Source organism: Kogia breviceps, chromosome 14 (genome assembly GCF_026419965.1).
Source record: "Kogia breviceps isolate mKogBre1 chromosome 14, mKogBre1 haplotype 1, whole genome shotgun sequence".
NCBI lineage: Eukaryota > Metazoa > Chordata > Mammalia > Artiodactyla > Physeteridae > Kogia > Kogia breviceps.
The window spans coordinates 71,471,300-71,543,388 of record NC_081323.1 but is presented as its reverse complement, the minus strand read 5'-3'; the positions used below and the strand labels follow the sequence as shown (position 1 = coordinate 71,543,388).

Sequence of the window (72,089 nt, the reverse complement as noted above, 5' to 3'; positions counted from 1 at the left end):
GCAATAGCTAAAGGGTACAGGGTTTCTTTTTGGGGTGATGAAAATGTTCTAAAATTGATTGTGGTAATTACTGCCAACTCTGTGAATATACTAAAAGCCACTGAATTGTATACTTTAAATGTGTGAATCATACAGGATGTGAATTATATTTTGATAAAATTGTTACAAATAATTAAAAAGCAATGAGATGGAGGAAAAGACATCTTACATATAGAGAAAACAGATAAGAATGAGAACAAAATTTTTTTGGAAAAATGCAAGTGAGAAGACAGTAACAACATCTTTAAAGTACTGAAAGGAAAATAATCAACTTAGAATTTTATACCCCCCCAAAAATCTGTCAAAGATGAAATCATCGACTTCCCTGGTGGCGCAGTGGTTGAGAGTCCACCTGCTGATGCAGGGGATGCGGGTTTGTGCCCCGGTCCGGGAAGATCCCATATGTCATGGAGCGGCGAGGCCTGTGAGCCATGGCCGCTGAGCCTGTGTGTCCGGAGCCTGTGTTCCACAACAGGAGAGGCCACAGCAGTGAGAGGCCTGTGTACCGCAAAAAAAAGAAAGAAAAGAAAACAGAAATCATATTTAAAACATTTTAATTCATATAAAAGCTGAAAGAATTCATCACCAGCAGACCCACACTATAGGAATTGTTCAAGGAAATCCTTCAGACAGAGGGAAATAATTCTAGATGGAAATCTGGATCTACATAAAGGAATGACGAGCACAAGATATAGTAACTATGCAGGAAATATAAAGACTCTGTGCCTTATTATTTAAATCTCTTTGAAAATAATGTTTAAAGCAAAATTAATAACAACATACCATGGGTATACAAAATAAATAGAAGTAAAATGGATGGTGAAAATAGCATAAAGATCTGGAGGGGGAGTTGGAAATATACTGTTGTAAGATTCTTATACTAACTATATGTGAAGTGAAATATCACTTGAAAATAGAATGTGATAAGTTAAAGATGCATACTGTAAACCCAAGGCAACCACTAAAAGAACATAATTAAGAGTCATAGCTAATAAGCTAAGAGGAGCACAACTGCATATAATATGGATAAATCACTAAGGAGAAACAGATAAATCCACAATTATAGGCAGATATTTCAACATCTCTCTTTTAATAATTCATAAAAAACTAGACAGGAAATAAGTAAGGGCATAAAAGACCCAATATTTTAACCAACTTGACCTAATTAACATTTATAGAACATTCCACATAACAGCAGCAGAGTACACATTCTTTTCCAGTGTACATAAAACATTTACCAGGATAAACCATGGTCTCTGTCATAAAACACATCTCAAGAAAGTGGATTAAAATGATATGAAGTACCTTCTCTGACCAAAATGGAATTAAATTGGAAATCAATAACAGAAATAAATCTGAAAAAGCCACCAATAGTTGGAAACTAAAAAACACACTTCTAGGGGCAGAGTCAAGCTGGTGGACTAGGAGGATGAGGAATTTGTGTCTCTGCACAACTAGGCTGTGCAGAAACTGGGTAGGATGTGGGGAGTAGTGAGGGGAGAGAAGTGGAGAAACTGGGTAGGATGTGGGGAGTAGTAAGGGGAGAGGAGAAGTGGAGGCTGGACTGGACCGGTGCCCGTGAGGGACAGCTGGGGGAGGGAAAGGGATCCGATGCCCAGAGGGGAAAAGGGGGGGAATTTTGGGACGGCAGAGGAGCATGGCCAGTGTTTAGCCTGTCCACTTGGGCCCCCGGAAGCCTCTGAGATCCCAGGCCTGATCCTCTGTACACTGAGGCCCCCTCCAGCCATGCGGGTCCTGAGGGAGTGGGAGGGAGGGAAGGGGAAGCAAAAGTAAAGGCCAGACCTCTGGGACCGGTACCCCTGAGGGGTGGCTGGGGGAGGGGAGGAGTTCCTACACCTGGTGGGACCCACCCACAGTTAGGGGTCCAGAGGCGATGGAGGAGACTCTGGAGGGGGAGGGGGTGGAGGAACAGAAGGGACCACAGCCAGCATTTTCCCTGTCCACTTGGGCACCGGGGAGCCTGTTGGGCTCCTGGGCCAAATCCTCTGCCCTTAGAGTCTCCCTCCTGCTGTGCAGAGCCCAAGCCCCGCCCCTACACACCCACCCAGAGCCCTACCTCTACAGGTGGCACTCTGAGACCCCCTCCAACTGCCCTGGGCCTAAACCGCACCCACACACCCTCACCCAGGGACTTACCTCCAAACTCCGGAACTCCACACTTCAGAGGAACCCCTCTGGACGTGCCTCCTCTCCACTTCTGCACAGGTGCTAAGCCTAGGCCCCACTCCAAGCTTAAACTGCACTCCCCAGCCTAGGCCCTGCCCCACCCTAAGCCCCACCCCTGCCTAAGTTGCACACTCCTGTCTAGGCTCTGCCCAGACAAGGCCTTTTTTTTTTTTTTCTTCTTTTAGGTTGGGCCTCTGTATTACCTTGTTGTTGTTGATTCACTTATATTTTTATTTTTTCTAATCTTTTATTTTTCTAATTTTATTTTATTCTTTATACTTTGTTATTGTTCTGCTCCTTTTGGCTTGTTCCTTTTTTTTCCCCATTTTTTCTGCAGTGGTTTTCTTTTACCTTGTTGCAGTTGTTTCAATTATATTTTTATTATTCCTAATATATTTCTTATCTTTCTAGTTTTATTTTATTTTTTATTCTTTGTTATTGTACTGCTTCTTTTTTTCTTTTCTTTTACCTCTCCACGTGGCTTGCAGGATCTTGATTCCCAGGCTGGGGGTCAGGCTTGAGCTCCCGCGGTGGGAGCACCAAGTCTAAACCACTGGACTAACAGAGAACCTCAGACCCCAGGAAATATTAATTGGAGTGAGGCCTCCCAGAGGTCCTCATCTTGGCACCAAGACCTGGCTCTACCCAACTGCCTGCAAACTCGAGCGCTGGATGCCTCAGGCCAAACAACCAGTAAGACAGGAATTCAGTCTCACCCATCAAAAAAAAAAAAAAAAAAAATGAAATGACAAAAAATATGTTACAGACGAAGAAGCAAGGTAAAAACCCACAAGACCAAATAAGTGAAGATGAAATAGGCAACCTACCTGAAAAAGAATTCAGAGTAACGATAGTAAAGATGATCCAAAATCTCAGAAACAGAATGGAGAAAATACAAGAAATGTTTAACAAGGACCTATAAGAACGAAAGAGCAAACAAACAGTGATGAACAACACAAATTAAAAATACTCTAGAAGGAATAAATAGCAGAATAACTGAGGCAGAAGAACGAATAAGTGAGCTGGAGGATAAAATGGTGGAAATAACTGCCACAGAACAGAATAAAGAAAAAATGAATGAAAAGAATTGAAGACAGTCTCAGAGACCTCTAGGACAACATTAAACACACCAACATTCAAATTACAGGGGTCCCAGAAGAAGAAGAGAAAGAGAAATGGTCTGAGAAAATATTTGAAGGGATTATAGATGAAAACTTCCCTAACATGGGAAAGGAAATAACCACTCAAGTTCAGGAAGTGCAGAGAGTCCCATACAGGATAAACCCTAGGAGAAACACACCAAAACACATATTAATCAAACTAACAAAAATTAAATTCAAAGAAAAATATTAAAAGCAGCAAGGAAAAAGCAAAAAATAACATACAAGGGAATCCCCATAAGGTTATCAGTTGACTTCTCAGCAGAAACTCTACAGGCCAGAAAGGACTGGCAGGGTATATTTAAAGTGATGAAAGGGAAAAACCTACAACCAAGATTACTCTACCCAGCAAGGATCTCATTCAGATTCGACAGACAAATCAAAAGCTCTTTAAAGACAAGCAAAAGCTATGAGAATTCAGCACCACCAAACCAGTTTTACAACAAATGCTAAAGGAACTTCTCTAAGCAGCAAACATAAGAGACAAAAAAAGACCCATAAAAACAAACTCAAATCAATTAAGAAAACAGTAATAGGAATATACATATCGATAATCACCTTGAATATAAATGGATTAAATGCTCCAACCAAAAGACACAGGTTTGCTGAATGGATACATTAAACAAGACCCTTATATATGCTGTCTACAAGAAACCCACTTCAGACCTAGGGACACATACAGACTGAAAGTGAGGGGATGGAAGAAGATATTCCAGGCAAATGGAAATCAAAAGAAAGCTGGAGTAACAATACTCATAAGAGACAAAATAAACTTTAAAATAAAGACTGTTACAAGAGACAAGGAAGGACACTACATAACGATCAAGGGATAAATCCAAGAAGAAAACATAACAATTATAAATATTTACGCACCCAACATAGGAGCATCTCAATACATAAAGCAAACGCTAACAGCCATAAAAGGAGAAATCCACAGTACCACAATAACAGTGAGGGACTTTAACACCTCACATACACGAATAGATCATCCAGACAGAAAATAAATAAGGAAACACAACTTTAAATGACACAATAGACCAGACAGACTTAATTGATATTTATAGGACACTCCACCCAAAAGCAGAAGAATACACTTTCTTCTCAAGTGCACACAGAGCATTCTCCAGAATAGATCACATCTTGGGTCACGAATCAAGCCTTGGAAAATTTAAGAAAATTGAAATGGTATCAAGCATCTTTTCCACCCACAATGCTATGAGATTAGAAATCAATTACAGGGGGAAAAAAACTAAAAAAACACAAATACATGGAGGCTAAACAGTGTGCTGCTAAATAACAAAGAGATCATTGAAGAAATCAAAGAAGAAATTAGGAAAATACCTAGAAACAAATGAGAATGAAAACATGATGATCCAAAACCTATGGGACACAGCAAAAGCAGTTCCAAGAGGGAAGTTTATAGCAATTCAAGCTCACCACTTTTGACAAAATTCAACACCAATTTATGATTAAAAAAAAAAAAAAAAAAACTCTCCCGAAACTGGGCATAGAGGGAACCTACCTCAACATAATAAAAGCCAAGTACAGCAATCCCAGAGCAAACACCATTCTCAATGGTGAAAAACTGAAAGCATTTCCTCTAAGATCAGGAATGAGAAAAGGATGTCCACTCTTGCCACTATTATTCAACATAGTTTTGGAAGTCCTAGCCACAGAAGTCAGAGAAGAAAAAGAAATAAAAGGAATACAAACTGGAAAAGAAGTAAAAATGTCACTGTTTGCAGATGACATGATACTATACGTAGAAAATCCTAAAGATGCCACCAGAAAACTACTAGACCTAATCAATGAATTTGGTAAGGTTACAGGATACAAAATTAATGCACAGAAATCTCTTGCATTCCTATACACTAATAATGAAAACTCAGAAAGAGAAATTAAGAAAACAATCCCATTTACCATTGCAACAAAAAGAATAAAATACCTAGGAGTAAACCTATCTAAGGAAGCAAAAGACCTGTAGTCAGAAAACTATAAAACACTGATGAAAGAAATCAAAGATGACATAAACAGATGGAGAGATATACCATACTCCTGGATTGGAAGAAACAATATCGTGAAAATGGCTATACTACCAAAAGCAATCTACAGATTCAATGCAATCCCTATAAAATTACCAATAGCATTTTTCACAGAACTAGAACAAGAAATTTTACAATTTGTAGGGAAACACAAAAGACCCCTAAGAGCCAAAGCAATCTCGAGAAAGAAAAATGGAGCTGGAGGAATCAGTATCCCTGACTTCAGACAATACTACAAAGCTACAGTCATCAAGACAGTATGGTACTCACACAAAAGTGGAAATATAGATCAATGGAACAGGATAGAAAGCCCAAAGGTAAACCCATGCACATATGGTCACCTTATCTTTGATAAAGGAGGCAAGAATATACAATGGAGAAAAGACAGCCTTCTCAATAAGTGGTGCTGGGAAAACTGAACAGCTACAAGTAAAAGAATGAAATTAGAACCCCCCTAACACCATACACAAAAATAAACTCAAAATGGATTAAAGACCTAAAGGAAGACCAGACACTATAAAACTCTTAGAGGAAAACATAGGCAGAACACTGTGATATAAATCACAGCAAGATCCTTTTTGACTCACCTCCTAGAGTAATGGAAATAAAAACAAAAATAAACAAATGGGACCTAATGAAACTTAAAAGCTTTTGCACAGCAAAGGAAACCATAATCAAGACAAAAAGACAACCCTCAGAATGGGAGAAAATATTTGCAAATGAAGCAACTGACAAAGGATTAATCTCCAAAATATACAAGCAGCTCATGTAGCTCAATATCAAAAAAACAAACAATCCAATCCAAAAATAGGCAGAAGACCTAAAAGACATTTCTTCAAAGAAGACATACAAATGTCCAAGAAGCACATGAAAAGCTGCTCAACATCACTAATCATTAGAGAAATGCAAATCAAAAACACAATGATGTATCACCTCACATTGGTCAGAATGGCCATCATCAAAAATCTAGAAACAATAAGTGCTGGCTGTACTTCCCTGGTGGTGCAGTGGTTAAGAATCCACCTGCCAATGCAAGGGACATGGGTGCGATCCCTGGTCCACGAAGATCCCACATGCTGCGGAGCAACTAAGCCCATTGGCCACAACTACTGAGCCTGCACTCTAGAGCCCACGAGCCACAACTACTGAGCCTGCATGCCACAACTACTGAAGCCCGCACACCCAGAGCCCGTGCTCAGCAACAAGGGAAGCCACCACAATGAGAAGCCAGCACACCACAACAAAATGTAGCCCCCGCTCGCTGCACCAGAAAAAGCCTGAGCACAGCAATGAAGACCCAATGCAGCCAAAAATAAATTAATTAATTAAATAAATTTAATTTAAAAAATGCTGGAGAGGGTGTGGAGAAAAGGGAACCCTTCTGCATTGTTGGTGGGAATGTTAATTGATATAGCCACTATGGAGAACAGTATGGAGGTTCCTTAAAAAACTAAAATAGAATTACCATATGACCCAGCAATCCCACTACTGCGCATATACCCTAAGAAAACCATAATTCAAAAAGATACATGCACCACAATGTTCATTGCAGCATTATTTACAATAGCCAGGACATAGAAGCAACCAAATGTCCATCAACAGATGAATGGATAAAGAAGATGTGGCACATATATACAATGGAATATTACTCAGCCACAAAAATGAATGAAATTGAGTTACTTGTAATGAGGTGGATGAACCTAGAGTCTGTCATACAGAGTGAAGTAAGTCAGAAAGAGAAAAGCAAATACTGTATGCTAACGCATATATATGGAATCTAAAAACGTGGTACTGATGAACCTAGTGGCAGGGCAGGAATAAAGATACAGACATAGAGAATGGAATTGAGGTCACAGTGGGGGAAGGGAAAGCTGGGATGAAGTGAGAGAGTAGCACTGACATATACACACTACCAACTGTAAAATGGATGGCTAGTGGGAAGCTGCTGCATAGCACAGGGAGATCAGCTTGATGCTTTGTGATGACTTAGAGGGATGGGATAAGGAGCGTGGAGGGAGGCTCAAGAGGGAGGGGATATGGGGATGTATGTATGCATATAGCTGATTCAATTTGTTGTACAGCAGAAACAAACACAACATTGTAAAGCAATTATACTCCAATAAAGATGTGGAAAAAAATATTTAAAAACTCACTTCCAAATAACCCATGGGTGAAAGGAGAAATCAAAAAGGAAACTGGAAAGAATTTTGAACTGAATGAAAATGAAAACACAACATATAAAAATATGTTGAATGCAACTAATGGAATATTTAAATGGAAACTTGTAATACTAAGTGAATATTTTAGAAAAGAAAGATCACAACTACATAACTTTAGCTATTACCTTAAGAAACTAGAGAAAAAGGAGCAAACGACACACACAGTAAACAAAAGAAAGGAAATAATAACGATTAGAACAGAAATCAATGAAATAGAAAACTGAAAATACAGACAAATCAATGAAAAAACCCTGATATTTTCAAGATCAATAAAATTAATAAATTTCTAGCCATACTGATCCGGAAAAAAGAAAGAGAAGACACAAATTACCAATATCAGGAATGAGAGAGATAACACTCCAGATTTATGGATATTAAAAAGGAAATGGAGAATATTATGATAACTTTATGTTGATAAATTTTACAGCTTAGATAAATTAGACAAATTCCTGGAAAGACAAAAATGATCAAAGCTCAAGAATACTGTACTATACGAGATCAATATATAAAAATCTATTGTAGTTCTATACACTAATAATGAACAACCAAAATCTAATTAAGAAAGCAATTCCAGGGCTTCCTTGGTGGCGCAGTGGTTGAGAGTCCGCCTGCCGATGCAGGGGACACGGGTTCGTGCCCCGGTCCGGGAAGATCCCACATGCCGCGGAGCAGCTAGGCCCGTGAGCCATGGCCGCTGAGCCTGCGCGTCTGGAGCCTGTGCTCCACAACAGGAGAGGCCACAACAGTGAGAGGCCTGCGTACCACAAAAAAGAAAGCAATTCCATTTACAATAGCATGAAAAAACATAGTTAGGAATACATTTAACCAAGGATGCACAAAACTTGTACACTGAAAACCACAAAACATTGCTGAAAGAAATTAAAGAAGATAGAAATAAATGGAAAGATATCCACTGTTCATGGACTGGAAGACTTAATATTATCAAGATGGCAATACTATCAAGAGAGATCTACAGATTCAATGTAATCCCTATCAAAATTCCAACTCCCCCCCCCCCTTTTTTTTTGCAGAAATGGACAAACTAATCCTAAAATTCATATGGAAATGTCAGGGACTCAGAATAGCCAAAAAATTATATTTTAAAAGAACTAAGTGGGAGGACTCACACTTCCCAATTTAAAAACTTACTATAATGTGGCACTGGCTTAAGGATAAGCACATATTATCAATAGTATAGAGTTAAGAATCCAGATATAAACCTTCACATTTATGGGCAATTGATTTTGGAGAATGTGTCAAGATTCAATAGGGAAAGAGCAGTCTTTCAACAAATGGTGCTAGGATAAGTGAACATCCAGATGCAAGAGAATGAATTTGGACCCCTACCTCCTTCCATAGGCCAAAATTAACTCAAAATGCATCATAGACCTCAGTGTAAGAGGTAAAATAATAAAATTCTTGGAAGAAAATGTAGGAGTAGATCTTCATGACCTTAGATTAAGCAAGTTTTCTTTGACGTGACACAAAAATTAACAAAAGAAAAAATAAGATAAACTGGACATCAACAAAATTTAAAACTTTTGTGCTTCAAAAGATACCATAGCAGAAATAAAAAGGCAACACAAAGACTGGGAGAAAATATTTGCAAACTGTATATCTGATAAGGGATTGGATCCAGACTATACAAAGGACTCTTACAACTCAACAGAGGAAAGACAAATAGCCCAAGACAAAGTTGGGCAGGGAATCTGAATATATATTTCTCCCCAAAAGATATGCAAATTGCCAATAAGCACATGAAAAGATGCTTAATATCATCAGGAATGAGGGAAATGAAAATCCAAACCACAATGAAATATCAGTTTACATCTACCAGGATGGCTATAAACAAGAAGATGGACAATAACAAGTGCTGAGGAGAATGTAGAGAAATTGGAATTCTCACACACTGTTGGTGAGAACATAAAATGGTACAGCTGTTTTGGAAAACAATTTGGCATGTAACCCAGCAAATACACAAGACTGAGAATTGAAAATATACATCCACCAAAAAACTTGCACATGAATGTTCAATAGCAGCATTATTTATACTAGCCAAAAAGGAGCGATAAGTCAAATGCCCATCAATTGATGGATCAACAAAAAGTGGTATAGCCAATGGGACCTAATCAAACTTAAAAGCTTTTCCACAGCAAATAAGACCATTAGCAAAATGAAAAGACAGCCTACAGACTGGGAGAAAATATTTGCCAACAATGTGAACCAACAAAGGGCCAATGTCCAAAATGACAAACAGCTCATACAAATCAGTATTTTTTTTAAAAAACCTGATAAAAATGGACAAAGGACCTGAATAGACATTTTTCCAAAGAAGACATACAGATGGTCAAGAGGCAAATGAAAAGGTGCTCAACATCACTAATCATCAAGGAAATGTAAATCAAAACCACAATGAGGGCTTCCCTGGTGGCGCAGTGGTTGAGAGTCCGCCTGCCGATGCAGGGGACGCGGGTTCGTGCCCCGGTCCGGGAGGATCCCACATGCTGCAATAGCGGCTGGGCCCGTGAGCCATGGCTGCTGAGCCTGCGCGTCCGGAGCCTGGGCTTCGCGACGGGAGAGGCCACAACAGTGAGAGGCCCGCGTACCGGAAAAAAAAAAAAAAAAAAAAAAAAAGAAAACCACAATGAGATACTACCTCACATCTATCAGAATGGATATTATCAAAAAGACAAGAATAACAAGTATTGGTGAGGATGCAGAGAAAAGAGAACACTCATGCACTGTCGGTGGGAATGTAAATTGGTGCAGTCACTATAGAAAACAATATGGAAGTTCCTCAAGAAATTAAAAATAGAACTACCGTATGATCTGGCAATTCCACTTCTGGGTAATTATCCAAAGAAGGCAAAAACACTAGTTTGAGAAGATATATGTACCTCTACGTGCACTGCAGCTTTATTTACAACAGCCAAGATATGGAAGCAACCTAAGTGTCCATCAACAGATGAATGGATAAAGAAGATGTGGCACATATATACAATGGAATATTACTCAGCCATAAAAAGAAATGAAACTGAGTTATTTGTAATGAGGTGGATAGACCTGGAGTCTGTCATACAGAGTGAAGTAAGTCAGAAGGAGAAAAACAAATACCGTATGCTAACACATATATATGGAATCTAAGAAAAAAAAAAAGAGGTCATGAAGAACCTAGGGGCAAGACAGGAATAAAGACACAGACCTACTAGAGAATGGACTTGAGGACACGGGGAGGGGGAAGGGTAAGCTGTGACAAAGTGAGAGAGTGGCATGGACATATATACACTACCAAATGTAAATTAGATAGCTAGTGGGAAGCTGCCGCATAGCACAGGGAGATACCTCTGTGCTTTGTGACCACCTAGAGGGGTGGGATAAGGAGGGTGGGAGGGAGGGTGGCGCAAGAGGGAAGAGATATGGGAACATATGTATATGTATAACTGATTCACTTTGTTGTAAAGGAGAAACTAACACACTATTGCAAAACAGTTATACTCCAATAAAGATGTTAAAAAAATAGATGAATGGATAAAGAAGATGTAGTATATATATATACAATGGAAGAGTACTCAGTCATAAAAAAGAATGAAATCTCTTGCCAGTTGTGACAATATGGGTGGACACATGGAGGGTTATTATGCTAAGTGCAATAAGTCAGACAAAGAAAAATAAATGCCTTATGATTTTGCTTACATGTGGAATCTAAAAACCAAAACAGAAACAAACAAAAAAACTAAAAACAGACTCAGATACTGAAAAAAAAATGATGGTTGCCAGGCAGGAGATGTGGGGAATGGACAAAATAGGTGAAGGGGAATAAGAAGTACAAATTTTCAGCTATAAGATAAATAAGTCATGAGGATGTAATGTACACATAGGCAATATAGTTAGTAATATTGTAACAACTTTGCATGGTGACAGATGGTAACTGGTCTTACTGCAGTGATTTTATAATGTATAAAAATATTGAATCACTATGTCATATACCTGAAACTAATATATTTTATTTTATTATAACTCAATAAAAAATTTTAATTAAAAAACAAGCTCATGGAAAGGTATATGGAAGACAAATCCCTTAGCTATACCCTACAAAGAATCGGAGTTACCAAAAGAATAAAAGAGGTGGAGGAAGAGAAGAAGAAATAAGGAAACAGTGGAAGAAAAAGTTTCTGATCTAAAGGAAGAACTTAGGTTGATATAGTTGACCAAGGATTCTAGGCACAAATCTAGAATGGCCTTGAAAACATGAGCAGTCCAGAAATTTATAGAATCTTAGGGGAAAACTTTGACATTTTACAGTTCCACGTTTTGCTAATCTGGAGGACTTGGCAAGCTCCCAGCTGACATTGTTTAACAATATTATTGATGATAGAGAGTCAGATTGAGGGATTCCAGCTAAACATAGTGGACTGAATAGACTTCCTTCTGATTCTTCCTGAAAATTCACTGTAATGATAATAAAGGGAGAAAAGGGGCACAAATGAACAAGAACTAGACAAGGAGAAGAAATAATAGCAACACATTTTTGGAAGGTGAAATTCATATGGACAAGTAGAAACTGATCAGAAAATCAGGTCTAAATCAGTAGCCCAAAGTGAGGCTATTCATAAGATAGAAGCCCAGGAAGAATCAGAATACACAGGTGACAGATACTACAGAAAGCAGGAATGCAGGCAGGGCCAGAAGGGTGAATACACAGCAGCTCATCCTGCAGAAGAATGGAGACTAGCTCAACTAGAGCAGTGGTTCCCAACTCTTGGCTACACATTGGAATCCCCTGGGGAGATGTATTAAATCAGAAACTCTGGAGGGTAGCATCCACCCAGTTTTCAGTATTTTTAAAGCCCCCAGGTAATTTCAATATGCAGCACTGTGAGAACCACTGAACAGAAAGCCTCTGGATTTGAGGACATCAGGGGTGCTGTAATGAGAATAGGAAGATCAACTCTAAGTGTATATACTGAATGAAGCCTACCTGGCTCCCCAAAATTTCCTGGTAGCAAGCTTTGTAATTATATTGCACCTCCTCTATCCCATTCTGAAGAGTGGAAAATTCCTCTTTGGGGAAACTAGCCCAAGAAAAATGTCTGGGAGATACTAGCAGCTGGGGCTCCCCTAATGAAATGATCCAACAAGAACAATAGAACCCACTAGACAAACGTCACACACAGTTTCTAATGCAAGGGACAAGAACCAAAAGAAATAAAAAACTCAAAACCTATCATCTCTCCACAAGTCCTATTATATCCATGAAAAAAGAACAAAATGTTACCAAAAGGGAATAAAACAAGAAAGAATTCTGAGAAATTAAAAATATGCTAGCAGAAATAAAACTTGGGAAATGTTGAGAAGTCTTCACCATAAAAAACATAGATAGAAAATAAGAGAAGAGGGGTAAGAAAATTAGACAATCAGTCCAGGAAATCTAACATCTAAATAATAAGTCCCAGGAGAAAAATGGAATGGGGGGATATTGTCCCACAAGTAATAAAAGAACGTTTTCTAGAACTGAAAGACATGAATTTCCAGATTGAAAGGGCTCATAGAGCACTCAGCAAAATAAATTTAAAAAAACATTGATGTACATCAATGTACATCACTGGGCTTTTTAATGCACCCAGGATAGAAGAAAGTTCCCAAAAGTTTCCTGGGAGAGAAAAAAAAAAAAAATATATATATATATATATACATATATACAAATGGATTAGAAGTCAGAATGGATTTGAACTCCTTATCAGCAATGCCAAGCTGTATCATGAGAAAGGCCTCCAAGTATGAGTGAAAATAATTTCCAACCTAGAATTCTATGCCTTGTCAAGCCATAAATCAAATGTGGGGTGGAGTAAAAACACTTTGATTATTATAGGAGCTCAAAAAATTTACCTCTCAGGAATTTACTAGAGCATGTGCCCTCCACCCCAAATGAGGAAACAAACCTAGAAAGAGGCACGCACACAGGATGGAAAACACAAAGAAAGAGTGCAGGTGAGAGGGTGAGGAAAATTCCCAGGACAGTAAAATAAGCTTGTGGGATCAGAGCTGTGCAGCAGGCCTAGAAGAGAACCCACTTTTTAAAAAATAGGAATAAAGAAGGTTCTAGAATTATCACAAGAAAAAAGATAAAACCGAAGGAACAGGATTTATTTGAATATGCCAAGAGGTTGTTTACATTATTGGTAATCCATAGGAAACAAAACACATTTTAAAATGAGCCAGTTAATTCCAGGAAAAACAAAATTTCATAAGAAATCCTAATATACCAAATGACTTGATTCTGAATATATCATAATGTACACACCATTCGATTTAACCCAAATAGTGAAACTTTTATTTGGAGGATGGGAGAGGATGTATAGGTGGGGCAGGGGCAGGTAGTGACAAGGAAGAGCTAAAGTAATAGTTAATACATGAAACTGGAAAATCAAGAAATAAGAGGAGTATGCTCTATTTTTGGGTTTTGGGTTTTGCTTTTGTTTTTAAAGAAAAAACTAGCAGAGTTGAAATTGCCTCTGAAGAATTGGAGTCAGGGTGCAATGGGTTAGGGCAGGAGACTGAATGTTAAGTCTTGAGTCAATTTGTGACTTTCAAAACTATGTACAACTTCGTTAAAAACAAAATTTAAAAGCCTTCCAATTGAGAACATGTAAATCATGATCTGGGTGAACTTCATGAAAAAACTAACCATCATAGACAAACCCTGGTGGAAATGTCAAGGTGCGGGGAGAATGGAGAATCAGGTTGGCTTTGGACTTGTAATTCTAAACACCTGAGGGCAACAGAACTTTGTTTTATTGGAATTTTATTATCAGTAACATCTTCTTCAGATGTTAATTGGCCATTTGTATTACTGAGTAATGGTTGAGTTTGTAATTTTTAAAAGTTGTAGAGGGAAAAAAGTTGCTATTTTAAAGAACAAACTGTAGCTTCTTCTGCCCCCTAATGGCATAATTCGTCACAGGAGAATTGTTTCTTGGTTCAGAAAAATAACTTAATGATTAATTCCAGCTTAAAAGATGAAGAGCCTATGGTATAGGACTGAAAAGGATGATGCTGTACATAGAAAAACGAGAGGAAAATTTGTTCTAGGAGAAAATGTCATAAAACTTATGAAGACTGAGACCCTAGTGAGATTAGAAGAGAAAAATCAACACCAAGAATAGACATCAGGAAATCAAAAAGGGGTAAACCAAGATAAGCCAGATCTCAACAAGTACCATCAGAAATAATGAGGAAGGGGCTTCCCTGGTGGCGCAGTGGTTGGGAGTCTGCCTGCCGATGCGGGGGACGCGGGTTCGTGCCCCGGTCCGGGAGGATCCCACGTGCCGCGGAGCGGCTGGGTCCGTGGGCCGTGGCCGCTGGGCCTGTGCGTCCGGAGTCTGTGCTCCGCAGCGGGAGAGGCCACAGCAATGAGAGGCCCGTGTACCACACATACAAAAAAAGAAATAATGAGGAAGGACCTGGGTTTCCAATTGACAGTCTGATTTGAAAAATAAAGACCTAAACTAGTAAAGAAAAGGTGATTCTACAAGGCTGGAGGAAAACTGATAAACACTTGAGTTATGCAATAAAACAAAATTTTGGATAAAAAATATTTAATCTGTATAGAATTTTAAGATGTGAAAGAAAGCTGCTTTATATAATGGCTATCCAGTTCTCTCAAACTACTTACTGAAAAATCTATCCTCTCACATTTATTTATGCTGAAGCTGTTACTACTCTTATACTTGGACCAATTTCTGGAATTTAATTCAATTTCACTTGATTGTCTGCCCTTGCTAGTACCAAAACCATAATGATTTGAAAATTATATATTTTTAAGTGCTTTTTCCCCTTACCTGTAACAGCAAGCGGAATGAGGCCTGTGTGGTCTAGCCTTCCTGGCAATGAGACCAGGTATAGCAATCTATTTTCGGATAAAATTGTCCCCTTTACCAATCAACACTGTAGCCTAAGATCCAGGTTAAGGAAACCTGAAGTGCAATTTCCATCATACCAAAAGTGGACTCAAAGGGAATATTCCTCGTGTGCTCCACAACCTACCCTGTCTCTCCAATTTACAAGGTGTTCACAATGCCTGTGATGATCTATTTGTACTTCTCAAGAAGGCCATCTGCTTTCTCAAGGAAAAGAATTATAGGTGTTTATTTTACTTTTTTTAATAGCCAACAATACTGTATTATAAACTTCAAAGTTTCTAACAGACTACATCCTAATTGTTCTCACCACAAAAATAAATAATAATTACATGACATGATAGAGATGTTGGCTAACACAACACTGGCAATCACATTGCAATACATAAATCTATCAAATCAACAGATTATACACTTTAAACAGGTTACGTCAGTTATATATAATAAAAAGAGTTGTGCTAATTAGGTTTTTTGACATTAGAAACATTTAAAATGACAAGATAGGGACTTCCCTGGTGGCGCAGTGGTTAAGAATCCGCCTGCCAATGCATGGGACACCGGTTCGAGCCCTGGTCCGGGAAGATCCCACATGCCACGGAGCAACTAAGCCCCTGCACCACAACTACTGAAGCCTGCGCGCCTAGAGCCCGTGAGCCACAACTATGGAGCCTGCATGCCACAACTACTGAAGCCTGCATGCCTAGAGCCCATGCTCTGCAACAAAGAGAAGCCACTGCAATGAGAAGCCCATGCACCGCAACTAAGAGTAGCACCCACTCGCCACAACTAGAGAAAGCCGCGCACAGCAATGAAGACCCAATGCAGCCAAAAAATATATATATAAATAAATAAAATTAATCATCAATGTGATTTTGTAAATTGATATTTATTAAATTTATATTTCCAAAGCCAATTAATATTTAAGATAATTGTTATTTAAATATGTATTATTAAATTAATAAATACACACTATAGAAAAATAACATTTCCCAGAGTAATTACAAGAGGTAATGATTGATTGCATGACAGGAAGTCTGTTCTTTAGCCTGAGATTCTGACTCAAGTAAAGCCAAGACTCTTTGGATTCTTGGATTGGATTCTTTTTGAATCTGAATTAATTTGATGAAGTCAAATTGAAATCTTTCCAAAGTATCAGTTCAATTCAGGGAGTTCAAAATTTCATGAATTGTCAGTTTCAACCTTTTCTTAATAGAAAAATTGCTACTGATGAACTGCTATTTTTATTCTTAGCATATTTCCAACAGTAATAATCACCATATGGCTACCCACTGAGTGACCAAAAAAACCCAAAAAACAAAAGCAAAAAACCTTAAAAATGTGGTATTGTGGCAGAAATTACACACCTCTATGTCTGCCCCTCCTATGCTTTACCTGGTATCTAGCACTGATATAGTTTGCCTCATGTTCATTTTTCATTAAATTTGTTATTAATTTTTAGGATATGAAAAAAGAATCAGTCTGCCAGCTTTATTCATGTATATATCATTAAGCCTAGGTAAAAACATTTATAAGCAATTATTATAATTTTAAGGTGCTAATGTCTCTACAAAAGAATATTTTCTTTTAAATCCTAAATGTATGTCCACTCTTGTATTAGTATCTTTTACTACTGAAAACTTTTAACAATTAAATTGAGAAAGATTCATACTGGCCAAGCCAACTTCATAGCAAATTACTAAACTGCCACATTGCAAAGTGGAAAAGATTCATGTTGGTGTTGGCTTTAAAAAAAGATCACTGTTCACCCTCCAGCTTTAAGTGCAGAATGAAATGATCAACAGCTATTTTTAAAAAGTCTTTAAAAAAAATTTTTTTTAAATAAACATTTTATTTTTGGCTGCATTGGGTCTTCGTTGCTGCACGTGGGCTTTCTCTAGTTGAGGTGAGCAGGGGCTACTCTTCGTTGCAGTGCACAGGCTTCTCATTCTCACTATACCACGAGGGAAGCCCTAAAAAAGTCCTTTTAACATGATCTTAAAAATAATCTCAAAGGCAATAAAGAAAGACTTGATAAACTGTTTATACTTGAGGTTACTGAAAAAATTCACGTGAAATCTTTGAATATTCCTGTTAACCCGTTAATTCTTTCACATTGTATGCCTGTTATTCACTTATAGCAGCTCTACATCACCCTTTATCAAGGAGTAAAATGGTTTACTTTTATTCAGTTCTTTTCATGATCATTCTCAATTCTTAAAAAATGTGAAAAATTTTAATGTCAAAAGGATGTGATGATATATAAGAAGAAAAAGCAGGGTACACTACATACGTGTATTAGCGAGGCTTTTGTTGTTGTTAAGAGACCCACTGAAGCTAGCTTAAGTAAATGGCAGTAGTGTAAAAGCACTCAGAAGAAAGTTCCAAATCAGAGGCTCTGTTCTATGTAGTTTTGTACAATAAGAACAGTGCTCATTAAAGGAATTAAAGGCAGGAAAAAGTGGACAAGACATAGATGAGAACACTTGCACAAACCAGGATGCATAAACCATTAACTAGCTTTCTACATCTCTGAATCCCTGTCCTCAACATTTTGGAGGGAATCTGCTTTCTTCATTTGGCATGCTGAGACTAGCAAAGGAGGCTTTAGATTCCTAATTGTAAGGCTTTGGAGTTTCCCTGGCACACTGAAGCAGCTAGTCACTGGAAGGATACTATCACCCAAATCTATAGTAGCTCAAAAGTTTTTTCCTGTCTTTAAAAAGTTGACATATTCCTGGTTTCCATGATCCAGAGGGAGACAACCAGAGACTGTTAGTAAGCACTTTGGTGTTACTATAGCATATTCAGTGATGCTACTGCATCTTGAGTATGTATATTGAGGAAGGCAGACAGCAGTGAGAGAACTCAAAACAGTCAAGCTAACTCTCAAACAATGGGTAGGAACTTGTGAAGACAGGCAGAAGAGGAAGGAAATTCAAGCCAGGTGAAACAGCCAATTGAGTTCAGATATAACGTTGCCTTTTTGGAAAGGTTTCACATGTCGAACTCCAAAAGGCACGGGTGAGGTGGACAAGTTAGGCACTAGCTGGAGTACCCAAGGCTGGGCTGAACCTTCAGAGGCAGTGGAGTTGCCTGCTCAAACCAGCATTAGACAACATGAGCCATCAGAATTTTTAAGGATCAAGTACTGCACCTAGCACAGTGCCTGGCAGTTATTTCTTAAATTTTCTTTCAAGTCTTTTAATTTTGTTAAGCAGCATGCAGCACCTGTATCTAGATTTGGGGTTTAACCTGTTCAGATACAGCAAGATGGACAAGGGGGAGCAGGTTTTGGGAGTGTTAGCATGTGGCTGAAATGATGGGATATAGGCAACTATAGAAGGAAAGACAATAAAAGAATGACTACGGGATGAGTTGAAACCTCAGGCCAATAGAGAATGGAGCTGAAAAAGCAGGTTGCAGATGACATACTGGAGTTTAAATTTAAGATGGAAATGGTGACAGGTGACTAACGACTCTGGAAAACTGTCATAGGAGTGGACTGCAATTAAAGTGAAGGTGAGTTGAGCTTGAAATAACAATGCACCTAGGTAATGAAACCGACCTCACATGATAGAATTTATGATAAAAACTGAGTTCTAGATGCCAAAATCCTTGGTGAATGTGGAAGATATAGTTTAGATTTTGGGTCGAGATTAGTTAAGTATTAAGAGTGTAATCTTGGGCTTCCCTGGTGGCGCAGTGGTTAAGAATCCACCTGCCAAGGCAGGGGACAGGGGTTTGAGCCCTGGTCCAGGAAGATCCCACATGCCGCGGAGCAACTAAGCCCATGCGCCTAGAGCCTGTGCTCAAGAGAAGCCACTGCAATGAAAAGCCTGCGCACCACAACGAAGAGTGGCCCCCACTTGCCGTTAACTAGAGAAAGCCCGCGTGCAGCAACGAAGACCCATCTCAGCCAAAAAATAAATAATTTTAAAAAAAAAGAGTGCAGTCTTGCTGGAATATCTGAAAATACAAGTGGTATGTGTTGTAGGTAGGGTGGGGTGAGATTGGCAGTGGGTAGAACAGGCATCCCATCCCCGGTGATGGAGATGTCTAGGAATAAAAAAAATGTGACTTCAGAATCACAACAAAAGCAGAGCCCTTTATAAAGTCAAGTCGGCTTCATTTCAAGGCAGCATTTCCCAAACTTAACTCAGTCCTGAATGGCTTTCATAAGGTTAATAGCATTATTATCACCTTTACAATTTTTCTTTAAATCACTTTTTCCTTAAATATTAAATGCTGCATTACACACATTTAAGTATGTTTGTAGATCATCTAAAACCGAGTACCAACAATGATATACAGCACTGTAAATATGGTACACTCTGGAAATAATCAAGGCAAGACACGAAGTTAATAAAAGCTGCTGCTAATGTAAACCCTTTCCTCTTCTACTACCACAGTCCAATGCCCCCTGCCAAAGTACTTTAGGACCACTACCTCACACTAGAACTGGTCTTTTCCTGCTTTTAGCCATTGTCTTCTTAATCTCCACTTATACAGCTATGTTTCTAAAGTACCATTCTTATCCTAGCTCCTGACATCCTTTCAATAGCTTTTTATTGCTTACAATAAACTTCCAAAACCAGAGCCGTTAAGAAAATCCACTGTAGCCTTACCTAGTGCTTCTGGACCTATTGCTGCTTGCTTCGGTCAACGGGACTGATTGGGTAGACCACAGACTGTTGTGTCATTTAGTACTTTGTCAAGGAATTTAATACTCACTTATCAGGGTTTCAAGAAAAATACATAACCATAAACAAATCAAAATACCTCATCTCTAAAATTCATGTCCAAACTTCTAATTACTATATTTAAGACCCTTCCAGATTTATTCAACCAGATCTCCAATTAACCATGATTTCTTATTTCTGGCCACCTATTACCAGCCCACTAATGAAGTACACTTTCCATGTTTACTTCAGAATTTTATATATACAGTTCAGCTTATACTAAAGTCTCACAGGATATTTTAAATATGGAAGTGGAAGGGGGAAGAGACATGACACACTTTCCTTCAAATAAGGCAAATATTCAACATTTGAAAAGTTTACTGAAAACTTTTATTGTAATCAAAAAGTGACATAACGGAGTTGTAATGAATTCAGCAAATCATTCTGCTGATATTTTAGAACTGATATCAGCTTTTGCCAGGCAATTAAAAAAATTCAAATGTGAAAATTTCACAGTACAGTAAACTCCACCCCAACTAATTAATGGTGGTTAAAAATAATAGGCCCTAGCAAAACCTCTCATGTTACATGGTCACAACTCACAATTCTGTACAAAAGTTCGTGTTATAAAGCTCTGATGTAAAAATCAAATAATCAAGCAGCAATATTTTAAGTGCAGCACAGGGTCTTCCATATCATTATTTACAAAGCTTGAATCTCTTTACATTATAACAAAATTTAATACAGATGACTTAGTAATTAAGTCAATTTTTAAAATCTGCCCTTTTACACAGTGACAGATTTCACTTTTTGGTCATCCTTCTCCTTCTCCTTTTCTTTATCTTTGCTCTTCTTTGACTTCTTTTTCTTATGTTTGTGTTTTTGGCTTTTTTCCAATTCTACTTCAGTGCCTGCATGCTTCTTATGCTTCTTATGCTTCTTATGTTTCTTGTGCTTTTTCTTTTCCTTCTTTTTCTTCTTCTTCTTGCTGTCCTGACTTTCTGCAGAGCTAGCACTGCTACTGTGGCTTCGGGTTTGGCTTCCAGAAGGGCTATGACTTCTACTTGGACTGACACTAGGGCTGCTTTGACTCTGGCTCCTGGTTACACCTACCTGGCTGACTGCTGCTACGTCCAGGCTCTCTTTTGCTTTCTCCATTACTTTATCTTTCAGTTCCTTAGAAATTTTTCCTGTAGTTTCTTCCTCTTTTACAGATACATTGCTTTCACTGTCACTTTCATTATAATCTGGTTCAAAAGCAGCTTCATCAGTTTCTCTAGTTAAGTCAGAGGACAGTCGAGAGGAATGACTTAACTGGGGTTTAGGCTTGATGGTGTTCTTATCAATTTGCCCAGTGACTTGCTCTTTCTCAATCTGTGGGTCCGGTGGGTTAAGTATATAAAGTGATTTATTGCCACTTGACTCTTTATTGTTCTTTGCCTCTAATACATGTTTCTCCCGATCTTTACAGGGATTTTTATCTACAGATTTCGTCTCTTCACTTGAACGTTTAGCATCATAAGTGGCTTTATGATCATGAGGTTTTTTGTCTCTTGAGGGACTAGAGTTACTTTTTTTGGAATCTCCTGTTCCTTTTTTAGGCAAATCTCTCTCCTCCCTTGGCTTAGTTTTTTGTCCAGCTGCAGAGTCTTTACTGCGAGAAGGGGAGTCTTTTCTTCTTAATTCATTCCTTTCATCTCTACGTTTGGAACTTGAATACTCTCTGCTGTCATAATCAGTTTTTTTGTCTCTGTTGGGAGTGAAGTCTTTATTTGAGGAACCTCGAATGGAATCATGCTTATCTTCTTTGCCAGAAGTTCTAGTCTCTTTGGAAGATTGAGACAGACTTTTAAAATTTCCTTGCTCATTCAGACGGTCCAGATTACTATCTTTCTCTGGCTGAGTGCTGTTCTTCCTCTTTTCTGGGTTTTCCTTTTCCAACACTGAATGATCTCGATCTTTGGTTTTCCCTTTTTCACTAGATGCAGAGTTTTTTGAACTTTTGACCTCATGCTGTGTAATTTCATGGCTCACTTCCTTGGTGAGTTTCTGAATTTTCTCTGATGACTCACTTTCTTTTTCAGTATATTTGACTGCATTTGATGGTTTAGTGCTAACATTTTTTATAACACTGGCAGGTTTTCCTACACTTGATATAGGCTGTGTGGTGGATTTAACATCTTCTTCTTCAGACTCAAAGTCATCTTTATCCCATTTGGATTGAGGAACCTGAATCATAATAATAACATCTTCAGCAGGAGCTGTGTTATCATTATTATATTCTTCCATTGTTTTAATGACAGTTCGCTTTGTATCTGTTTTTTCTTCAGATTTCCGCACAGGACTGCCTCCAGTCGAACTGGTACTAAAAAGAATTAAAATATTTTTTAATTAATGAAGAACTTAGTTATTAAACATTGATAAGTATAAAAAGACCAACTTAAACATGATAAATGTCCTTTTAACTTTCAAAAGACACTTATTGTGCTCTGAGATATAAAGATTTAAGTGTATGATTATATAAAAACAAATGTGGCTCACCCCCAAAATCTACTTATCTTTTAACAATTCCTTTCTTCAAAGACAAGAGTAACCAGCTAACCCCCAACATCAATACATTCTTAATTAACATATTCCACTTTTTCCACCCACCCATTATCAGATACCTGGTATAATCCACAAGTGTTGAGCTGGATCCTTCAGTTCCAGTCACTTTTCGCCTGACCTTTCCTTTGATTTTTTCTTGTTTAACTTTGCCAGACGTTGACTCCAATTTTTCAGAGGGTTCTTTTGTATTAGATATATTTTCTGTACTTCCAATTTTTTTTCCAGTTTCTCTGTTAAGCTTGATTTTTTTGGCTGGAGCAGTTGATGATGAAATTTTGTCTTTTTCAGGCGTCCTATCCAGCTTTTCAATATCAAGTTCCATTTTGCGCTTTGGCGATGGTTTCATTATTTCAGTTACTTCTAATTTAGAGATTTTCATTGAAGATGACTCAAAATCTTTATCTCCACTTTTCTCTTCAGTTTTTCTTTTCCTTTTTTCTCCCTTGCTATCAAGTGGTTTACTTTTCTCATTAGGCTTCTTGGCCTTTTCTTCCTTACTAGTTAGCTTCTCTGACTTGACGTCTTTGGAGTAGTCCTTCTTCACTTTTTCCTCTTTGACTGCTTTTGTCTCCTGGTGTTCCTTTACTGACTTAGAGTGAGCTTTTCTGGGGGTACCAACGATCTTTTCATCTTTTTGAGAGGAAGATGATGATTTCACATTGTCATTCTTTGGAGTCTCCTCTTTGGCTTTTTTAAGTGGAGGTTCAGATCGAGGAGATTTTTCACGCTCTCCATCTAGTTTTTCTTGAGGTCCTTTAGCGGGTTTTGCAACAGTTTCTTTTTTGGACACAGTAGATCCATCATTTTTCCGTTTGGTCTTGTCACCTTTTGCTTTAGGTTTATCTTTTTCTCTCTTGTCTTTTTCAGACACTGATTTAAAAGTAATGGACTCAGCATCCATTGGTTCATCTCTAACAGGTGTAGCATCATCTCTACTTGGGAGAACAAACAATGAGTCTGTTTTATTTTCTTCACCACTTGTTGGCTCTCTTGATTTCCTAGAAGTTTCTAATAACTCTGGGTTTAGAAAGCCTTCACTTTCTTCCCCCTTTCTTCTTTTTCTGTGTTTCTTATGTTTATTTCCTTTGCCATCTCCCGGAGCATTTTCACTCTCCTTCTCTTTTGACTTTGTATTATCCTTCTGATTGTGACTGTCTCTTGATGAAAGCTTTTCTGGATAGTTGCCACCTATGTTTCGACTTCTATGACTCTGTCCACCGGAGTACTCCTCTCTGCGGCCTCTTGTGAAGGGAGAATTCCTGATATTAAGTGGTAAAAATCTCTCTGGAGAAAAGTTCTCTCTATTTGCTGATGGTCTAGGCTGTGCTCCAGCAGCATAGCCTTTATAATATTTTTCATACCACTCTCTATATTTTCTCTCCCATTCTCGATAACGTTCTTTTTCAAATGGGTCTCTGAAGTCAACACTCCTCCCGTAATAAGCTTTCATGTCATATGGTGGTGGAACTTCTCTGTACCTGTTAAAATATTCACGTTCTGTTTCTCCTTGAGGTACATTACGTTTATTAGGAGACTGTCCCCTAAATGCTTGAGGAGATCTTGATCGTGAATGATACCGTCTATATGGGGGTGACCTTGACCTAGATCGATGATACCCGTGCGATCTAGACCTTGAACGGTAATTTCGACTCTTTCCTCTGCCTCTTCTGGGGTATGGAGGTGATCGTGAATAGGAACGAGAATGTGAGCGGCTAAACGATCGAGAGTAAGAACGTGATCGTGTTGAACCAGATCTTGATTTAGAGTAAGTATATGAACTTCTTGAATAGGATGAACCACTATAGGGAGATTTGGACCTAAAAGCAAAAATAAAACAATAGTTGATAGTTGAGAAATATATACAAAATAAAATACAGACTCTCAGATTTCAGTATGTTCTCCTCACGGTTCATTATTTCTTTATATCATTTCAACTTAGATGATTAAAGAGGCACAGTGACCTCTACTGGAATGGAATAAAGTACACAAAGATCAGAGCAATCACTTGTTACAAAACAAAAGTGAAATCTTAACAATTAGAGTGAAGTGCATTAATGTACCGTGAGTTATATGACCTAACATTAAATAAAATGCCAATTAAATTTAAACATTACTTCCTATCTGGTTATTAAGTAGGAGTAACTTTTTTTGTCCTACGTTGGCCAATCGTCTAGCTTTAAAAGGACATCTCAAGCATAAAAAATAAGTCTTTTAAACAAACTTCCTGGGAATATTTATAATTCAGTTTTTCTATCAATAAAGCAACTTGTATTCTACTGTTAGTTCATAATCACACAGGTTAATGTTCCAGCAGAAAGCTGTAGCCTTAGGTAAAAGGGTCCTCAGAAATGTAATCTTTGGCTAGTCCTCTATTTCTTTCCTTCCACAAACATTTCCCAATTATTTCACACTATAAATAACTTCAAGGGACAAGGGCAATTTAATCCCCATAGTTGCTAGTTCTACACAATAGAATTTACAGTGAGATATTTCAATAAACAGATATTGGGAAATAAGCTACATTTCCATGTTTATAAACCTAGACCGAATCAGAAAAATTCCATCACTGCAATATTATTTATATCCATAGCTAATCCCTGGATATTCAAAGTCCCATTTGTAATTCTGTTGTGAAGGCTTGCAAAACACTAACCTGGAAAATGAGCGCCTACGCTCCTTTTGAATCTTTTTGTATTCCATCAATTCCTTAGCAAAATCATTTGTAAACTCATCTAGCTTGGACTTTTTCTTTTCCCTAGTAAAATAAAGTTAAAGAGCGAAAGTTAACAAAAACCATTTAAGAAAACTAACAAGACAAATGTAATTAGATCATGAATGAAATGAATGAAATTGCCATTAGTTTTCCACTTTAAAACTATAAATAACTAGGAATCCCTGAGGAAGTTGCTTGTATGGCTTGGTTTAATTTTTAGGTGATTTTTCTTATACTAACTGGAAACACTGGAAAATGCTTCCAAAGATACCTATTTAACGTTACATCAGAAAATGAAAAGTGTAGAGTAATTTCAAATTCAAACACTTACTCTTCTTTTAGTCGTCGTTGCTCTCTATAGAATTCTTCCCTGGACAAAGGTGGTGCTTGTGTTGTTGGGATGGTATTTGAATGAGCTGTCTGTACTCCTGATGATACCCAAGGTGTTGATAAATTGGCCGGAGCTGGAGGAAACCCTGGAGGGGGAACACTATACCCAGCAGGTGGTGGCTGGCCGGGAGGAAACTGAGGAGAAAACTGTGGAGGAGGAACACCTGGAGGGAGAGGAAGTGTATGGGGAGGAGGAGGATACAAGGGAGGGGGTGGGACAGGTACAAAAACTGGAGTTGCTGGTAGTGACGGGCCTTGAGTTCTCTGTGATCTTTCGCTGTGGTGTCGTCCACGGTTTATACTTCTGGAAAAATAAATTCCAAGATATTAAAGCATCTGAGACAAGTAACCTTATCCTTTCTACTCATAATCTTTTCAATCCACAAACAATGGAAAAGAATCAACAATTCAAATAAGCACGGGGACACTGATATTGTTTATATGTAAAAGTAACATCATTTACATGTTAAAAACAACTTTTAAGGCCAGTTAGGGATTGAGGTAACTTTACACGGCCTTCTTTATATGGAGATGCCATACTTAAAAGTTCAAATATCACTCCACAATGATCTCATTACCTCCTAATCTATCATTTAAAGGAACTGACAGCTTAATGTCTCTATGACCTATTTCTCCCCAAAATGCCTTCCAAGACCAAAAGTTTAAATGAAGAAAACCCACTTCCTATAATCTTTTTGAGGAAATAAGACCCTTCAAAGTAGAATAAACATGGGACTTCCCTGCTGGCATGGTGGTTAAGAATCCACCTGCCAGTGCAGGGGACACAGGTTTGACCGCTGGTCTGGGAAGATCCCACATGCTGTGGAGCGACTAAGCCCGTGTGCCACAACTACTGAGCCTGCATGCCACAACTACTGAAGCCTGCGCGCCTAGAGCCTGTGCTCCGCAACAAGAGAAGCCACCACAATAAGAAGTCCATGCACCACAACGAAGAGTAGCCCCTGCTCACCTCAACTAGAGAAAGCCCGCGTGCAGCAACAAAGACCCAAAACAGCCCCAAACAAACAAATTTATTTAAAAACAAACAAAGTAGAATAAATACTAGTTTTAACATTTGTAATTAACAACTGAAAATCTCACTTTTTCCCTCAAAGGGTTAGGTTAAAATTAACAGTGCTGGGCTTCCCTGGTGGCGCAGTGGTTGAGAGTCCGCCTGCCGATGCAGGGGACATGGGTTCACACCCCGGTCCGGGAAGATCCCACATGCTGCGGAGCGGCTGGGCCCGTGAGCCATGGCCTCTGAGCCTGCGCATCTGGAGCCTGTGCTCCGCAATGGGAGAGGCCACAACAGTGAGAGGCCTGCGTACCGCAAAAAAAAAAAAAAAAAAAAAAAAAAGACAAAAAACAGTGCTGGCCAGTTTCTAAATTCTACCTCATCAAAGAAACAGTGGCTTCTTTAAAAAAGTGCGCTTGGGCTTCCCTGGTGGAGCAGTGGTTGAGAGTACACCTGCCAATGCAGGGGACGTGGGGTCCGGGAGGATCCCACATGCCGCAGAGCGGCTGGTTCCGTAAGCCATGGCCACTGAGCCTGTGCTCTACAACGGGAGAGGCCACAACAGTGAGAGGCCCTGCGTACCACAAAAAAAAAAAAAAGGGGGGGGGGTGCTTATTTCTGTTAAACTAAAAGGATCTTTAAATTATAGGTAACTGGTATACAATAGCAGCAGCTGGGATTTAGATTTCAGGCCTCTTTTCAGAGAGTCTGATTTAGTAAATATTATCTTCTTATTAAATATGTGATCTAACAACAAAACAGTAGTTATCTTTCATAAGGTTAGCAATTCTCTTTGGAGCACTAGAAGATACCCTTAAGTATGACCTAGATAGTAAGAACTATACGACTTACTTCTTAGATTAACACTGCTTGTGCATCTTCTGGGCAAAGGCCCCTAACAATCTCTGTCTCTCCTTTTGGAAGAGAAGATGGTAGAAGATGGGGATAACTGAGTCTAGGGGAGAAATATATCCAAGTCTTCTTCGCATTTGGGAGCTGAGCTAGTTAACATCCATCTTAAATTAAATCAACACCTTAGTTTGTCTGGGCCTTACTGACCGCCCTCTACACTCAACAGAGTAAATGTAAGCCAGTATTCTGCTGTGTGCTGACAGGGAGAAAGTAGTCCTTGGGAAGGAGCAGTAAAGATGTAGCCTTAAAAAACCAACATTTAAAACACTAAATGTAGGGATTTCCCTAGTGGCTCACTGGTTAAGAATCCGCCTGCCAATGCAGGAGACATGGATTCAAGCCCTGGTCCAGGAAGATCCCACATGCCGTGGAGCAACTAAGCCTGTGCGCCACAACTACTGAGCCTGCGCTCTAGAGTCCATGTGCCACAACTACTGAGCCTGCGTGCCACAACTACTGATGCCCATGTGCCTAGAGCCTGTGCTCCACAACAAGAGAAGCCACAGCAATGAGAAGCCCGCGCATGGCAACAAAGAGTAGCCCCTGCTCGCCACAGCTAGAAAAAGCTTGTGTGCAGCAATGAAGACCCAACGCAGACAAAAATAAATAAATTTATATATATATATATAAAATATTAAATGTAATCTATTCTTTTATAGGCCTCTTAAGGGCAACTACTTAAGATTTAAGCGAGGAAAGTATAAATCATATGAACCCACTCCCCCTACCACTACTGTGCTTTAATTTGTGTTATATTTTTCAGTGTGTCATCAGATTACTGTTTTTCAAGATTTTTAGCAAGCCTACCTGTAGCAGCTTCTCTCCCCTCTTCTAATTTGCTGTGGTGGAGAAACCAGATATCCAAGCTTGTTGGAACTGTGTGGAAAGAAGGATAAAATAGGCTTGAGTATTATACACACCTTTTCGTGTGTAGACTTTAATATACCTATTTTAACTATAATGAAAACTTTTCCTTACTCCCTGATCCTGATTCTTAACCTTGTTTCAGATAGAGATATGAGCGTTATATTTACTTAAAATTAAATATTCTTTCTGATTAACATAAACAATTAAGCTTCAATATATATTTTATGTAATACCGTATTCTAATTAGCATTCTATAAGTTACTCTATGAACTTATTGTTACAGAAAAGGAAAAGAGCCCTTTTATCTGCTGGGCACTATGGAGAGGCATTTGACATGTGAGGTAAGTAGCACCATTCCAATTCTACAGATGAGGCAATGGAGGCTGAGAATAGAATCACACACCCATTGTCATATAGCTAGCAAATGCAGGAGCTGGGACTCAAACCCAGGTCTGTCTCCAAATCCCGTGTTCTTTCTACTGATATATTCTGCTAGTCTCTCAACTAACATACTTTTTCTAACATACTTTTTCTATAAAAAGTTTGTATCTTTCAAACAAAAAGATTAAAGTTTTAGAATATAAGCCAGTTTACATAAATATATGAGCCCATTTATATGGGTTACATAAACAGAAATAATTATATAAAAACAATAAATAAATCTGACTTTTAATGCCATAGAACGTCCTATAGAAGATCAAAGTTCTTAGTACTTCAGGGTAGTAAATCATACCCTAAAGAATTTTTTGTTTTTTTCTGCTGGGAGATGGAAGGATTTATTACTTGCAGCAAGTAAGGAGAACACCAGTGATCATTCACAAAGCAGTGTCTCCCACACCCTATAGATTTTAATATGCAATAAAATTTCATTAACATAGCTAGTCAAAATGAGAAATTTTGTGTTTGATAGCCTTTACTCTTAATATGTGTTCAAAAACATCCAAATTAAAGAGGAAAAAGTTTAATCTACTAGCAGTAGATTTAAAATATATTTAAAATATTCTTTCAAGTAATTCTTATCTGTTCATTAACTGAGATTCTGCCAAGATCACCATTTAAGTCATAAAAGTAAAAAGAATTTACATGAGTTTACATTTTATTATTATAGAAAAGAATTACTCATTTTTTAAGAAGAATTCTTCATATAGTCTTGAATTTGCGACATTTTACATAAAAACTGCGTTAAGATGGCATATAAAAGAGTTTACAATAAAAGACACTCAGCACACACTGCTTAGATTGTAATTTCCAGTATCCGGTTTGAAAGCAATCATCTGCAGATTATTTGAGACAGATACTTACTGCTCCCAACCTGGTCGACCACCACCTGGACGAGCAGTGTTTATTCTTACTGGACCTTGGAAACAAAAATAAACAAAAACAATAAGTAAATATACAATTACAGGTTAAATAAAGTTAAAATTATTTTTTAAGGAAAAAAGTTCAAACCAAAATGATTTTACTCACCAGTTGTGGGGATCAACTGTCCATGCAATAATGACTGTCCAAGTAAAGATGGGGTTCCAAGTACAGGCACCTGGTAACCCTTTGGGAAAAAAACACAAAAAGGTATAGGTTTAAAAAACAAAACAAAAAACTCTACTGTAATAATAATAATAAAAAATCTCCAAATTTAAAAGCCAGTGAAACTTACCTTCTCTTCCATAAGGGCAGTAATTGCAATAGAAGAGGCTCCCTTTGAATGTTCAGATGCAAGCGCTGCAGCTGGCAGTATTTTATTATCAGAATCCCTAGATAATAATATAATTTACAATACATTAAGAAGTCACCAGAAATGGAGGATTAAAGCTACAAACTTCCAGTTATATAAGATAAATAAGTACTTGGGACGTAATGTACAACATGATGACTATAGCTAACACAGCTGTATGGTATATAGGAAAGGTGTTAAAAGAGCATAGATCCTGAGTTCTCATGACAAGGGAAAATTTTTTTTTTCCTTGTTATTGGATTTACATGAGAAGATGGATGTTAGCCGAACCTACTGTGGTAATTATTTCACAATATATAAGTCAAATCACTGTACTGTATGCCTTAAACTTATACAGTGATGTATGTCAATTATTTCTCAATAAAACTGGAAAAAAATAGGCAATATTTTCCATATTTTTGAAAAAAAAAATTCCACGTTACAAAGATTTGAGTCATATTTAAGAGGCCTCTATATATAATACTTGCAAAGTTTGAAAAATAGACCTGAAGGAAATGTCTGCATTACACAAATATTCTTATTTCGGAAATACATAATCTGTGATAATAGGATTATAAAATTTACTTCTGCATGTAATGAGTAAAAATTATCAAAGGAAAAAAAAAAGTAAAAATCACATCTTGTTACTGTTTATCCATCACACTTGCATTAAGATGAGTTATATCAAAGATGATGAAAACTTCTGGGGAAAGAGAGAGGACTGGATTTTTGAAGAGTTCTTCATATATAAGTGACATGTAAAATGAAGGAGCCTCCTAAAGAAGTACAATCTATGATAGATATGATAGAAATTGGTTGTTTTAAGACTAGTAAAGCTAAAAAAAAAACCTTGAGAGACAAAATAAATAAATAAAGAATTAAGAGTAAATTCTACTTCCACCTCTACCACTAAATCAAAAGGGTAACCTTAGATAACTAGATAAGTGGGATTTTAAAAAAATTTATTTTATTCAACTACAGTTGATTTATAGTGTTAATTTCTGCTGCACAGCAAAATGATTCAGTTATACATATATATACATTCTTTTTCACATTCATTTCCAGTATGGTTTATTACATGATATTGAATATATAGTTCCCTGTGCTATACAGCTGGACCTTGTTTATCCATCCTATATATAATACTTTGCAGGGATTTCTTAAATATACTTGTAAAGGTCCTACTCCTAAAGATTTTGTTTCTGGGAACAAACCCCTGGCATCTATTTTTTAAAAGCTGGTTGATTTTTTAAGACTTTATAAGCCATTGGACTATAAAGGTCCCTTTCATTTCAGGAGTGGTAGGATTTAAGTGAGTTTCCACTACTCTCCTACATAATTATGCTCCAAAACAATTATTTCTGACCTCTCTACTTCTACCAGTATTTCATCCCCTCTTTCTCTATTTATCCAAATTGTTTTTAGTTCTGCTCAAATCTACTGTTTTCTAATGTGACCATAAGTGACCTCTCCCTCTAGGGAACTGCAGAGCTGTTATGGGATATTATTCAACATTTAATGTGACTTGCTGGCAACGTGTATAGTTTTTGACCTTGGGATGCTTAATAATTTGCAAATGAATCTCCTTCATTTGTCTATTCCTCCAGTAAAACTTAGCCATTTCTTTCCTTTTTAAAAAAAATTTGGCTGTATCGTGTGGCTTGTGGGATCTTAGCTCCCCGACCAGGGATCGAACCTGGGCCCCAGCTGTGCAAGCGCCAAGTACTGGTCATTTCTTACAAGTCATCCACCTTACTGAGCACAGTGGGATGCAACAGACTGAAGGTCACTAAAACAACTGGTAAAGCAATATACAATAAGAAAAACTACATCACTGATCTCAATTGTTTCCTAATAGTGAGAAATACATAGACTTACCGAAAAGGTCCATCTGATTTTTCTGGGTGGACTGATATGGAGACTGTTGCAGTTATATCAGGTACAGGGGCTGGGGCAGAAGATGGATTTCCAGGCACAGGAGGGGCCAAGGAAGACTGATTAGAGGTTAATGAAGATATAGATGGAGCCGGGTGAGTTGATGAAGATGTCACTGGAATCATCAGAGGATCCTGTTGTCTTGATATTGGAGATCTCATCAGAGGTTGCAGGTTCCGCTGAATGAGTGGTCTTGGAGGTGGTATTGGGGGTGGGGGTGGAGGCAACTGTTTTCTTAGTCTTTTCGTATAACCAGTTTCATTTTTGAAGTTATTAACAGCCTACAGACACCAAACATAAAAATGTAATGTAGTATTTACTCAAGTACGGTTAAATCAATTAAAAGATTTTAAAAAAAATTTTCATAAAAAGGGATACAAATATAGCTACCTGTCGTAAGAACTTATTGGCAATTAAAGCATCAGGAGAGACATCATTCTGATGACATGTTGGACATGTATGTTCATCTGATTCCAAGAGAGCTGTCCTTATACCTATGTATAAGATTTTAAATATTAACAAAAGCATAGTTAGGAAACCAGTTTTTAGTGAATGAATTAAAAAGACCATTTACATGTGTTCAGTTACATTACCGTTTTCCAAGCACACATCACTAACTATTTCTATTCTTAGATTAGGAAATATAAAATTTCTCACCTGATAGCACTCCTCTGCTCTAACCTCTCTCTACCTTAAAAACAGAAGTAATGGATATATGCTAAACAAACATTTAAACTGAGAGAAAAGATGCTCTTTCCCAAATACAATTTTCTTTGTTTAGCTAGTAATCGGATTATAGAGAAAAAAAAAAAAAAAGAAATAGAGATAGTCTAGAAAAAGACAAAAACATTATAGCTAATATAGGGCTTTTAAAAAAGCATCACTTGGGAATTCCCTGGTGGTCCAGTGGTTAGGACTCCGCACTTTCACTGCTGAGGGCCCAGGGTTCAATCCCTGGTAGGGAACTAAGATCCCACAAGGTATATGGTGCTAAGAAAAGAAGCATCACTAGAAAAGGGCATTGTAAATAACAGAAGCATTATTCAGGCAAGGAAATCAGAGACACCTATAGCACAGCAGGTAAGAACCAATACTAAATTATAGATGCACTATGCTTCAGTGTTGCAAAAAATCCAATCATAAGTGGTCTGTTAAATTCAAGACATACTCTGAAACAAGTTTTAAGTGACCTCTTCTTGACTTTGGTCTTCACTGAAGAAGCCCCATAAGAAAGATTTGTATTCCAAAACTACCTTTTTTTTGTGGCCGTGCGACCAGTGATCAAACCTGCGTCCCCTGCAGAAGTGTGGAGTCTTAACCACTGGACTGCCAGGGAAGTCCCCCCAAACTATCTTTAGAAATGATAAAGACCAGAGCAGGACTGAGCAATGAAATTTTCAGATGACATCATTTTCAGCTGGGTAAGAAGGGACAAACTTAAGATATGTGGCAGAAAAAACTCAAGTGCTAGTAGAATATAAATGACTCAAGACAAAAGTCACAAGTAACCCCCTGGCAAATGTTGGGCAATATCTTTACAGAATAGTTCTCAATCACACTTAAGAATTTTAGAATAAGCTATTTTTCACATTCCTAGAAAGGGACTTAGATATCATTTAAAAGTACTTCTGGAATATCTAAAGCCCAAAAGGCTTTTAAATTTCTGTATACCATTTAAAACAGAAAATAAAAATCCTACATTTTATAAAACCTCAGTAAAGTCACCCTGATGAAGGTAAAGAAGGTGGTCAATTCTAATATTTAAAAGGACAAGGAGGCTGTTGTTTTTTTTTAAAAAGTAGCAACAAGGTTATAAAATGCTCATTAATTTATCAATTCATATTTTATTATTAAAATATACAATATTGCTAACAGCCTTCCCAAGGAAATACACATACTCTAAATTATGTATTGTCAAAGATTCAACATTTCTTACATTCATCACAATAACTGTTTCCACAGCACGGAATGACAACAGCATCAGTCATAATATCTTTGCAGATAAGACACAACAATTCATCTGGGATAGGATCATCTTCTTCTGAAGATGATGATGGTTCCTCTGGTAAAAAAGGTGGTTTTTCTTTTTTCCCAATTGCATATGCTTCTCTGTAAAAGAAAGTTTTAAGTGTTTTAACATTGTTAAGGCAAAGTATTTCCAAAAAAATTTACATATTCTACTATACCATAATGGGTACTTATAATTCAGTACAATGTCAAATCAGTTTATATAAGTGTGTACCTCCCAAAATAAGGGAGCAGTTATGAACATCCTCCCCTAAACAAAAAGATATAACAAAATCCTAAACAAGTATAACAAAAAAGAAAAAAAAATGCTATCAAAGTGGCTAAAAGGATCTTCAAATCTGTAACTCTAAGAACTGAGAGCCAGAGAAGTAAAGCGACACAATCAGTGCCACAAATTTATATTTATATGGGTGGCAGAGATGGGATTTGAGCTTAAGCTATGACAACACCCTAATCACTATTTTCTCTACTACCATGTTTCTTGGGGGGAAAAAAATTGTTTTTTCTTCCTCCATAGTCTAACAGTCCCCAAAACCTGTGAAGGTACTAATGTGAATACCATAATATGGTAAACTAAAATTGGTACTGACATTACACAATTAAGGGGGATAATTCAAGGGAAATATGTCACTAATCACACCAGTAATTAATAGCCAGAATTAGACTTCAAAACAGTGGTCTACTATAGTTAACATTTTAAGAGAGATTAATCTATTTATAGTCAATGAAGAAATATTCAGGACAAATATTTAGAATATGTGTAAAAAATTTAAAGGAACACCTCATTAGATATTTGGAGGTCCATTTTTCGTAGAAATGTACTTTGCAGAAATGTTGGGTATTAAATATATTAAAAATAAAAAACCAAAATATTCTATTCTCAGACTTATCACCACTGCTTCCAACACCCTCATCTTCTCTATCATCAGGCACATTTGTCAAACAGGAATTCCTAGAGAAATCCTTTCTGTTTCATTCAGGAACAGAGTGTGTTCATCTCAATGCTGAAAATGAAAGAATCTCATCTGGACAGAGCAGGGTACCTTAGGTGTGTTATTTGTGTTGCAGTTGCTCCATAGACATCACCACGATTCCAGAAATATGTATCAATTTGCTTATGCCCCATTGTTCCCAATTTGTGAAAGAGGAGTCTCCCACTGCCCAAAAGAGAGAAAAGAAAAGAAAAAAAAAAAAAAAAAAAAGAGGAGAAGAGAGGATAGAAAAAGAAACAGAAGAAGAGTCTAAGTTGCTTATCAGTGGTGTTAGTGGAGAGAGTGAAAGTTTCATTTAAAATATTTGGGTTCCCATTTTCCCCCGTATTTGCTATGTGTTTGGCACAAAATGGGCTTTTGTATTTCAGTATTCAAAAGCAATGAAGTTAATTATTAGTAGGGGTTCACAGGTGATGTTAATTTTTCCAACACAAATTTCTATTTAAATACTTTTATATCTACATATTACATTAATATGTAGCCGTCTGCTCTTAAATTGTGTCTGTAAAAGTCATCAATTTCAACCTACAGCTGTTTGGAATCATGTATGAAATGTCTGAATTAGAAACAGTGTAACAACAAACTGCTCTAAGATGAACCACAAAAACACAGGATGGTAGACTGGTAAAAAAATACATGGGAGTGAAGTTGAGAAAGTGAGCAGGGTTGGGAGTTTAGGAAAACATTAATTCTTATCTGTGAACTAAAACAATGTATTTACTCAAGGACAATGTATTTACCTACTCAAAAACACAATCTTTTTTCAGTATCACTCTGTAAGCATAGCCATTTTCATCATCCTTACCTGCTCACCACATCTGACAATATAGCATGAAGCTGAGGAAAACTGTTCTTAGCATAATTTTGTCACTAAGAACATGGACATCTATTCTCTAAATTGATGTTTCTCAAGGTATGCCCTAAGGATCCCCTAAACTCATAATCTCCTTGAGGACTTGCTCAAAAATGCAGACTCAGAGTCTCATCATATAATCCCTGGGGGAGGGGGAGGGGCAGGGCACCCAGGTTGTTTAACACACTTTTGTAAGAGATTCTTATGCACGATTAAGTTAGCGAACCATATTCCAAAGAACACTTAATATTGTGTTTTATATTGTGAGAGTTTACAACTGTTGATGGTAATCAAAAAGGTAATTAAATGTATTAATAAAAGCAGATAAAATGGGAAGTTATCTAGTTGAACTATGCCTCTAGGTTTACTGTCTATTCATTTCATTAAAAATTGGCTCATAAAATAAAATCTGAAAACATATTAAAAATAAGCATTAAGGTATAGCTGATCTGAACTAATGGTTTATGAAATAAACCACACTTCAGAATCTTAAGACTCACACAGTATAGCCAAACTTATTCAAGATACCTCAGCATTTCCTTTAATCTTGGCACTTAAATTTGCCTTGATATCTTGCAGAACTTTTATTCTTAAGCCTCCTGGTTCTCAGAAAGTTTAAGATACTTGTCTTGTTCTTTTAAAGGATGCAAACAGCATACAAGACTATGTGGGAGTATGTAAGTGAATGAGGAAGAGAGCAGGGAATGACAAAAAAAGAAAAATTAGAAGACCACAAATCTTGGCACTTAAATTTGCCTTGATATCTTGCAGAACTTTTATTCTTAAGCCTCCTGGTTCTCAGAAAGTTTAAGATACTTGTCTTGTTCTTTTAAAGGATGCAAACAGCATACAAGACTATGTGGGAGTATGTAAGTGAATGAGGAAGAGAGCAGGGAATGACAAAAAAAGAAAAATTAGAAGACCACAAGGGAAGTGGCACTCACTGGCAGCAAAAAACCCCAAATCCATTTTAAATTTGCTTTAAATGGAGCAGACTGCAGCCTCTCATTCTTAACAGAGAAATGCAACATGTGGAGACTAAGTCTTGGTACACAACGTTCATAAGGAATCCAACTAGCCAACTTACAAGCCCAAGATTAAATAAAACACTATCACCTGGACTGACTGTAGTCTCCATAGATCATACCTAATTTGAATACTTACGCATCTATAGTTGGTATTGCATATTTTCCAGTGTTGGTAAGCATTGCACCTTTCATGTTAGGATCTTTCACCTCCATCATAAAACTTCTGGGAATTCCAGTGCTCTTTTTAATCCGAGGACCAGATTCAAAGTTCTTATCCTATATGTATGGGAAAGGAGAGAGGAGGAGAAAAAGCAGTTACCTTTATTTAATATTAGCTAACACGCAGTGCTAACATCATATATGATCCCATTTAATCCTCACAACAGCCATGTGAGGGAAGTACTATATTACCTCCGTTTCACAGAGAAGAAATAACAGGCTTGGAGAAATCAAGTAACTTGCTCACTCAGTGGCAGTGTCAAGATTTGAAGCCTGGCAGTTTGGCTCTAAAAGCTATGCTCATTTGCCATTGTAATAGAAAAGGCAGTATTTACCAAGAAAAATAATATGGCTAAGAAAAAATTTTAAGAAAAATAAGGTGTATCACAGCTTCTACTTTGAACTTACCCCATTTGTTGGGCAATTCTTAATATAATGGCCAGGTTTACCACAACGGAAACAAGTATAAGATGGAGGTGGTGGACCTAGAGGTTTCTTCATGTAACTGAAAGGGGGAAAAAAAAATTACATGTACACAAAGACTTGAAAAAAATGCTTTTGATATGGGGGGGAGACCCCACCCCAAAGTACCTATTAGTATAAAGTATTTATGAACTTACTTGACTGGGTCGTATTCATGGCCAGATTGCGACATCATTGCTTTAATTTTATCTTCTTCAGAAGCATTGGCTTCAGCCAGATTGGCAGTCTGTTTAACAGGTAATTATTTGACACACACATTAGAAACACATTTAAGACCACACAGCCAAAGACAACACCACTCATCCTGTAAAGAGCAGTATCTAATCTTGCATAAAAACAGTTATTTACAAGTATAACCTAGAAGACGCACTGGGAGTTCGTTAGGTCATTACATGATGTTTGGGTGTCTATGGTGCTGAAGAAAGTCTTTCTGGGGGCACTCAAACCTTAGACCCTGTTTGTACCTTACATTTAAGATTTGCATACTACTCTTCTAAGAGTTAAAAACTGAGATTAAGCTAGGAGAGAAACACTTGATGTTTTTAAGTCTTAAAAATAGTTCAAGTGTCACAGCATTAAGCATCAAATGTCAAGTATATAACTTGGAGGTAGTGTTGGGGGTAGAACAATTGAACATATTATGCAGCAGATACTACAAGTCAGAAGGCTCTTTAGGTAACAGTGTCAAATTTCAAACTAAGTGCAAAGCACATGCACAGAGCATTCAAATTTTAAATCCAACTCTCCAAAGATTTATGAACTTTATCTTTAAGGTATTACATACAATAGTCTAGATATAAGCAGGGTCTAAGGGAGTGAGTCCTAATAACTTGAATCTTCAAGCATCTAGCACTCATATCAGCCATTCATTAGATTTTAGCTTTACATTCATCCACAAAACAAGCAACCAGTTTTAACACTTTATTGTAATTTTATATACAAAGAATGCTTAACATTAACAGAGCTTAGAACAACAGCAACATTTACAGAAAACTGGATTACAGATGTTGAACAACTAATTTGTTTGAACCCAAACAGTAACTTACAAATAGTTTAAAAAAAAAAAAAAAATCCCCCAAACCTCCAAAACTCCGCAACTGCTTCCCACAAAGAAACAATGGTAGGAATAGACCAAAACTCAAATATGGTCCTTACAGTACACATGAATTAAAACAGTGAACTATAAGTTGCTAAAGATGTTAACTCTATGCTAAACCACTTTGCATTAAAAAATTATAGAGATTGGTTTTAGCCCACTTCATGTTTTAGAATCATCAACTTTAATGTTTACTTTTCCCACAACAGGAGCTTAAAAAGCTGTATTTGTTACTAGGACATTTTGGGGGATACATTCTAGGGGATAAGGACAAAACCTATAACAAAGCCAAAGACAAGATAGGGACAGCACTAATGGAAAGCTCATCTAACTCATTAACTTCGGTTGCTAAATTTGGTTTTACATTTCTGATAGCAGGGAAAAAATGATTTTCGGAAAACTGGAAAACTTCCTTCTTGGCCCTCAAAAATCTGCCTGATCTGTAATATTTGCCTTTTTTCCCCTAAAGGCACAATTTGCAAACTAAGTCTATTGTTTTAAAAATTAATCCATCACTAGTGCTTTCCCAAACAAAAGGTACACATTGTTGAGCAGAAAATTGCAAGCAATCTTATCGCAAAACATGGCATATACAATGATTTCAGGAGGTAACAATTTTCCCCTCTGCCAAACATACACATTGGTATATTCCTGCAAACAACTTTATACATTTACACAATTCATGTAGTCTGTGTTCAAACAAATTAGGTTGTTTAAAACTTTTTCTAATGCAGACAGACTACAAGTCTATAGCATAAAGAAACAATTGTATCACATTTAAAATGTTGACCTTCAAGGGATCAATTCAAATATTCAAGAAATAACCACGCCATCGTCCGTGTAAAGGAAAGCTTCTATTTTGGCTGCGTAAAGTCCACATAATTTACAGCCAAAACCAGGGAATTCCTCCAGAAATTTGTTAGTTTCCAATGTATAATTAAACAAAATGTATGAGGGAAAAAAGCGAGTAAGTGCAGCTTCATGTGTTTCTTCTGTCTTGAAGATGAACAATACTCCAACATTATGGTGAAGCTGATTTCAAAATACTCCCCCTATCTTCTCAAAACAGCAACTACTCTTTACAGGATAGCAATAGTATGTACAATGTGTCTGCAAAATATCTCCTCCCCCAACCCCTCTTAAAACATTGTTCCACATTAAACAAACAAAAAAAAAATACGATGTTAGAAAAAGATTTATATTTTCAAGAATATATATATATATATATATATATACCTTCGTAAGCTGGGCCAGAGAAATAGACGCAGAAGAGTCATCAATCTGTTCACAAAAAATTAAACACACATTCAAGTTCCACACTGAAAACATCTGAAAGTGATCATTTAGTCCCTACTGCCACTTAATGTTCAAATACTGGGCATTTTTCTTAGACGTTTTCTAAAGAATGTTATCTTGTTTTAAAGCTGAAATGTAACTCACCCCACTTATCCTTCTCCACACATCCAACATACAGTAAATAAAGGCTAACCGTTGATAGGGACTCAATTACAAGGAGAAAACAGGGTAAAGAAAACTATATCACATAGGAAACCTGTTCAGAGTGGTGGTTGAATACTAAGTAAGAGTCCCATGTCTATCAATGGTCTCTAAATTTGATAATGCTCAAGACAACGTACACTAGAAGAGAGAGTAAGAAATGTTTCGAACTTTCCTGTAATGCCATTATATAGCACTGTAAAAACAAGCAGCTCTTTAAAGGCTCAGATAATTGCTTTAATAAAACAGGTCCCAGATAATTGCTACTTTTTTCTTCTTTGAGTATGTACTGCTCAGTCTGAATAAGTTCATTTATTCTCCCATACAAAGAGTAACAATAGCTAATCTTGCCAAAGAAACCACAGCTTTATCAGGGCAAAGATGTTAAGCCAAATAAAGGGAAACAAAAGGTACCCTGGGACAGGGCAAACAGCAGTTACAGAATGGACTTTAATATGCAGAGAAAAGAAAGTTAATTTAATCAAACAGAGCAAGTATTAAACATGGATATAAAAGGGCTTTAAAAAAAATTTTCAAAATGTGACATTTAAAACTTCTTCATTATTGTTCCCCTGAATATGTTAATACCAGCTTTAAAAAAATGTTTATGTATGTGTGTATGCACACACCTTTGGCATGTAACTCTAAAGATGTGATTTCCCTACAAGTGTACCAAAATGAAAACATTATTAGCTTCCTATGCAGTAAGTGGGCTGCTTATTCGACATGTTATAAATTTCTCATGCATTATTGGTCAGAACTCTTCTTTAAAATGGAGAGAATGTAACAAGATGTCTGCATCAAAGAAAAAAGGTGAGTCTTCATCATGTATTTTTCAGGTATTCCAGAGAACTAAGAGTATTAAAATAAAAGCAGCATGACTTAGAGCCCCAAACAGAAATGTAATCAGTTTCGATATGAAGTTCTTAGCCCAATGCCCACCACAGCAGTAACTCAATAAATGGAAACAAAACTGATGTTGGCTAAATTTAAAATATATCTTAAGAGTTTTAAAAGTTAGTTTGATGGATATTATCACTGGGATGTTTACTTAAACAAAAGGTTCTTAGCTCCACATTGAGCGACTACAGAGTCCATAATGCACGAATCCCACATACACTCCTAGCCATACAACCCACCAGTGGGTTCTCACTCTTGTGCAGCTTTGATGTGTTCTTTCCTTAAAGAACGAGTATCTCAGGAGGTAAATTTTAAAAAGAAAAATTGAAAGAACACATAAATAGACTATTTTTATCCAGAACAAATTCTGACCTATTCAATCTATTTAGAAGAGGGTAACATTTTATTGATATATCAACCAGGAATTACCCGAATTTTAAGAAACAAGGACTGAACAAACTGCTGTCAATCAATGAAATTAATAGCCTTTAAAAATAGCCTACTACTGTCTAGAATATGCATACTGATCATTTCCTTAGAAAGAAAGCAATCAGTTATATCACCTTTTTTTATTGCTGGAACTAAAAAACTAACATTTTTTGGTTCTTCCCACTCCTAAGATATAGCTGATATAGCTGTCTTTTTGTTATTATGCTGGGCTTTCCTATCCTTTCTTTTAGATTTCTGCCAACTTGTTATTAGTAGTGTACATTTATCTGGTTAAAAGTGGTTTCAGATATTCAACAGCATCTAAATCACTTTTTTCCACCAAATAATCCCTATAACACTTTAATACCTTATAATACACAAGTCAAATTTACCACAAATTTAGAAAGGCATCCAATTGTTTTCTACATATAACAAGGTACTAAGAAATAAGTGTAAAATGCTGACAAGAAATGCTTTAGAAACTAGGAATTTATACGTACTAAACAACAATAAATACAGTAATTTTCAGATTTTAAAAAAATGCTACTTAAAAAAAGTAGTCTCCAAAAACACTGATTAATGCACACCGTAGACATCAAAATTAGCCCACATTCTCACATCTAATTTGAGGTCTTGCATCTGGAAGCAAGAATCTGAAATCTTTTATGCCAACTATATTTGCCTGAAATTAAAGGATCTTACAAAATGGAAGCAGGAAGAACCCGCAGCTTTGGAGTACCAACATAGAAGGATGACTACAAACAAAAGTTGTGGGATATAGATAGAAACAATCATCCTTGATCAGAGCTGGTTTAAATTATCAAAAGTGTACATACATTTACTTTTACTAATTAGAATTTTAAAATCTGGTTTAGTGATTGTCTTAATTGGCTTTTGTGAATTTGCACAATACACGTAAGTCTCCTAAGATGGGCACTAATTACACTTTATGAATATATTCTCTCAAATCTTAAATGTCAGCAAATGTACCCCAAGCAAATAAATGATGGGGATATTAAGTTACCTAATATCTCCACTTAAAATTATTCTACCTAAAAATCAAAGCCGCTTTTAAAGTTATTTTTTAAAAAAAGAAGAAAGAAAAGAGAAACCTAAATAAGCATAAAATAAACTGCTTCTTGTAAGTGTAATACAGACATGCCAGGGAACACACAAGGCTAAAAGAACGTTAACTTTATTTATGAACATGTGATCTGTGTTTATACACATGCTAATAAACAAAAAGGAAATAATTGTTTTCAAGAAATAAAACTTCATCTGAATTAGTTTAAATACTATATAAAATGTACTTTATACAAAATGTGTTACATTAACTACTACAGTCACCAGTATAGTCAATCTGATTTGTGCTAGCATTTGGATACATAAAAATCAGTTTTAAACCAATCACCAGCAAAACAGAAACTGTGGACAGTCTTTACAGCATTACGCTTTAAAAAAAAAACACCCCCCCCCAAAAATCCATATACCCCAAAGAGGGGGGAAAAAAAAACCCAAAACACTAAGAATTGTGATTTTTGAATCACTATATTTAGTTCCATGAGAACTAAAGGCCATATACTTTATAGAGAACAAGTCCAAAGTTCAGATATTCTATGTTATCATGTTTAAGATCCAATGATCCAAGGTTAGTGAAATGCCTGATACACAATTAAAAGATCAGTAGCATTTTAAAAGGATAAAGTTGAAACAGCAAGCAATACCCTTAAATTCTACGTGAAGATTTCAGACATCTTGTATTGTGTACAAATCAAGCCTGAGCAGTCAAATGTTTAGAGAACCATCAAGTTTTACAGAACTCAATTACTACAGATCTCTGTTCTGAAACGGATGTTTCACCCCACAATTTAGGAATGCTGCTGCCTTTTAATTAAAAGCTCAAAGTCAAAATGGTGTCATACTTAAGGTTATTAAGATGTTACCCTGGTTAAGGGGAGTTACCTTTGATAAGCTACAGCTTTCAGCTGGCTTACAATTAATGCAGCATTTTAATATCTTATGAGAAAGAGGAAATATTTTAATTTGGACAACTGAGCAGACTAGAGAAGTAGAAGACCTCTGTTAAAACTTGAGAACGATGTACTCAATTGTATAAAATCATCAAAATCATCGACGAGACACTGATATACTTGTAGGGGGCCCAATTCCAGGTTTCACTTTACAGTACACATATAAACAAAGAATAGGAGCTCAAAATTGCCAAATAAAGCAAAACTAAATAATAAAAGCTGCATCAATGGTCTCTGTAAAGCTCTTTTCTATGATGTGTCCGAAACTGGAGAAAGCATCAAACCTTAAATATAAGCTTTGGATGTTGCTAATGCATTTTTCAAAGCCATCAATCAGGCAGAAAAAAAAAACAAAAACCAAAAAAAAAAACAAAAACCAAAAGAAAAAAAACCAAAAAAACTAAGTGATACAACGTGAAAATGGCAAAATATACACTCCAAACATTTTTTATTGCAAGAAACAAAAAGCACACAACAGCCTGTACATACATACAAAATACTAACTATAGACAGACAGATGTAGAACATGGTACCATGTTCCTTAGTGTAAAACCTACATGATCTAAAAAAAGATCATACATTAACTGTACAACACAGCGTCATACAGGAAGAATGCTATCATATTTAATATGAAACAGTGTTTTTTGGGCACAAACTACCCATTTCTACAAAATAAAGTGTGCAAATTATGCCACATATATCCAAATTCAACTGAGCTGTCATCAAATACATTTTATTTACAATATGTACTATGATCAGTTGGATATTAAGTTCTAAAATGATTTACTTCACTGCTACATTATAAAGGTAAAAGCAATGTGTAGAAAAAGTGTGAGATTGTGTTTTTACATACTGCTTTTGAAGTTCCCATCACTGGTTCAGTTCGACTTCTAAAACGACAAAAAGAAAAACAGCATTAGCTCTCTGTGAGTAGCTATTAATGAATTTTTATGATAAAAACATCTCTCTAATCACTTTTTTTTTAATCACATATTTTTAGGAACACAATTTTTCCCTGGCATAAAGATTTTAAAACAGCCAATTTCAGAAGTAATAAACACACTACCTTGATTAATCTTTACTATCTTTGAACAGTTTAAGATGCATTTCTGGTTTAAAAAAAAAAAATCCATACTGGGGAATTCTAGAATAGGTGTGTATCTTGCCACTTACACAATAAATGTTTTCTGAAAAGTAGTACAAGGATTTTGTTATTTAAGAAACTTTGTCGTTATTTCTTAATAGATTAACAATAATATTATTCTTCAGTTTCGTAACAGGTACAGACGTGAATTTTCATACATCGGATTTCCTTAACGCAAGACCACTGTTGTTAACATTTTTAAATTTGGATCCCTGAGAAATTGCTGTGCTCCAAAAACTAAATTTCAAACTGCCAGTTTGGCAGTTTAATTTTTTTAAAAAGTCTCAAGACAATGTCCAAAGACTAAATAAGAATTCTAAGTTCCAAAAAAATCAACAGTCTGAGAGTATTTTGGTTAAAAGAATAAATTAAATAAGTTGGTTATGGAGAACTGAACAAATTGATTTTTAAAATACATACACAAATAAGCTCAAGGAGAAATTCCTTTAAAAGTCCACATAGAAAAGGGGACAAGGGTCAAGTTGCTAAAATACAGCCTTTAAAGGCTTAGTTTTAGTTTTAAGTTTATGCTATCCTGACTACAAAGAAATGGCAGACAGCGTATGAATGGAGTTTCTAAATTTGTGCATGATTTGGAAGTCCTGAGATAAAAATGAAGTTTTCATTTACTAGTATTTGCTCAACAAATTCAAAGGTACTTCACGAGGCAAGTATATTACAAAGGAAATCATATACATAGTGAATTCACATTTAATTCTTTGAGGGGCAACTATTTCCCCTAGTATTGATACTTTGAACAATTCTCTCCCCAAAGTCTCTGAATATCAAAAAAATCTACTGAAATCGAACGTTTGCTATTTTTAAAAAGCACTTGGTAAATTAAGGAATAACTTCACACTAGATTCTAGGAATTAATTCTTCTCTTACAATGTCTCAAAATTATGTAAAGTTAAAGACACATAGTTCACTTGGTATTCACAGAAAAAAAAAGTATTCAGCTTTTAAAGTTGTTGCTATACAGAAGATAGTACACAAAAGAAACTCCAAACGTTAACATACTGAATATAACTTTACACTAAACTAATGAGAATATACTCAGAAAACTTGTCCACATGAGGTAAAGCTCCAGGAAATGACTATTTTCCCTCAATTCCAAGAACACATTCCATTTCCTATGACTGGCAAATTCCAGAATGTTTCATTGACCAAAAGCAGAATTTGCCAGAATTTCAAATAAGGCTACCTCACCTTTAAGTAAAAAATCTCTATGCTTTAAACAGCTCAGGTTGCTACCCTTTTCACATATTATAATTGTCATCACCATTGAAATTTCAAGAAAGCAGAGAAAGTTAGATATAAAGTTCTAATCCTGCCCTTTTAGTGAATTTCTTAAGCTCTAAACTACTCCTAAGATATTACCGCATTCTTACTCCAATAAAGGGCATTTACCATGTGCCAGGCACTATTTAATTCCTACAACTCCCTGGAGTTAAATACTCATATCCCTATTTTATTTTGAGGAATCTGGGTCACAGACTTTAGGTAACTTAGGTAACTTCCCACACAACTGGTGGGAAGTAGTAAATGGAGTCAAACCTAAGCCTGATTCCAGTGTCTGTGGTCGTAAATAAATCCTAAGCGCTATAGCTTCCCAACAAAAGCCCTGTACTGATTAGGAACAAATGTTAGCATTACTGAATACTCTTGATGCTGACAAAATATTTAGGACAGATATCCGAAGACACTTAACATACATTTCTGTAGTGAAAAAATGGCAGGGGAAAAAAGTGTACAGGCAAATAAAAAGCAAAGAAGGGGGCTTCCCTGGTGGTACAGTGGTTGAGAGTCCGCCTGCCGATGCAGGGGACACAGGTTCATGCCCCGGTCTGGGAAGATCCCACATGCCGCAGAGCGGCTGGGCCCGTGAGCCATGGCCGCTGAGCCTGCACGTCCGGAGCCTGTGCTCCGCAACGGGAGAGGCCCACAACAGTGAGAGGCCTGCGTACCACAAAAAAACAAAACAAAACAAAAACCAAAGAAGGGTTCAGAAATATTTATTCACTAATTTGAACATCGTTTTCTTGTCTTTGTAAATATTACCTATACAGAGCAAAAAAATCTTTCTAGGGCTTCCCTGGTGGCACAGTGGTTGAGAGTCCGCCTGCCGATGCAGGGGACACGGGTTCGTGCCCCGGTCTGGGAAGATCCCACATGCCGCAGAGCGGCTGGGCCCGTGAGCCATGGCCACTGAGCCTGTGCGTCCGGAGCCTGTGCTCCGCAACGGGAGAGCCCACAACAGTGAGAGGCCCGCATACCGCAAAAAAAAAAAAAAAAAAATCTTTCTAATACTGTTACTCCCAACTAGAGGTTAAGTTAGCTGGGGGAAGAAATCAGGAAAAAACAAACTCATCCTCATAATTTTAAGGATTAAGAAGACATACTCATTAGGGTAAAGTAATGAGTTCAGTTCTAAAATATACTTGTTGTTTCTCACAAAAAAAGTTTATTTTGAGAACTTAAACATGGGACTTAATACTTACATAACATATGTCTTGCTTGTAGATTTAACACCTCCAATAGGAATTCTTCTAACAATTACAGATGAATTCTTAGGAATTAGAGCATTATCATCAGTATATTCTGTAAATAAAAAGATAAAGATTTGGATTTCTATTTGGGATTTGGGTAAGTCATAGTCCTCAAGAAATAGAAAACTTCAACCAGACATAAATGTTACGGGAAATGATCTTAAATATAAAGGAGCATTAATAACTACATGCTCCTTGCATCTAGATTACTGAAACTGTCAGAACAAATATCCAAAGCCATAAGGGGTTTCTCTTAAAAGGACACCCAATAGTGTCAGCAGGTTCTTGGCTCTGGCACCTCTACTTCTGTGGAACCCCAAATCTCAGTAAGACTAAGTCATTCTCTATTTAGCTAGTAATGCAGAACATCTGAACTATATGAGAAAAAGCTGTTTAGAATGCAAACATTCTCTCTCTCCTAGGCCCTAAACACAGTATTACTGTGGAAGACACAGTAAATAATTAAAATATGACACATTTCAAATACAGAATAAAGGGCTTTGTAATAAAGAATTAAAAGTGGATGCAACTTTGGATAGTATGTTGATTCAAGGAAGGCCCCTCTGAGGAATTGACATGTGAGACTAAGAAGCCAGCAAGACGTGCAAAAACACCAGACAAAGAATGTTTCAGATAGAGGGAAAAGCATGTGAAAAAATGATACAAAAAGGCCAGAAGAGCTGATGAAAATGAAAGAATGACTTGAAATACAGGTAGAAAGGTACACATTATATATACTGATTCATATTTTGTTTCTAAGTACAACAGGAAGTCACTGAAGGATTTTAAATAAAAATGGCATGACAATTTTAAAAACAATATTAAAAACAAAGATAGCTCTGGTATCTAAGTGGAGAATGAACCTGCATGGGAACAAGAAGAGAAACAGGGTGACTAATAAGGAGATTGCTGCGTAGTTTAGGTAAGAGAGAATAATGATCTGTTCTGGAATGTGACAGAAATCAAGAGTCAGAGTGTTTTGAGGTAGAACAAAGGCTTTCGGATGGATGCGGGGCAGAGATGAAGGTGAAAGAGGAATCAGGAATGAATTCCTGGGTTCCTGGCTTAAGCAACTGGATGAACAAGGATGTCACTTTCTCAGAAGACAAACAGGGAGGAAGAATTTTTCTACTCTTTGGACTATTGCTTGCAATACTTTTTTAAGAATGAATTTAAGAATGAAATTTAAAAAGAAGCTGGACCAATGAATTCAACTATGGTTAAAAAAAAAAAAAAAAAAAAGATTTGCTATGAAAGGAATTTGTAAAATTACCAAAAGGAAAAATAATCCACTACAGAGAGACAGATGTAAAAATGTACCCATCTCCCTTAATCACACAATCAGGTATCAGGGTTCACTCTTTTAAGATTACTGAGTTTACCTGATTCACTAACATTACTCAGCACCTAGGGGCTGACTACCATTGTTGTAATTATTTTATCACATATGTAAGCATTTTAAGCTTTTATATCTGTATCAGCTCTATTATTTTTAATCACACTATTACTATTTCCTGTTATAAACTAAATTGTTCAGGAAAGGGCTCTTTTCAGTATATTTCAGGTAGTAAGCTGTATCTTCACAAGTATCCAATTAGAGTGATGCAATTTCCTAGATTTCGCATACCAATGTAAGACTACCATCATTATCTTTTGAATAGTTCAGGATAGTCCCAAATTCCAAGCTCTGAGTAAGAAAAACTGGGAGCAGGGGAGATGGGGTATCTTTTAAAAATTCTGGAACCAAAACTTGGTGTCAAACACAGGACAGTTAAGCTTCTGCCTATGTAACAACCCTCAAAAGAGTTCACTGTGGGGACAAATAGCAAATATGTTCATGAGCCAACTTATTCATTTGATCAACACAGTGCTCTGTCAAGCTTAAAGTCTGGTGCCCTGATGCCACATACTTTCTAGGTGACCTTTTAAAGTACCTGAATTACATTGATGATTTCTTACTCTTTAAATACCTCCTTAATAAGTAGCCTGTTAGCTTCAAAAGACCCTTTCCATGCAACACTGTCATTTCGGATCCAAAAACATGAAGACTATGGATGAAAGGAAAAACGATGAATTTAAGAAATGGAGAAACAGTCTTGAAAATACTTCATCCTCAGCTTCCAAATCTTTCATACTAAGTTCAGAATAAAGGTTGTTTTGTTGTGTGTGTGTGTGTGTGTGTGTGTGTGTGTGGGTTTTTTTTTGGAGGGGGACTGCAAATAAGCAGAAAATTAGGAAAACAAGTTTATTCAGAAAAAAGGTTAAAAAAGATAATTTGAGATTCATTTTGAAATACAGTCTAGAAATAAAGAAGAATTCTTAAATCTAAAACATGAAATTCTGATCCAAGCATTTTAGTCTAATTAAGATGTAAGAGTCCTAAACATGGACAGATTTCCAAAACTGTAAGGAATGTTTTACAGAAACATGATAGAAACGTTAATTCAAACAAACGAAAGTGATGCAGTTCAGCATTCTTTCCTAGGCAATCTCCTAACTATGAAGCTATAAATATTTATTCCATCCTCTTTAATTCACTGATGGTGCTAAAACCAAGTGGCATTCTTACTCAGCTGCCTTGTGACACTGGATGCTATTTCTCATAAAACTCATTAAGTGCCTAGGTATCTTTTTCTCTCCTAATTTGAGGACTGCATAAGATGCAAATTTTCTCTTCTCTTAACCAATCTAATAGCAAAGCTTTCTCCAATAATGACAGTTCACAAATACATAAAAAATATGCTGCTGGGCAAAGCACTTCCCTGCTTTCAGCGTCTGTAAAAATAACGTATCATATAATTTCCTGGCTTAGGAAAAAAAAAAAAAACAACACATGACAAAACTCTTAAATTCATAGACAAGAATTCCATCAACAATAATTTACTCCAGTTTAACCTAGTTGTTATCAATTATTAGGTGGAAAAGATGGACAAAGTCTAGCCTTAAATGATTAAATCCTGTTATACTCCAGTAAAATATGAAATTGCGTAGTATGTGATTAAAATTGCCTTAATATTCTCTAACTTCATTTATATTTTCTTTCCTCTCATTCTTTAGGTATCACTAACATATCAAGATGGCCTAAAATTCGTATAAATCCATCTGTTCTGTTAAGCTTGACTATAATGCTTAAGAGATGCTTTTGTGGCCTTAAAGAATATCTTAAGGTATTTTCTTGAATAATATTTTTAAAAGCTGTTTCTCAACTGTTCATGATCCCCAATAATTTTCCCACATAATTACAATTACCAAAGCCTCACATGAAGTGTCCCTTAGGTCTGATACCCTGAAAAAAAAGGGGGGGGAGTGGAGACTATTCTTTCATGTATTATCAAATGAGTATATAAAGTTCTTCCTATTGAGTATTTTTGAGTTGTGATATGCCAGTACTGCTTCTTAACACAATTATAGTTATGTCTGGATGTACTAATAAATGGAAAACAGCTCTTGTACATGACAAGAGTTACTCTAACTACCAAACTATATGCTAGACGTGGGCCCCCCCCCCCAAATTTCAACTAAAAGAACCCATGTTCCACCTTAAGCCAAATTTAGTGATCAATGAAATACCCTAACGAGCACTTCACTTTACTTCTTCTCATCCCATCAGTAAAATTCAAAAGATTGACCTACTAAAAAACTACACATCAGCATTACAGTAGTGCGAAAAAGAAACCAAAACAAGTTCAAAGCCAGAATCTGAAAAGGCCATTTTGTCTCATTCTCATACCTATGCTACATTCTCAATATTAAAATATTATAAAATGCTTTTAAAAAGGAGAAAGAACTTAAAGATTCCAATGAGTGGCTTCTATAAATAATCTACTCATACGGTAGCAGCCGACTGTTTTTCAGTATCCTAGTATCAACATAATCATGTAAAGTCTACCAATTACTATTAAAAAAGAAAAACCTGTACTTTTGATCTTTACGATATTGCTAAAGTTTAAGAGTAATGTGATGAACTAAGAGTTCAACTACCTAATTACTGCATTACTAATTCTGGAATTTACACACAAGACAAAAGTGGTCACACCGGAATATACCAAGTGCCAAAAGCAATTCCAACATTAAAGACTGGCTGGATTAAATCCTGTAAAACATTAAAGTGAGGATCTTTCACCACAACGCAGGCAACTCCAAAAATTAAAACTAATTAAATAAATCAGGGGAGGGAGAAGAGAATATAGAATTTGCCATTAAACCCCCAAACATGGTTAGGTTAGAAAGTTAGAAAAGTATCTCTAGTGCTGCTTTAACAAATAAGCAGCCTGGCTTATGCGCTCCTCCCCTCCTTCTGATGAAAAACAGGTTAGAAAACGCCCCAGGGCAAGCACTCAGAGAACCTGGACGACACCCCCATCCTGTGCCACGGAAATCCTCGTTTCAAAAAATCATTTGGGAGGAATCATCAGACTTGCACGATCGGGGATCAGCCTGTTCCAGATGATCCAAGTACGCAGAAATCAAATAAGTCAAACTCCAGGGCTGACTGCTGCAACCCTTGGCTATCAATGAAAGTCGTCCCCAAAGTGTTTGAACGAACAGTCCCACAGGAGACATCATGGCGGTTAGTCTCCTGCCAGGCACCTCGCCACCAGCATCTCTCTTCCACCAGCGAGGATCTGGAGCCCCTGTGGCTCTTACCTTCTTTCGTCTGCGCGTTCGTGATCTGCAGGTCGCAGTCGGCAGCTTTCAGCTTCTCTCTCCCCATAATCTGCTTCTTTAAGTCGCAGAGGGAGATGTGGAGCCCATCAAAGGTGACGGTATCATAGTTGAGTTTAGAGGAAAATTTATAATGCACACAGGACATGGTGCCAAAGGATTCCTAAGGTTCAGCGAGGAGACGTGGACACGCTCAATATATGTATATTTATAAACTTAAGAGCAAAATATGTACACACACAGAACACTCAGAGACACCGAAGGACCCTAAGGCCTCAGATTAAATAACCCCCCAACCACAAGCGGGGGTTCGTAAAAACAATAATCCAGAACACCCCCCACCCCCAGATATTCAGAATCGCTTCATGTGGGAGGAGGCGGACGGGGCAGGGGGCAAGCGAGAATCCGCCAACGGGCACAATGTCACCCCGCTGGGTCCCCCTCGCTCATGCTAAGGGCCGGCAGGAGACGGGGGCAGGCGGTGCAGTCAGTAGCGGTCAGTCCACACGTTAAAGTCCGAGCGACCCCGCGGGGTCAGGGGTCCATAGCGCGGCCGCACCTCCCAGTTGGTCTCTCTCTCCGTGGACGGGGGTGACCCAGGCCCCGGGAGAAGGTTGAGGGGAGAGGGCCTAGGCCCGGAGTCCACGAGCGGCCTCTCGCCTCCTCCTGGCTTCCGGACGACCGGCGTCGGCTGCCCCAGGCCCAGGCCCCCACCACACACAGACCCCTTTCTGCTCCCCGGAGGCCACGGGCGGCCCCGCGGCCTAGGCCAAAACGCGCGGTCGGCGGAGGAGAGGCCTTCCCGCAGGCCGCCCCCAGCTCCGCCTCCCCCCCGCCGCCGCCGCCGCCAACGCCGCCTCAAACACAAAGCCGGTACTAGGCCTCGGCTAGGCCTCGCAGCGCCTCCTCACCACCCCGGGCCCCAGCCAGCGGCCGGGGGGCTTCGGCTGACCCTGGCGACGCCGCCGAGGCTCCCTGACGCTTCCTCTCGCCGAGTGCTCCGTGCTTCTCTCGCCTTTGGCTCCCGTCGCCTTTCGGCCCAGTAACGCAAGATTAGGCCCGGAAACCGCAGGGCAACGGCGAGGGCTCCGCCGGCTCCCTTTTTGTTTCGCCCCCCTGCCGCTCTCGGGCCCTCACCAGGAGCCGGCGACACCTCCAAACCAGGCACTATGGCGGACGCGGCCTGGCTTCGGGCGAGCGCCCCACTCCGGGGTCTCTTAAGCAGGGATTGCACGGGCGGCGCGCGCGGGGCGGGCTTGACGTGCTCTCATAGGCGGGACGAAGGGCGGGGCCTTCTGCGTCACAAAGCGCACCGGACCCGCCCACGTGACCCCGCTCTTTGTGACTCCCGAGCGCGGAACCGAAACCATCCAGGAGAACGGAAGAAACCATCTGCCTCAAAGTGGCGGGGGGGGGGGTGAAACCATCGATTCCTCTCCCCAATTTAAATAAGCATTATGGTTGAAATGAGGAAACTATGGTTGCTATGCAAGCACCCCCTAGCATCCTCTTACAACAAACTGGTTACCTAAAGCTCTTCCTAAGGAGAAATTCTGGAGCAGCCCCGGGCTCGAATTGATAACAACCACTACTGTTAAGATATATTGAGCTCTTACTATTGGGCTGAGCTTGGGAGTAAGCGCTTTACAGTATTTCCACGCTCGGGAGCCTAGTTGTCTGGGTTGGAATCCTAGCTGTGGGGACTCTAGATTTTACTCCTCTGTGCCTTAGTTTCCTCGGTTATATTATAAAATGTCGTTAAAAAAATCGTATTTGGTTTACTGGGTTGTTAGAGATTAAATTAATGAATACATTTACATTGTTTAGGACCGTCCCTGGCACATGGTTCAATGTGGCTCAATAAATGTTAGTTTAACAACATCAACAAAAAACCGGAGGTGGTCAGCGCTACCGTTATCTCCAATTTATAGATGAGGGAACTGAAGCTAGCAAGCGATCATGCACTTTCTGAATTCGCAGAATCAGGGGAATGTCTGCTCAGTGGCGGGGTCCGAAATTCCATCGCTAATTATACATGTCGGAAACTGTACCAAGAACCCCCTCAGTAGATTGGAATATTTTTTCCTTGGTGCATGGGGAAGTTATTATTACATCCATAAAATTCATAATGTAATAAACTTGTGTTCATAAACTGCAGTAATCACTATTATTTACAAATGCATTTTCCGCATCCTCTCTGAATTTTACAGGCTGGGCTCAGAGAAGTTAGTCACTGGGAGCAAGGTCACAAAGCCAAGACGTGGCAAAGTTTGCCAGGGACTTCCTAAATACAAACTCCAAATTCTTACTGAACTCGGTTTAAATCAATTATCTTATTGTAAAAGTCTCCTGAGGCCACCTTATCTAAATAGCACCGCCATCATTCTCCATTCCTTTACTCTTAATTTTCTTCCAAGCACTCACTCATCATTACTTACAGGGTGTATGTTCACTTTTAAATCCTCTGTCTCCCCTTCAGCTGAGAAAAGGGATTTTTGTCTCTTTTGCTTATACTGTATCCCCAGCTCTTAGAACACTCCTTGGACATAGTAGGCACTCAAGAAATATCTGTTGAATAACTAAATACATTTTTATGTGACCTATAGAAATACCATAGCGATAAGATTTTGGCAAATCAAGGGCAGTCCCAGAGACACAAGTACAATTTAATTCAACCACATTATCATCAGTGCTTTACACATGTAACACATTTTCTCTCTCCTTTATCTTTGGTCACTCACTAAAATTTTCTTGCTCTTGGGTCCACTGTAGAACAGCTGCTTTTCTTGAAAAAAATCTCTGTGTGAATGAAAGGGGGAAAATCACATGTAATGAAAGAAAAACTGGACAAGAGAATGGCAAATCGTCTTGGTATCCCTGCCTCAAAAGTGGTCTTTGGTTAATTCCTCCACACCCAATTTAATTAATCAACCTGCTGGGATTCAAAGGAGGCCACACCCTTAGGGTAGAGTAGATCAGACCCCTGCCAGAAGAGGAGTAAGTGTACTTTGAAAGAATACAGTCAGTGGTATGACTTCGTCCAAAGTTCTCCTCAGCCAAGAGCCCTTTACAAAGCTTTGTTCTCCCTCGGCACTCATTTATGGAGAGCTCAGGCCTTATCACATCAAACAGGTCAAAATGTACCCACAACCCACATTAAATATACTTTTGATGAGATTTTAAAATTTTTATTTATTTATTTATTTATTTTTGGCTGCGTTGGGTCTTTGTTGCTGTGCACGGGCTTTCTCTAGTTGCGGCGAGCGGGGGCTACTCTTCATTGCGGTGGGTGGGCTTCTCATTGCGGGGCTTCTCTTGTTGTGGAGCACAGGCTGTAGGCGTGTCCGTTTCAGTAGTTGTGGCTCGCGGGCTCTAGAGCGCAGGTTCAGTAGTTGTGTCGCACTGGCTTAGTTGCTCCGAGGCATGTGGGATCTTCCCTGACCAGGGATCGAACCCACATTGGCAGGCGGATTCTTATCCACTGCACCACCAGGGAAGTCCCTGATGAGATTTAACTGAGCTGCTTGACTAATTGACAAAATGTTATATTTGGTCCATTTCATTAAATTCCTTTACTAATATCAATTTTGTAAATTTCTTTTGGTTATATGGAACTACATTCCCTGCCACTGCTGTACCCACCTCCCCAATATTTTTGTAAGCCCTTGAAGAGCCTTTTGTGCTATACCTATGGTGAATGAAGCATCCCTTTCCAAGCTCCTCCTCTGTAGCAATTTTGGGGCTCTCACATCTAGGATTTTATACCTTTGTCATTCTCAAACCCACTGTACCCTCACACCTCCATCAAACACATACATTTAGTAGATCTCCTACCTTATTTCCTTTTGCTAAAATTTCCTAATTGGGACACTGAAGAAGCTCTGCCTGTCCACTGCAGGGGACTTGGACTACTACCCAGGCTCCAGAACTTAGAGTGAGGCCTGCCCCCACAGAGACTGTATTTATCTACATTTATAATCCAGTCCCCCAAGTGCCCCAGTAGCAGTGACATAACCAGATTCTTACTCTGGCCTGCACACTCTCAGGCCAAATTCATCAAAGGTAGATACATATATCCCCATACCACCAATGTATCTTCCCCAGATGGTTGATTGATTGCCTTTCTATTACGTTTATATTTATTTAATATTAGGGCCTACAAAAATTTTTGCATTTTTAATAGAATCTATCAGTCTTTTTCCCTTCATTTTTTTTTTTTTTTGGCCGAACCACTTAGCTTACAGGAACTTAGTTCCCTAACCAGGGACTGAACCCACGCTCTCGACAATGAAAGTGCCAAATCCTAACTACTAGACCGCCAGGGAATTCTCTCCTTCATGGTTTTTACCTTTATTTGTATACTTAAAAAAGTAGTTCCTGGCCATTCAGCACCCACTTTAGATATTTATTTGCTTATGTGTCCTTCTAGTTTATGTATGAGCCTTCTGAGTTTAAATTAAACTCTGTAATCTATTTGAATATTTTTGTGTATAGGATACACAGAGCAAAGATCATTTTATCCCTTCTAAAATTGAGGGGCTTCCCTGGTAGCGCAGTGGTTGAGAATCCTCCTGCCAATGCAGTAGGACACAGGTTCGATCCCTGGTCTGGGAAGATCCCACACGCCGCAGAGCAATTAAGCCTGTGCGCCACATCTACTGAGCCTGTGATCTAGAGCCCGTGAGCCACAACTACTGAGCCCGCATGCTGCAACTACTGAAGCCCACGTGCCTAGAGCCCGTGCTCTGCAATGAGAAGCCACCGCAGTGAGAAGCCTGCGTACCACAACGAAGAGTAGCCCCCGTGCTCTCTGCAACTAGAGAAAGCCCGCGCACAGCCACGAAGACCCAATGCATACAAAAATAAATAAATAACTTGTTAAAAAAAAATTTCTAAAAAAAATAAATAAATAAAAATAAAATTGTGAAATAATTGTTAACAAAGAAAAAAGCATAAATATATATATTATGATTTGATGCAAACTACAATATGATCAAAAAGGGACTTTGTTTTTAAACTATTTTTATCTTACGTCTATTTATAATAGATAGATGATTTTAGTTTTTAGAATATTTTTGCAACCTTATGTTTGACTCCTTCCATTTTGCCTTCTTAGCAGCATTTTAAGGCACATTTAATTTGCGGAAAGCTGAAGGTCATTGATTATTTAAGTCCTCATATGAACTGAGTTTTTGAAAACTGATATAAGCAACCTATTTTCCCTCCACCGTTAATTCATGTATTCACTCAACACTCATTCAACTGGCAAAATTGAGAAGTTTGACTGGGAATTCCCTGGCAGTCCAGTGGTTAGGACTTGGTGCTTTCACTGCTGAGGGCAAAGGTTCAATCCCTGGTCCCAGACCTAAGATCCCCATAAGTCATGTGGTGTGGCAAAAAAAATTGATAATACCATGTGTGGGAGATGGGGAACAGTGGGCTCCCCTGTGATCATTAGGGGGTATGCACTGGAACAGTCATTTGGAGAAACAGTTTGGGATTCTCTTGCAAAATTGAGTATTCCTATACCCCATGAATCAGTAATTCCACTCCTTGATTTGTGAAACAGAGTTAAAATGCTACTTTCCTAGAAACAGAAAATAGGGGTTGGGGGAGGGGAAAAATGAGGAGGAGATGTTCAATGTGTATAGACTTTCAGTTTTGCAGGACGAAAAAATTCTAATTCTAGTTATACAAAAAAGTGAATATATCTAACACTACTAAAGCATACAGTTAAAAATGTTTAAGATGGGGCTTCCCTGGTGGCGCAGTGGTTGAGAATCCGCCTGCTGATGCAGGGGACACGGGTTCGTGCCCCGGTCCGGGAAGATCCCACATGCCGCAGAGCGGCTGGGCCCGTGAGCCATGGCCGCTGAGCCGGTGCGTCCGGAGCCTGTGCTCTGCAACGGGAGAGGCCACAACAGTGAGAGGCCCGCGTACCACAAAAAAAAAAAAAAAAATGTTTAAGATGATAAATTTTGTGTTACAGGAAAAAAAAAAAGACCAGAAATATAGTATCTTGGAAATTCCCTGGCAGTCCAGTGGTTAGGACTCTGTGCTTTCACTGCTGAGGGCTTGGGTTCAATCCCTGGTTGAGGAACCAAGATCCCACAAGCCCCGCAACATTCTCCCACCCCAAAAGAATATATATATATAGTATCTTTCTCATATTATATTGGTTATATACCCAAGGTAAAATTTAACTCGTGTACTTGCACAAGAATTTCATGGAGGCTCTCTTTTTAATAACAAAAAGCTGAAACAACCCAAATGCCCATGCCATGAGAATAGATTCATTAAAATCCATCCAGACACTAGAATATAGTACAGCAGTGAAAATAAGTAAAATACAGCTACATGTAACAATATTGTGATGGGAATCTTTTTAGCTGTTCTTGAATCAAAAAAGCAAGTCTCAGAAGATGGCGTATTATATAATACCCTTTCTGTGAATTTCAAAAACTAGTAAAACTAAACAATGCGTTATTTAGTTAGTCATATGGATATAACACATCTGCAAAAAGACAACTGGAAAACACAAAATTCAGGAGACTCATTACTGCTGAGAAGGAAGGATGAGATACAGAAGAGGAACCCAGAGTTGTTGGTAATGATCTTGGTCTTGGGTAGGTTCACAGGTATTCATTATTTTAATGAAAAGAAAGAAAGAAAGAACAATTAAACTACAAGGGAGCCATGCACAGAGCAATGATGAAAAGAGGTCATGAGATCAGGGTGATGATTAATCCACTGATGTGCTCCTGAAGTTCCAGCCCTCCCTTTTTCCCACTACCAGCAAAGAATCTCACAAACAGACAGAAAAATGAAGTCCCTTTCAAAGAAACCAAAATTAGGCTAGCTTCCTAAACTCTTGTAGCACTTAATGCCATAACTGTAAAAAACAAAACAAAACAAAAAAGCCTCATGTTTTGCTTATACTTGTATAATTCTTTCTAGTTTTCTTATGTTCAGATCAGAGAGGTGACTTGACCCTCAGACTCTGGGTGACCTAGGGACATGGAGCCAGAACGTGCCACCAGGGACCTCATATTGTCCTGTGTCTTCTGACTTCACCTCATAAAAGTGGGACTCAAAACCAGGAATGTTCTGAAGAGGTGTGGCCTCATAAAAGTGCCAGGGGACATTATTTAGAGACAGACACACGCCACGCTTGCTTCTCCTAGGAACGCGAGGGCTCTAGGTAAACGCAAAAGATGAATAGTTCCGTGCTTTGTGACCACCTAGAGAGGTGAGATAGGGAGGATGGGAGGGTGACGCAAGATGGAGGGGATACGGGGATATATGTATGCATATAGCTGATTCATTTTGTTGTACAGCAGAAACTAACACACCATTGTAAAGAAATTATACTCCAGTAAAGATGTTAAGAAAAAAAAAAGACGAGTAGGAATGGGAATGTTATTGCGTCAGAGCTGAGGTAGAGCTCAGAAACTTGGAGAAGCCTCTTCTCTGTAGGATGAATGTGACCTATTCATTCATTCCCCCAGATATGAACTTTGTAACGAGTGCCAATGTATGGCAGGCATTGTGCTGGCTGCTGGGCAATCCGCAGTGAACATATCAAAGCCCCTGCCTGCAGGGTGTTTACAATAAGTAAGGGAAATCATGTAATTTTACAGGCTTCCAAACTTGCTGTGTGACCTTGGGAAAGTACCTTAACTTCTCTGGACCTTGTTTTCCTCTGGGACCTCTTTCATGGGCCCTGTGTGACTGCACTCAGAAGGGTCCTGTTCTTGGTTTAATGCTCTGATATTGAGGTCTAGATATTCCTCTTAAGTTTCATTTTCATTTGGCCCTGAGTCCCACAAAGTATGTAGCTGGTCTTGGTTTTCTTGATTTGTGAAACAGAGTTGAAATAGTGTTTTCCTAGAAACAGAAAGTAGGGGTTGGCGGAAGGGGAAATGGGAAGTGTTTCAGTTTTGCTAGATGAAAAAGTTCTAGAGATCTGTTGCACAACAAATACGCTTAACACTACTAAGCTGTACGCTTAAAAATGGTTAAGATGATACATTTTATGTTATGCGTTAAAAAAAAAGATGAAAAAAATAGTACCTTCCTCATATATTTGTCTGGCACACAAGCACCATGTAAATAAATTCAAGTGGCAGATGCTAGAGATGTTTCTTTGACGCGCTTCCCATTTGGATAAACATAACAACAGCACCACAACTCTGGCTGGCATTTGCCACCTGTTTCCTATTCACCACGCCCCGTGCCAAGTATTTTTAATGCAAAGCTCCTTAAATTCTCCCAAGAACCCTGCAAATAGGTCCTAATATTATCCTCATTTTATAAACGAGGTGATGAGGTTCAGAGAGGTGAAGTCATGTGCTTGAGGTCACACAGGATCCATGATTTAAAACAGGGTGTGCCTGGCTGGGGAGGACAGTTTCCTAAGCACGACTCTATTTGACAGCAGAGGCGTCCTATGGAGGGGCCCACGGGGAGGGGCATCCTATCTTCATGTACCAGGAGCAAAGCTGATCCACTGCCAACAGACTGTCCCCGGCCTTCTTCCGTCTCACAGTTACCCTCTGTTATCTTTGATCCTGTGTTTTATCTTGTCTCTGCTCCTGGATTAAGTTCTTAGAGGTCACAGACCTCATCTGCTTCATCTGTCTTCCCTCAGGCACCTGGCAGGTGCCCCAGATAATTATTTGTGGAACCCCAAAAGGACCCTTGATAAGTGGTTCTGTCTGGCTTCTCCAGCAGTAACAAGCTTGGTAGATTAACACAGGGCAGTGGCCTTGAATCTACCTTTTAAGGAAGTGAAAACAGGGGTGCCTTTAGGTACACAGGCCATGTCTCAGGCTTTGTGCATGCCCCTACCCCACTCTGCATCCAGGATTGTTGATCCAATGGGCCTGGCTCTGTGTTGCATGCTGAAAGTGTAGTATCTCCTTTACCTTTACTATGACACTGTGAGGTAGGCCTGATTCTTTTCCCGGTTTTATGCAGGAGGAAAACTGAGGATCAGAGAAGGAAGCCCAAGTTTACATCCCCCAGAGGTGAGACCAAGGTCACAGCTAGTAGTGATGCAGCCAGGATTCAAACCCAGTGGGTAAGCTGACTTACCCCGTGTGGGGTTCCTCGCTGTTTCTGTCCCCTGTGCCCGCTTCTGGTGTCTACCTGTCTTCAGTTTGCTGCTGATGGCAAAGGCATCATTCTCTCACGGATGCTTATTGAGTGACAGCTTGTTCCTGGCATTGCTCAAGGCGTGCAGGATACAGCAGTGAACACGATGTGCAAGTCTTTTGCTATCCTGGAGCTTCCGATCTAATGGCGGGGGGGGGCTACAATAAGCAACCAGACAAGCAGAGAGAGGCTAACAGTAGAATGTGATAAGTGCTATGAAGAAAGTTAAACCGGGTTAGGGAGATGGAGAGTGACAGGGCGGTGGGTGAGGGTGACTTAACACTGGATGGTCAGGAAGGGCCTCTGTGAGGAGGTGACATTTGAGTGTGAGGTTCTAAGGGAAGAAGTTTCTAGCTGGGGTGAGCGGCATGTGCAAGAGTCCTGAGGTGTGATCTAGGCACAGTCAAAAGGCTGGGATGGCTGAGGTATGGATAACGATGGGGAGTGACAGGGCTTAGGCCAGAGGCATACACAGGGGCCCAATCACGTAGGACCATAAAAGCCACTTGAACAAATTTTGATTTAGAGAGGAATGTCCTAGAGGTGTATGAGAACTCCCTCCCATGTTAACATTCAGGGCAATTTGAGTATGACTGGTACCACAGCTGAACTATAATTACCTTCAGAAGCGTCTGGGAGGTTCCAGGAACTTGAAGGGGCCCAGATAGCATGGGGCTGTCAGGTGTGGTTTATTTGAAGGCAGAGATTGGGTGGCATATACACCATGGCTCATAGCATCCTTCCCAGCAGTCATGTAATCAGGGTTATGGCTTCTGACAGATGGAGAAGGATGATCCAAAGGATAGCTGTTTCTTCCTGCAGCTCCTGGAGGCTGTTCCACCTGTTGTGCAGGCTGGTGACATAGATCTGGCAGGAATGGGTCAAAGGTAACCCTAATTATCTAGGTCTGAGACTTGGTAGAGGAAGAGGCTGGTGGTAGAAATCTTCCCCAGGGAGGCAGAAAAAGGGAGACGGGAAGGGAAAGGCATGCCAATATTTGAGCCCTGACTCTGTGTTGAGGCATGGAGCTTCTTTCCAAAGCAGAGCCCAAAGCGTCTGATTCAGCCGGGCTTGGCGGGATATGCAGGTGGTTCTGATGCACAGCCAGGATTACGAACCACCACATTCTAGGTTGCACGTAGTTAAGTGCATAGATGCCAAAATAAAAAGACAAAACAAAACAAAAAACCACACTTGCAATCCCTATCAAATTACCAATGACATTTTTCACAGAACTAGAACAAAACAATTTTTAATTTGTATGGAAACACAAAAGACCCCAAATAGCCAAAACAATCTTGGGAAAGAAAAACAGAGCTGGAGGAGTCAGGTTCCCTGTCTTCAGACTATACTACAAAGCTACAGTAATCAAAACAGTATGGTCTGGCACAAAAGCAAACATATAGATCAATGGAAAGGATAGAAAGCCCAGAAATAAACCCATGCACTATGGTCAATTAATCTACAATAAAGGAGGCAAGAATACACACTGGAGAAAAGAGTGTCTTCAATAAGTGGTGCTGGGAAAACTGGACAGCTGCACATAAAAGAATGAAATTAGAACATTCTCTAATAGCATATACAAAAACAAACTCAAAATGGGTTAGAGACTAAATGTCATACCAGATACAATAAAACTCCAAGAGGAAAACATACGCTAGGAGAACACTCCTAGGAGAACACTCTGACGTAAATTGTGGCCATTTAGCATCCATCTTCTAGAATAATGGAAATAAAAGCAAAAATAAACAAATGGGACCTAAGTAAACTTAAAAGCTTTTGTTTTAAAGCTGATCACTCCAAACTGATCTACAGATTCAGTGCAATTCTAATCCCAAATCCCTGCAGGACTTTTGTAGAAATTGGCAAGCTGATTCTAAAATTTATTTGTAGAAGTCAAGGAATTAGAATAGCCAAAACAATTTTGAAATTGAAGAACAATGTTGGAAGATTCACATTACCTGATTTTCTGACCTACTATAAAAGCTAAAAAGTCCAGACATATATTCCCATGTATATGTATAGCTGATTCACTTTGTTATACAGCAAAAATTAACACACCATTGTAAAGCAATTATACTCCAATAAAGATGTTTTTAAAAAAGTCCAGACAGCATTGTACTAGAGATAGTATAGATATCTAGATCAATAAAACAGAATAGAGAGTCAAGAAATATATATATATATGACATTCCTACAAAGCAAAATTATAGGGACAAAAAAAAAAATCAGTGCTTTCCAAAAGCTGAGGTTTGAAGAGGAGGTGACTACAAAGAGGCATGGGGTAACTTTTGTGGGTGATGATACTGTTCTCTACATTGATCATGGTGGTGGTTACAGACTGTATATCAAAACTCTAAGAGCTGTATGCTATGAATCATACCAATGTTTTTGTAGGTCAGTCTCCCAAGGCAATAGAAATAAAAGCAAAAATAAACAAATGTGACCTAATCAAACTTACAAGCTTTTGTACAGCGAAGGAAACCATAAACAAAATGAAAAGACAACCTACAGACTGGAAGGAAATATTTGCAAATGATGTGACCAACAGGGCTTGATTTCCAAAATATACAAACAGCTCATACAACCCAATAACAAAAAACCAAACAATTCAATAGAAAAATGGGCAGAAGACCTAAATAGACATTTCTCCAAAGAAGACATACAGATGGCCAACAGGCACATGAAAAGATGCTCAACATCACTAATTGTTACAGAATGCAAATCAAACCTACAATAAGGTACCACCTCACACTGGTCAGAATGGCCATCATTATAAAGTCTACAAATAACAAATGCTGAAGAGGGTATGGAGAAAAGGGAAAACTCCTACACTGTTGGTGGGAATATAAGTTGGTAAAGCCCCTGTGGAAAACAGTTTGGAGGTTCCTCAAAAAATTAAAAATAGAGTGGGATCCAGCAATCACACTCCTGGTCATATATCCAGACAAAACTATAATTCAAAAAGATGTGTGCACCCCTATGTTCACAGCAGCACTATTCACAATAGCCAAGACATGGAATCAACCTAAATGTCCATCGACAGATGAATGGATAAAGAAAATGTGGTACATATACACAATGGAATACTACTCAGTCATAAAAAAGGATGAAATAATGCCATTTGCAGCAACATGGATGGACATAGACTATCATACTAAGTGAAGTAAGTCAAAGAGAAAGACAAATACCATGTGATATCACTTATATGTGGAATCTAAAATATGACACAAATGAACCTATCTATGAAACAGAAACAGACTTACAGACACAGAGAACAGACTTGTGGTTGCCAACGGGAAGGGGGAGTGGGGGAGGGGTGGAATGGGAGTTTGGGATTAGCAGATGAAAACTAGTATATATAGAATGGATAAACAACATGGTCCTACTGTATAGCACAGGGAACTATATTCAATATCTTGTGATAAACTATAATGGAAAAGAATGTAGAAAAGAATGTATAGGGCTTCCCTGGTGGCGCAGTGGTTGAGAGTCCTCCTGCCGATGCAGGGGACATGGGTTCGTGCCCCTGTCCGGGAAGATCCCACATGCCACAGAGCGGCTAGGCCCGTGAGCCATGGCCTCTGAGCCTGCGCGTCCAGAACCTATGCTCTGCAACGGGAGAGGCCACAGCAGTGAGAGGCCCACGTACCGCAAAAAAAATCAAAAACAAACAAACAAACAAAACGAATGTATATATATATATATGTATGTATGTATAACTGAATCACTTTGCGGTACAACAGAAATAAACAAAACATTGTCAATCAAAAAGCTTTTGCACAGCAAAGGAAACCACAAACAAAATGAAAAAACCTATGGACTGGGAGAAAATATTTGCAAACCATGCAACTGACAAGGGGTTAATCTCCAAAATATACAAACAGCTGATTCAGCTCACTGTCAAAAAAACAACCCAATAAAAAATGGGCAGAAGACCTAAATAGACATTTCTCCAAAGAAGACATACAGATGGCCAATGAGCACATGAAAAGATGCTCAACATCACTAATTACTAGAGAAATGCAAATCAAAACTGCAATGAGGTATCAGGACTTCCCTGGTGGTCCAATGGTTAGGACTCTGTGCTTTCACTGCCAAGGGCCCAGGTTCAATCTCTGGTCGGGGAACTAAGATCCCACAAGCCACGTAGCATGGGCAAAAAAAAAAAAGTCACGAAGAGCCTAGGTGTAGGACAGGAATAAAACACAGACCTACTAGAGCATGGATTTGAGGATATGAGGAGGGGGAAGGGTAAGCTGGGATGAAGTGAGAGAGTGGCATGGACATATATACACTGCCAAACGTAGGGTGGATAGCTAGTGGGAAGCAGCCATATGGTACAGGGAGATCAGCTGGGTGGTTTGTGACCACCTAGAGGGGTGGGATAGGGAGGGAAGGAGACGCAAGAGGAGAGAGATACGGGAACATATGTATATGTATAACTGATTCACTTTGTTGTAAAGCAGAAACTAACACACCATTGTAAAGCAATTATACTCCAATAAAGATGTTTAAAAAAACCCCAAAAACTAAAAAGAGAGTTACCATATGGTCCTGCAATCCCACTCTTGGGCATATATCTGGAAAAGACAAAAACTCAAATTAGAAAAGATACATGCACCCAAACGTTCATAGTAGCACTATTTACAATAGCCAAGACACAACCTAAGCGTCTGTCAACAGATGAATAGATAAAGAAGATGTAGTATATATACACAATGGAATATTAGCCATAAAAAATGAAATAATGCCATTTCCAGCACATGGATTAGAGATTATCATACTAAGTAAAGTAAGTCAGACAGAGAAAGACAAATATAATATGATATCACATATGTGGAATCTAAACAAAAATGATATAAATGAACTGATTTACAAAACAGAAATAGACTCACAGACATAGAAAACAATCTTGTGGTTACCAAAGAGGAAAGGGGGGAGAGGGATAAACTGGGAATTTGGGATTAACAGATACGCGCTCCTATATAGAAAATAAATAAACAACAAGGACCTACTGTATAGCACAGGGGACTATAGTCAATATCTTGTAATGACCTATAATGGAAAAGAATACATATATGACTTAATCACTTTGCTGTGCACTTGAAACTAACGCAACATTGTAAATTAACTCTACTTCAATTTTAAAAGATGGTTAAAAAATAAAATAAAATCTTTGGAAAAAAAATCACACTCGATCCCAAAACGCTCAAAGGATCTGGGGTCTAATGGGCCCGTATGACCCATTGCTCTGCAGGCAGGGGGCAATAATATTACCTTTCTGGCAGGGTTGTCCTGAAGGTGCAATGTGGCTATTAGAAAGAGTGAGGCAAAATTCTTCTCCCAGTCATGGCCGAGCACCTCCTCATATCAATCCTGTGCAGTTAACAGCTGTAAATGCTGGATAAAATGTAAAAAAATTAACTACCTGAGAGCACTGGAGAATGACCAAAAACAGACCGTTGCTGAAGGGGTGTCGTCGCGTAGAAGAAAGGGACAGGACCCGGGTGTATGTCCCGTTTTCAAAGGCAGGGCAAAGGGGGTGGGGGGCGGAGTGGCTGCATCTCTGCCAGAATGCCTGGTTTACTGGCTTGAAGATTCAGAGAGCTAAGTGTGCGTGAACACGGCCTCTGGAAATTGAGGGGGCAATCCTGGAAAGGGAGATGCAGAGGAGAGGGGACCCCCCATTCTATATGTGAGCCCTGCTCCAATCTCTAGCAGAACCCTTGTATACAGGGCAACTCCAGCTGCGGTTAAACAAAGTGAATGGATACACTTCAGCTAAGACCCGGGGTGGGGCGGGGGGCAGCCTGCAGCTTGAGTTCAGCCAAGTTATCTGCCTGCTTCAAAAAAAAAAGAAAAACTTGCCTGGTGGCGCAGTGGCTAGGACTCTGCGCTCCCAGAGCAGGGGGCCCAGCTTCAATCCCTGGTCAGGGAACTAGATCCCACATGCCACTCGCGTGCCCCAACTAAGTGTTCGCATGCCACAACTAAGGAGCCTGCCCACAACTAAGACCGGGCACAACCAAATAAAAATAAATTAATTAATTTAAAAAAGAAAGAAAGAAAGAAATGAGAGTACAGCCTGCTCTGTACTGATATGGAAGGATATTCAAAATATATAAAGTGCAAAGCACAGTAAAAACCAGTGTTATAATATGCTTCTAAAATTGTATGTATACATATCTGTGCGTGTATATATATATATATGTGTATACACGCATATATACATACACACTTGTATATATCTAGAGTATTTCTGAGAAGCTGAGAGGATACACAAACTGGTAACAGTGATTGCTTTCTGGGAAGGGAAAATGGAATTAGATTGGTCCAACCATATGAGAGGAAGAACCACTTTCTTTTCCCCTTTGGTTTTGTTTTTTTTCTAAGTCAGAATCACTGAAGTATAATTTCCATACAGAAAAATTCACTCTTTTTAGTTTACAGTTTTCCAATTTTTGACAGACACATGCAATCACGTACCAACCACCACAGTCAAGATGTAGGCTATTTCCATCGCCTCCAAAATTCCCGTGTGCTCCTCTGCAGTCAACCCCTCCCTCCACTTCCAGCCCCTGACAACCATCGACCTATCTCCTGTTCCTACAGTTTTACCTTTTCCAGCTCATCCTATAAATGGAATCATACTGTATGTTGCCTTCTGGGGCTGGCTTCTTTCATTTCACCTATTTTATTTGACGTTCATCCACGTCATTATAGCCACAGTTCATTCCTTTCTGTTGGGGACTCCTCTTGCACTGTATGGATGCACCATGGTTGTTTATTCATCAGTTGAATATTTGGGTCATCCCTTTCTTTCTTTCTTTTTTTTCCTTCCTCCCTTCCTTCCTTTTTTTTGGCTGTGCTGTGCAGCATGCGGGATCTTAGTTCCCTGACCAGGGATCAAAACCACGCCCCCTGCATTGGAAACACAGAGTCTTAACCACTGGACCGCCAGGAAAGTCCTTGGGTTTACTTGTTCTGGTAATGACACTGCTATAAAATTCATGTTTAGGTTTTTGTATGAACATGTGTTCATTTCTCTTTGGTAAACACCTAGGAATAGGTGTTTGAGCCATTCCCACCAGCAATGTATGAGATTTCCAGTGTGTCCACAGCCTTGTCCGTTCTTGATATTGTCTGTCTTTCTCCTTTTTTTGGTCATTCTAACAGATATGTGGGAGTATCTCATATATATGTCCCTAATAGTTAATAATGAGGAACATCTTTTCACATGTTTGTTTGCCACCATATATCTTTATTACAGCATTATTGAGGTATAATCCACATACCATAAGATTTACCTTTTAAACATATAAATTCAGTGGCTGTAAGTATATTCACAGAGTTATGCAGCCATCACCACTAATTTTAGAACATTTTCTGTCACCTCCACAAGAAACCCATTAGCAGTCACTCCCCATGCATGCCTGCCTGACCCCGCCTCCCCTCCCCCAGCCCTGCCCCAAAACTTAGTTTGTCTTCAAGGATTTCCCTATTTTGGACATTTCACATAGATGAAATCATGCAATACGTGCTCTTTGGTGTCCGGCATCTTTCACTTAGCTCATGTTTTCAAGGTTCATAATGTTGTAGCATGTATTAGTACTTTTTGCCAAATAATTGTCCAGCTTTTTTTTAAAAAAAAGATTTATTTATTTATTTATTTATTTATTTATTTATTTATTTATTTATTTATTTATTTATTTATGGCTGCGTTGGGTCTTCGTTGCTGCGCACGGGCTTTCTCTAGTTGCAGCGAGCGGGGGCTACTCTTCGTTGCGGTTGCGTGGGCTTCTCTTTGCAGTGGCTTCTCTCTTTTTTGTTTTTTAATACAAGTTTTACATTTAATTTTACTTAGACTTACTAACAAAGAAAAACTGAAAGGAATTAATATACTTTAATAAAAATATTTCTGTGACACAGAAGCTAATCATCCTGAAAAGAAGTCTCTAAGACAATGTGTTATAAAAATTGAGGCTGGAATAATTTCTGTAACTTAAAAAAAAAAATTATTTATTTATTTTTGTCAGCCTTGGGTCTTCCTTGCTGCACACGGGCTTTCTCTAATTGTGGCGAGCACGGGCTACTCTTTGTTGCGGTGCGTGGGCTTCCCATTGCGGTGGCTTCTCTTGTTGTGGAGCACGGGCTCTAGGCATGAGGGCTTCAGTAGTTGTGGCACGCGGGCTCAGTAGTTGTGGCACATGACGGGCTTAGTTGCTCTGCAGCATGTGGGATCTTCCTGGATCAGGGCTCGAACCTGTGTCCCCTGCATTGGCAGGTGGATTCTTAACCACTGCACCACCAGGGAAGTCCCCTGTCCAGCTTTTTATGGCTGAATAGTACACCATTGCATAGTTTTGTTTATCCATTCATCAACTGATGAACATTTGGATTGCTTCCACTTTGGGGCTCTTATGAATAATGCTGTATGAATGTTCATGCACAAGTGTTTGTGTGCACAGATCTTTCCATTCTCTTGAGTATAGGAATGGAATTGCAGGGTCATATGGTAATTCTATGTTTAACTTTTTGAGGAACCACCAAAATATTTTCCATAGCAGCTATTCCATTTTATTTATTTTTTTTAATTAAAAAAAATATTTTTGGCCACACCACACGGCATGTGGGATCTTAGTTCCCCTCCCAGGGATTAAACCCACGCACCCTGCATTGGAAGTGCGAAGTCTTAATCACTGGACCACCAAGGAAGTCCCTATTTTTTTTTTTTTTTTTTTTTTTTTTTTTTTTGCAGTACGCGGGTCTCTCACTGTCGTGGCCTCTCCCGTTGCGCAGCACAGGTTCCAGACATGCAGGCTCAGTAGCCGTGGCTCATGGGCCCAGCCGCTCCGCGGCATGTGGGATCTTCCCGGACCGAGACACGAACCCGTGTCCCCTACATTGGCAGGTGGACTCTCAACCACTGCGCCACCAGGGAAGCCCTAATTTTTTTTTAATTGAAGTATAGTTGATATCTATTCTATTTTACATTCCCATCAACAATGTATGAGGGTCCCTGTTTCCCCACATCCTCACCAAGGCTTGTTATTGCCTCTTTTTTTATTACAGCCATCAAGTGGATATAAAGTGGTATCTTATTGTGGTTTTGATTTGTATTTTTTTTTTAATTATTTATTTGGCTGTGCCAGGTCTTAGTTGTGGCACACGGGATCTTCGTTGCCATGTGCAGGATCTTTAGTTGCAGCATGTGGGCTCTTAGTTGTGGCATGCGGGATCTGGTTCCCTGACCAGGGATCAAACCCACGCCCCCTGCATTGGGAGCGTAGAGTCTTATCCACTGGACTACCAGGGAAGTCCCTGTATTTTCTGAATGACTAATGATGTTGAACATCTTTTCATGTGCTTATTGGCCGTTTGTATATTTTCTTTGGAGAAATATGTATTCAAGTTCTTGAACATTTAAAAATTGGGTTATATGGGAACATATGTATATGTATAACTGATTCACTTTGTTGTAAAGCAAAATAACACACCATTGTAAAACAGTTATACTCAAATAAAGATGTTAAAAAAAAGGGTTATTTGTCTTTTCGTTGTTCAGTTTTAAGAGTTCTTTATATAGTCTGGATATAGTTCCCTTATCAGATATATAATTTAAAAATATTTTCTCCCATTATATGGTTTGCCTTTTCCTTTTATTGATGATGTCCTTTGACGCAGAAAAGTTTATAATTTTGATAAAGTGCAATGTATCAATTTTTTTTTGGTGTCATATCTAAGGAACCATTTAACCAGGGGGGAAAACAGCATGTAACATAAAATTCACCATCTTAACCAGCTTTGAGTGTACATTTCACTGATATTAAGCGCATCCACAATATTGCGCAACCATCACTGCCACTCATATCTAGAACCTTCTTACTCTTGCAAAACTGAAACTCTGTACCCACTAAACGCTAACTCCCCATTCTCCCCGCTTCCCCTGAGCGTATTCTTTTGTATCTTGCTTCCTTTGTTCAATATGATGTTTATGAGAACTCTCTCTGACAAGGCATATAATGATGTAGCTCATTCATTTTCATCGCTATATAGTGGTGCTTCTCAAAATCAGACCATCCAAGAGGTCAAAACTGTTTTCATAGTACCAAGTATACACACATAGTATATAAATACTAAGAAGAGATTTGCCTTTTTTATCTTTATTCTCTCATGAGTACTATGTAGCTTTCTGGAAAAAATGTACTGTGGAGCTTTCTAGGAACTACATGATGTGAGCTATTGCAACAAATGAATGCAGAAGTAGATATGAGAACGCAGTTGCCTTCTATTAAGGCAGACATTAAAGGATTTGCAAATATGTAATGTCGCCATTTTTGCTAGGCTTTTAAAAAAGTTATTTTTCATAACAATATTATTTATGTTATGGTGTATATTTATTATTTTTAAATGAATTAACAAACATTTAAAAAGTTTCTCAGTTCAAACTTCCCACATGGTAAATGCGTACAGGTATAAATGTAAACAAAATCTCTTTGGGGTGGTTAGTAGTTTTTAAGAGTGTAAAGGAGTCCTGAGATCAAAAACATAATCACTTCTGTACAGTATCAATTGCATGAATATACCATAATTTATTTATGCATTCTACCATAGATGGACATATG

The 72,089-nt window shown here is 38.4% G+C and overlaps 1 protein-coding gene and 1 long non-coding RNA gene across 7 annotated transcripts; both read right to left on the bottom strand.

The window, feature by feature from the left end:
• Window positions 1–20,663: 20,663 nt before the first annotated feature.
• On the bottom strand, window positions 20,664–53,552 carry RBBP6 (RB binding protein 6, ubiquitin ligase). Of its 6 annotated transcripts, none has more exons than XM_067013782.1 (20): window positions 53,258–53,552; window positions 52,288–52,468; window positions 47,593–47,692; window positions 44,801–44,837; window positions 40,328–40,372; window positions 38,133–38,221; window positions 37,921–38,017; window positions 37,430–37,569; window positions 35,464–35,577; window positions 34,329–34,501; window positions 32,783–32,886; window positions 32,336–32,673; window positions 30,401–30,497; window positions 30,214–30,292; window positions 30,049–30,103; window positions 28,687–28,755; window positions 25,894–26,256; window positions 25,503–25,604; window positions 22,909–24,666; window positions 20,664–22,607 (listed from the first exon to the last, which is right to left on the bottom strand). In XM_067013782.1, the coding sequence occupies exons 2-20, from the start codon at window positions 52,451–52,453 to the stop codon at window positions 21,029–21,031; spliced, it is 5,505 nt and encodes a 1,834-aa protein (XP_066869883.1). In that variant the 5' UTR covers window positions 52,454–52,468; window positions 53,258–53,552; the 3' UTR covers window positions 20,664–21,028. The 6 variants fall into 6 exon arrangements, with proteins under 6 accessions (XP_066869883.1, XP_066869880.1, XP_058892916.1 ...); XM_067013779.1 differs by having other exon boundaries at window positions 53,443–53,524; XM_059036933.2 differs by lacking the exon at window positions 35,464–35,577 and having other exon boundaries at window positions 53,443–53,531.
• A 1,456-nt stretch (window positions 53,553–55,008) lies between these two features.
• On the bottom strand, window positions 55,009–66,815 carry LOC136792607 (uncharacterized). The gene is made up of 6 exons (XR_010836625.1): window positions 66,742–66,815; window positions 66,480–66,519; window positions 66,010–66,044; window positions 62,082–62,328; window positions 61,402–61,602; window positions 55,009–55,104 (listed from the first exon to the last, which is right to left on the bottom strand). It is a non-coding gene; the product is annotated as an uncharacterized lncRNA (long non-coding RNA).
• Between the last annotated feature and the right edge of the window lie 5,274 nt (window positions 66,816–72,089).

Excerpts from the sequence above, each read along its gene's own strand:
- RBBP6 (XM_067013782.1), bottom strand. The coding sequence starts at position 52,453 with ATGTCCTGTGTGCATTATAAATTTTCCTCTAAACTCAACTATGATACC. Across the intron at positions 28,756-30,048 it reads GGTCGACCAGGTTGGGAGCA|TTCCAACAAGCTTGGATATC; the intron begins GTAAGTATCTGT and ends CTTTCCACACAG. Across the intron at positions 22,608-22,908 it reads ACACTTGTGGATTATACCAG|TACCAGTTCGACTGGAGGCA; the intron begins GTATCTGATAAT and ends AATTCTTTTTAG.